The sequence below is a fragment of the Taurulus bubalis genome (assembly GCF_910589615.1).
Source record: "Taurulus bubalis genome assembly, chromosome: 9".
In the NCBI taxonomy this organism is placed as follows: Eukaryota; Metazoa; Chordata; class Actinopteri; order Perciformes; family Cottidae; genus Taurulus; species Taurulus bubalis.
In genome coordinates, this window is record NC_136597.1 from 25226477 (window position 1) to 25278976 (window position 52500).

Here is a 52500-nt window from a genome sequence, read left to right on the forward strand (position 1 = left end):
AAAAGACACAGAACACTTCACTCAAGACGTCGTCTTCACACGATAGTGAACGCTTGTTTTTGTTTTTGTACGACTCGTAATCACGCGTGTTGTGTGTGTAATTCAGCCGGTTAAATATTAATTATTTAAGTTTGCAATTTCACTTTTTCACCAGACTCATGTCTGCCTTAGACAACGCATAAAAAAATACTAAACCTTTCAGAGAGTCTGCACTCGGCACCCAAATTACTACACATGTAGTTTGTATTCTTATTTTAACACAAAATGCAAAGTGTAGAAATTAAAATGCACAGTATATGTCTCAGTATACTATTTCATAACAAATTTAAAGTCAGTAAAAGCATTTTATTTTGAAGTCACAGCATTTTATTTTGAAGTCACAGTATAAACTTTAGTTTTAAAACTACTATCACTTGTTTTTATGGGACTGGTTGATTTGTAGACGGCTAAAATATGTATTTTCTTTTTTATTTAATCAGCCACTCATTTATAAGAGACCAGAGAACAAGAAACATTCACAAAAACTGTGACAAGAATCATAAAAACATCAGATGAATGCGTTTTTTGGGGCAGAATATTGAGTTTTAAAGTAGTTCCTGCACAACTTTAGTCAGTAGAGGCTGTTTGGAAGCTTTTTAAATGAAGACCACGAGGTGGCGATCAGAATCAGAAACAGTTTGTTTGCACATACGAGGAATTTGACGACACACTTCTAATAAAGTTTGATTTAAAAACAAAAAAGAGGAACAAATCGTCTCCAACTCACCACACTGTGTTCCTTCAGACCGCCGGCCCTCAGTGCAGCAGCTCCGTCCAGAGCGCCGACCGCCGCTCCAGCGGCTCTCGCGCCAAATCGCAGCTCCCCGTCCCGTCCAGCAGGGGGCAGCAGACACGAGCCTCCTCTTCCTCCTCCTCCTCCTCCTCCTCTTCCTCCGCCAGCAGCAGCAGCACCCCGCCGCCCTCCAGCCGCAGCAGAAACACCAACAGCAGCAGAACGAAGCCGACGCCTCCAGGCGGCAGCAGCAGCAACAACAACTACCGCAACAACATCAACGAACACAACCAATCACACGAGGACATCTGGATCCTCCACAGAGACCTGCATGTAAACAACAACAACAACAGCAAGTAGACGCCGTGAAAAGGTCCCTCCGCGGCGGAAAGACCGCGTACCTGACGACCTTTGACTTTTAGTATTTGTACTTGTTAACCGTACTTGTTACACTTGTACTACAGTTGTGTACTTGGGGACCATAGTTTTCTTCTATCACAGTATTTGAAGTATTGGTAAGACTTTTAAAATGGGCGAAGAAAAAAAACGAGAGGTTACTTTACTGTTGCCTTATTCCAGTGTAGAAGATATGAAGTATTTAAATGGTGGAAACTGCCTCCGAACAGTACTGACACAGTACTTCTGTGTACTTAAAGTGAAATACTGTGCTCGTCCTACTGGTTTAAGGTACAAACAGGCCTTTTTTTTTTTTTGGGGTGAAAAGTGTTTTTTTGGAAAGAAACAAGCAGGTTTTTAATTTTCTCTCCGTTTTTGTTTTTGCTATTATGTATTTTGAGATATTCAAGTGTTTTATCTTTACATAGTCGCAAGGTTGGTTTAAATACTGTCGAAAAGTAATCAGGGTTTTACCAAATATATTTGTAAATAAGAATCCGTACGTTTAAATGCTCTATAGATTGGTGTACGTGGTTATGACGCTTGTACAGTGAAGAAAAACCGAAGAAAAAAACCAGACAAAAAAACTAAACGTGTACATAGTGTTTGTAAGAGTTTGGTTCTGAACCCGCCACTTGTTTCAGAGTGAAGGGCTGTGGCAATAAGTAATAGATGTGTATAAACACAGGATGTCCTATCAACTGTAAGCCATAATACATATTTTAAATGCCCATCGCCCACACACACACACACACACACAGTCATGTTTAAGCCCGGCGGCGTATAATTCATACTTTCCACTACCACTGTGCTCTCTTTTACTTTTGAGGACAAGTTTTATGTGAAGCAGACATTGTTTAAATATATAAATATATATATCTATACATATGTACAGGAGAGATTTTAGTCAACCTATGGTTTTGATCTGTAGCTGTTTGAAGTTTAAAGAATTGTCTTTCTAGCACAAACATTAAAATGGCACTGTTGAAAATCATTTCCTTCTTCTTTTCTTCTTTGTTTTTTTACACTTTTTTTACACTTTAAAATATGATTTTGAAATATCATCTTTAGCACCAAACCAGTAAAAACAAGAAAAAAAATCCCCCTTTATGTTCTTACAATAAAATAAATGGTCATCTTGTGCTCGTCTACTATTAATCTGAAGTGGAATTAGTTTGTAACTGTGGACCATTTGATCATAACTGTTTTTGTGTTTAAATGTATTATGATTCCAGTTTTCCTCAACCGGACTAACTTGTGTATACTAATATTTACACATCTGAAAAAAAGTTCACATGGGTTGCCTTTATTATAACACCCAAATTATTCAAATAGCCCTTGTGGTTGCAGAGATACACCCTTTTTAGTTTGGTATGTTGTTTCGAGCAGAATCCCAAAAAATACCTCGGTTTTTAAAAGGTTCTACATTTCACACGAGCAACAGGACGCTGCCTGCAGTTCCCTTCACCACCACCGGTGTCACTGAAAACAAGAGGGTTTACAAATATATAATTGCAGATGGAGAGAAACCTACAGAAAGTAAATAAATATTATTTATTGGGGAACAAAATATATATTTTATTGGAATTACAAAGTTTGTTTGTCGTCCACAAACGTGTGTTTCGTGGGTAAAATGTAGTTTTTTTTCTGCAACAAACATAATATACTCTGACAATTAGTACATATTTATAATCTGTGTTGTGACTGCGTTGCATTTATAGTAGAAATTGTTGATTTAAACCACAAACTCTCCAAACAAAACAGTTTTCTTTGAACACAAACGGACAAAAACACGACGACGTTCTCAAAATCTTTAGTTTTACTGGAAATATAGTTGATTGAACAAATACATTTATACATTTTTTTTGGGACATCTGCGTCCCTTTCCTATGAGTAAGAAACAACGTTGTTCTTAATTTTAAGAAAATCTGTCACAGTTCAGAGGCATTTCTCCGCGGTAGCTTCATTTTCGGCATCGCTGCTTTACAAAACTATGATCGCGTAAAGGAGCGACACATCTTCCTCAAATGAAGAAAGTGATGTCAGAGGAGTCCCGTTCCAGAGGGAAAAGCACAGATATAACGAGGGAAGTTGTTCATGTTTGCGTTTGTACAGCAGCGGCTCTGAAAAAATATATATTTCAAATAGAAAATGCACTTTTTTTTAAAAATTTCTTTTAAATGAATCAGCGTCTTCTCTCTCTATATAAGTCATCAAGTAACAGAGGCTGAATAAATGAGAGTAAAAAGGGTGTTTTGTTAACAAAAAGGTCCACAGCTACGCTTCGTCCTCTGGAGGAAGGAAAAGGTAAGAAGAAGCGCTTCCTGCTGCGGACGCTGCTGAGTACCTCGGGGTGTCTCTAAAGTGCATTTAGATAGAAAAATAAAGGTCGCCGCTCTTTTAGGAGCGTCAGCCGGGGTGTGTGTGTGTGTGTGTGTGTGTGTGCGTGTGTGTTAAAGAGAGACTAATCAACTACTTCCACCAAACACACGTGAAGCCACTGTAGAAGTCTCATCGTTGACGTCATTTTGGTCGTCGCCATCTTGTTTTGCAACACGGACCTGTCAATCACAGTAAGCCCCGCCCCTAAAGCATCCCCTGCTTTATGGTCTGTTTGACTCTAAATGACCATAATTTACTAAATGAACATCATGCTGTATTGAAGAAGACTTGAAACTAGAGATTGAGACATAAACTCATGTTTACAATGTTTACTGAGGGAATAAATCAAGAGAGTCATTTATATAGACTTCTATACAACCAGAGGAGTCGCCCCCTGGTGATCAGGAGAGAGAATGCAGCTTTAACACATTAAGCATAGACTTCTATACAACCAGAGGAGTCACCCTTTAGTGTGGACAGACACTAACATGGAGAACAAGCTGGCTTAGTTCATTTCTTTATGTATATATATACATATATATATATGTATATATATACATATATATATATGTATATATATATGTCTATATTCTATATTCCTGATCGCTACTTGAAGCCGACTTGGTGAGTGAGCGTTGTTCTTGTGCAGGAGAAATCGGATCGTACGAGATACAATCAATAAGTCAGACTTCTACAGCGGCTGCTTTTTTGTGTTCAGTCCGACTTTAAAAACAATCGAAAAGAGACAGAAAAGTGACAAAAGTAGCTGGTGGTTCAGAACAAAAAACAAAAAAAATGTCATAGAAAGTAAAAGTCCCTTAATTCAAACCAATAAAACAAAATCGAAATGTTTTGCCCCGAAAAAAATAAAAAAAAACCTACGATGCAATTCATGCTCTTTCAAAGAGAAACATTTTAGGAGTTGGAAGAGAAACATAACGCTCGTCCAGCTTCCCCCCAAAAGGCACTTAAAGGATGGATGAAGGGTCCAGCTGTTGAGCCTGAACCAGAGTTTAGGAACATGGAGGACTTAATGCTCCTGGAAGGCACAGCTCTCCCTGCAGCACACGTTCTGTCGGCATGTTTCACAAATAAGAACATTCTGAATATGACAGACACTTTTTTTTTTCTTTCGAAATCATCCTCTATCACAAAATATATTATTGTAAATGTACTGTGGCTTCATTGTGTGAGAGTTACCAGCTGTGTGTGTGTGTAGCCAGGTGTTTTTATTTGTGCTTGTGTCTCTACAACATGCTAAGTTGCATGTGTACAATATACTGTGTATGTGTGTGAGTGTGTGAGAGAGAGAGAGAGAGAGAGCGAGAGAGAGAGGATTAAATCAATATGTTGATCAAAACTATGTCAATTTCTTAATAAAAAAAAATCTTCATTTTTATAAATTCTATTTAATAATGATTCAGTGCAAAATCTACAAATTGACTTATCCTGCTATTTAATAAACTAATATGTCTGGGAGGGTATCAGAAATCATCGGTATTTAACCCTTGTTCTTCCGTTACGTGTGTGTGTGTGTGTGTGTGTGTGTGTGTGTGTGTGTGTGTGTGTGTGTCTGTGTGTGTGTCTGTGTGTGTGTGTGTCTGGCCGGCTAGAGGCGCGTGTCGTGGACTTCGTCCTCGGCCTCCTCCGGCAGCGACGAGATCTTGGCGGTCGGCGGCGGCGCCCGCTTGCTGGAGTTGAGGCGGTGCACCGTCGGGAAGAGGCGGAGCCTGTCGGCGGGGCTCATGGCCTGTTTCAGGTGACTCGTCTCGTTCAGCAGCTTCTGGAGGGAGTCGTAGCTCTTGATGGACGTGCCCTCGATCATCTGCACGGGGAGGAAGAGGAGGAAGAGGAGGAGAGGGAAACTTCACCACCGGCTCAAGCTAATGGACTTTAATTGGTTTGACTGCTTTAAAAACACGTGAGGGGAAAAAGTCACACAGACGCCCTAAAAAACAATAAATATTTTATCTGACAAAGCTTCATTAGGTCCACTCTACAACCACAGCAACAACAAACACACCCAGCTGGTGTGTGTGTGTGTGTGTGTGTGTGTGTGTGTGTGTGTGTGTGTGTGTGTGTGTGTGTGTGTGTGTGTGTGTTAGTCTAAATCGTGTGGAACTTCCTGCTGGATGACGAATTTTTCCCAAGTAAAAAATAAATAAATCTTAATTTGTGTGAAATAGTGTGGCTCTTTAAAAATGAGCATTAAAATACGGATAAAACTGTGAAAACAGACTTTTTATAACTCTATCGTTCGTGTGTGTTTATGTGTGTTTTAAGTTCCCCGTCATCTCACCAGGAAGGATTGGCACTCCAGCAGCGGCTCCACTCGGTGCTCTGACAGGATGACGGTGCAGCCGGAGAACGCGTGCTTCAGCGTCTTCCTCAGGACCTGCAGCGTTCTGCTCACACACACACACACACACCACCGTCATCATCATCATCGTCATCAAAGGCCGTCTCTCTCTGCTGCTAACGCACATTAGCTTTAGTGTTCTGCTCCTGCGATGGCTGCGGGTTAAACTGGTTTGCTCATTACAGGCTTCATTTACCAGTATATATGTACACACACACACACACACACACACACTGTAAGCACTCCTAGATTGTCACCATGTGCAGGCACAGGGAGCAGCACATGTGGGACGTGGGAGACTTCCGCTGCCACAAAGAAATAAAACACACTTGACCCTTCGCTCACTTTGAGGGATCGGTTGTGTTTTTAATATCAAACAGGACGGCAACGCTGGTTCAATATGATCTTAATACGCCCTAAATCTATATTAGTGACATGAAACTGAGTCTTAATGTCTGTATATATATGTTTTTACTTCTTTCTCCGAATACTCAGAGCAGCTACTGACATTTTTGACGCACTAAACAAAGTTTTTTGCTCAATTTATTGCTGAAGTTGAAGCATATTTTCAGATAATTTGCCGTGTTTCGTGGTATTGAATCCACACACACACACACACACACACACACGCGAGGATACTAATTAATCAACGCTCGTCTCAGACGTTTCGGGTATAATGTATAGATGGCAAGAGATATTTCGTGTTGCTCAGAAGAATACATGAATTAAGTTACAAGCTAAATCAGCAACATAAAATCCTTTTTTTTCTACTATATGTTTTCTAAGATATTTTATTTTTTGCGGAGAACTTTTAACTCAAAATCCCCAAAAAGTGGTGCACAGGTTGTGGAATAACAATCACTTGCTTCAGTTCACATTACGGCCTAAATGTTGTGCATTTTCAAATCAAACATAGCTGTGTGGAGGACTGTGATGGAAAGAGTGTGTGTGTGTGTGTGTGTGTGTGTGTGTGTGTGTGTGTGTGTGTGTGTGGACCCTTACATGGGGTCGAGGTAGGCGGAGGGCTCGTCCAGCAGCAGGATGCGAGCTTTGCTGAGGATGGAGCGGGCGAGACACAGCAGCTGCTTGTGTCCGTTGCTCAACACGTTGCCGCCGTCCTCCAGCTGGAAGTCCAGCTTGTCCGGGAACTGTTCGATCACCGACTTCAAACCCACCTGACGACACACGGGAACCATTTTACTCTCAAGGTGGACGAGGAGGAGGAAGTAGTGCTTTCAGATTCTGAAGCTGCAGCTTCATTTACAGACAAAGACTCTGAGATGTGACATCAAAAGATTAAAGACCTGCTACGCTGCCCTCTCATGTAAGTAAAACACTCTGGGAGACGACTCTGGTTTACCAGCAACCAGAAGAGGAAACCAGGAAGCGGCTCACCTCCTCGGCGACCCTCCACAGCTCCTCGTCGCTGTGCTTTCCGTACGGGTCCAGGTTCATCCGGAACGTTCCAGTCAGAATAAAAACTCTCTGTTCAAAACAGACCGGAGAAAACATTTCAATGGCTGCATTGGGAAAATAACAATTGGGAGCAGTTAACAACGCTGGTAGCACTTCTACGGCATTTAAAGTCTCACAACTTCACAACAAACTGGTTTGAATGTAATGTTTCGGATCTAAAATGAAATAAACAGGATTTAAAAGGTGATTCTCTGGCCAGAAATCTTTTGGCAATTCAAGAGGTGAGAGGATGTGAACGCCACAGAAACTAAACGCTGCAGTGAAAGAAAAAAGAAAAAGTCCTGAAACCCAGAAATGAGTCAGAGGTGACGTTTAAATCACGTGACTGACGTCAGCTTTTTGATTCTGGCGACTACTTCAAAATCATAAGAGGTGTGTTTGCCTGTTCAAAAAGTACGACGCTCATCAACTACTCTCACAGTTGTGGTTCAGCATGAATGTGTTGTGTGAGTTAGGTCATTCATGTTGAGCAAATGCCACCATAAAGTGTAAATATCATTTTATTTTTCAGACTTTTGTCTCCTTAAAATAAAAAATAAAAAAAAACATTTTTATTTTGTTTCAGTTTTCTTCTACTTGTTGTTTATTTTACCCTAATGGTCAAGTCTCATTCAAAATGATGCAGATGGAAAAATGAAAATTTGGTGGTGATGCTTTTAAAACTTTTAATGTTAAAAATGTAATTCTCAATCACTGATTCCATCCTATTTTATTAATTAAAACAAATTAATTAATTAAAGCACTTTGTGCTGCATATCTTGTATGCAAGGGACAGAAAGTCCAGAAAGGTGAATTCTGAACATTTGTTTGAACTTTCCCCTGCTTTGTGGAGCCAGCATTTCCTCTCAGCTCTGTCTGGATTTGAACCAGCGATCTTCCACAGTCGTACCTGTGGCACGACCCCGAAGGCCTTCCTCCAGGTGTGCAGCGACACGGAGCTCCAGGAGACGCCGTCGATGGAGATCTCTCCGTCGGTGGAGGCGAGACGCAGCAGAGCGGAGAGCACGGTGCTCTTCCCTGAGCCGGTCCGACCCAACAGACCGATCTACACACACACACACACACACACACACACACTTAAATTCACACACAGTCCATTGATGCAGTGTTATAGAAAGAATATTGATTAAGGCCGCTTTAAACTAACCTGTGAGACACAAGCCATAACCTTCCTCTGACCCTTTAAATGCACACTGTGTGTGACTGTGTGTGTGTGTGTGTGAATGTGTGTGTGTATGAGTGTGTATGAGTGTGCCTCCCGTCTTTAAAAAAATCCAATAAGGCAGAGCTAACATGCATCACTCTGCCCCGTTTCATTAAAATCCACTCACTCACACTCAAGCTCAAACACACACACACACACACACACACACACACACACTTACGCTCTGCCCTCCCTCCACGGAGAAGGAGATGTCGCTGAGCACGGAGCGCCCGGCCTCCGTGTACTTGACGGTGAGGCCCCTGACGTCCATGTGGCCCCGGTTGGGCCAGCAGCCCATGGCGTGCGGGTTGTCGATGACGAGGTCCGGCTCTCCTTTACCGCTCGACTTCTCCGGCAGCGGCTCCTCCGACGGCAGGTCGATGAACTTGAACACGCGGTCCACCGAACGCATCTGAGACGGGAGAGAGAGAGAGAAAGAGAGAGAGAGAGAGAGAGAGAGAGAGAGAGAGAGAGAGAGAGAGAGAGAGAGAGAGCAGAGTGAGTCACTGGGAGTTAACCAGTAGAGACACAGCTTACTACTGGTCGAGGCAAGATTTTTATAATATGTATGTGTGTATGTATGTATGTAGATATATAAACAATAAATATATATAAATATTTAAAATATATATGTATATAAAAATATTTAATATATATATATATAAAAATATTTAAAATATATATGTTTAAAAAAATATGATATATATATATATAAATATATATATATAAAGATATATATAAATATATATATAACTTGTATATATAAATATAAATATATATATAAAACATGTATATATAAATATAAACAAATATACGTAAATAGAACATACATTTTAATATAAAAATATATATGTAAAAAAAGATATAACAACAAAAAAATATTTCTATATTATAAAAATATTTAAAATATATATATATAAATATTTAAAACAAATATATATATATAAACATATTATATATATAAATATATATACAACTTGTATATATATATAAAAAATATATTTAAAACATACATTTAAATATAAAAATATATATGTAAAAAAAATATACATTAAATATATATATAAAAAAATTGATATAAATATGTATAATGTAAGTTTAAGTGTAGGTTAGTTTTAGGTTAAGGTAAGAGTTAGGATTAGTTACGGTTCAGCTAAACCTCCAGAAAATGAATGCAAGTCAATGTGATGTCCCCAAAAGTCATGAAAACACAACTTTGTGCTCGACACACTCTTAACTGGTCATTGGCTGTGTGTATGTTTTTTTTCTTCTTTAAAGCAAATCAGATCTAACTATGATGCAAACAATGACAGTGTGTGAGTGTGTGTGTGTGTGTATGTCTGTGTGTGTGTGTGAACCACATACCAGTCCGTCTACAGTGATGCTGGTGATGACGGCCCATTGGAATGTCCCCAGGATGAGCATGGCCAGGGCCACGATGATGCCAACCTCCCCTGGTTTATCCTCTGTAGAGCACACGCACACACACACACACACACACACACACACACACACACACACACACACACACACACACACAGGCATCAATACTGTCCAATCAAAGCAGCTCTCTGATGTCAGAGCAGCTGTCATGTTCTGCAGCTCTGCCTCTTGCTCCATTGGAAATAATGAGCTGTGAAATGACCCTTTAATCTGCCGTCGACATAAACACGGTGCCATGACGCAGCAGCGGTGTTTGTAAGTGTGCACTTGTGTTTCCCATTCAGTTAATTGAACGCACACACACACACACACACTTCCTTTTGTACATGACATTTTATCCGGTGGCATTCCAACAGACAAACTGTAGCGATCCTGATATCTGACCGCACACACTGTCACACAAAGATAAGGCCGAGGCCGAGGCCCAGTGGAAATAATAAGGTGTTTACCAACTAACCGACTGGAATTACGAGACGTCTTTCCTGGGATTCATGCGCACAAACTGCCGCCGCTCTCGTTCCCACAAAGACGTCAGAGCAACCCGTCCTAAATCCACACGCCCCCCCCCCCCCCCCCCCCCCCTTTTCAACCCCGCCACTCACGGTTGGTTCCGACGGCGATGAAGGCGGCGGCTGTGAAGAAGAGGACGAAGATCATGTCGCAGCGGAAGAGGAACCAGCGCAGCGTGGACAGGTAGTGGAACCAGGTGGCCGTGTGCGTGTTCAGCGCCTTGTGGAAGAGCGTCTCGAAGTAGGTCTGACGCCCGAAGGCCCGGATCGTCCACAGGCCCTTCAGGGAGATGATGAGGTGGGAGAAGATGGGGCTGCGAGCTGCAGGAGAGGAGACGTGATGAAATGAAAGAGGGAACAGAAGCAGCAAGAAAGCAAGAATTAAGATAATCATCATTATTTTTCTTTATGTATCGCCTCTTTAATTTCTAACTTTATCGGAGTAGGAGTCACATGTCTCTTTAGTTGGACTTTTAGTCTGACTTTTGGGGGATTCATCAAGGGTAAAACGTTGCCAAAAAGCTACTGTTACTCAACATTTAAGTGACATTTAAGTAATACAAGAGCTAGAGAGAGAGAGAGAGAGAAACATCAGGATGGGGTTGGAGGAAATCCCAGCTCCGGAAAAGACCTCGGCGTCATCGGCGAAAAACACACATTCAATGGCAGAATCCAGAGCAGAGCAGGGAAGTCCAACAGACACACACACACACACACGCGCACATACACACACACACACACACACACACACACACACACCTTTGTCAGAGAGTGAGAGGTTTTCTCTGACATAAATCTGATACATTAATGCTTCATTCGTTTCACAGGCACACAGAACGCTCCGTTAATTGGAGCATAACTGTTATTTTGATGCTCCCTGCCTCCCTTCCTCTCCATCAACCCTTCCTCTGTCATGTTTTTGTTCTTCAGCGTGACCTTTGACCCCCGGGCCTCCCCGTCCCCGTCCCACTTCCTCTGTTCACTCTATTGGGTTTCCCATCATATTCTCACTTTTACTCTTCTTGAACATTTGCCATTTCATTATTGCACTCTTGCAGATTCCTCCTTCTCAACTCTCATTATGTTGACAAATATACATATATTTATATTCAGGAGTTAATAATTTTAACTAGAGATAAAGACACTCCTGATGCTGGTAGGATTTAATACAACATGTTTTTTGATTTTTTAATTTAAAAACAAATAATTCTGTTGAACAAACCTTACATGGATTACAACTAATATTACAACATATGTTAGGCTTTAAATACAATTTAAACAAATGTATTCATAATAAGGTATAAAAGCAAATAACCGTATCCACATTTCAATTTAAAGATTTTTAAACGTATCTGTCATATGCCAGCATATTTCTGCCATGTTTTATTTAGATTTATTCCCATTGCAAATGTCTATTTCTCTTTTGCATGAGAAGGTCAGTCTTCGGTTATTGGGTACGTCTCTCCGCCGTCACCAAAAGGAGTCATTGCACTTTTCCCATAATGCCACGGGGCTCTCACCTTCGGCCTCCAGCAGCTTGAGTTGCTGTCCCGTTCGCAAGAAGTACTTTCTGAGCATGACGAAGATGACGGCCAACGGGATGGCGGCGATGAAGATGTAAGGCCGTATGATGGACACGGTGAAGATGGCACCCGTTACGATCAATGTGAGCTGGTGGGAGAGGTGGGAAAATAATTTTAAAAACTTTTAAAGAATGGATAAAGAGTTCGTCTCAATAAAAGAGAAATGATTACTGGATTTATTTATTTTCTTGCTCCAAACATTTAAAAAGATTGAGAGCATTTTGAAGCTTTATATTTCTGGAACAGAGAAGCGACCTATGATTTATTTATCATGAGACACTTCATGTCGGAGGGATATTTTAATCTAGAGCTAAATTGTCATTTTAATTAAAACCAGATTTGGTTCTCATAATCATCTGCACAACATCTTCCTCATCGCCAGTGTTTTGGTTAATTTTGTTAAAAAAATAAACGTCTAATTTAATGAAATCTTAAGTAGAGAAGTAAAAAATGAAACACCAAAGTATTGCTTACTTAAAAAATGGTTTCTTTTTTGTCTTTTAATTGCGTTCAGTATTGATATTTCCTATTTTTCCTACTTATACTGTAGCTTACAGACAATGAATACCCATATTAATCCAGTTTGATTTCGGAGTCTGCAAAAGGGGTTCATTTTGAATATTGACAAAATGCTCAAAAAATAATAATACATTTATGTTGTAATTTATTTGACTGTATCTGTTTTTAAGCATGTGCCTTTTAAAGCGCTCTACAACATAAACAAAGCAAATGAATGAAAAAAATAACCAGCATCGTCGGTATAAATTCTGATTTTAAATAGGCAAGTTTTAAATAAAGGAAGTGAGGGAGAACGCCTGAGTTCTAGAGGCAGGAAGCAGCAATGGAGACGACCCAGGTGTAAAACAAGCTTCTTACAATAACCTCCACATCATATCTATTATCATTTAATTTGGCACATTACATGTTTGTGTACATACCATCCTGTCTTTACTGAACACATCGTCTCTGTCGTTTTCATGCACGTTGAATATTCATATTTCAGTGCAGCATTGCGACAAATAGAAATTGATGCTTGAAAACGTTGTGCAGGTTAAATACCTGAATGAGGTCGAACAGCACCAGAGGCAGCATGTCGTCTATGGTGGCCATGTCCTTGGTGAATCTGTTCATGATGCGGCCTGGAAGAGGACAAACGGGAAGGAAAATGAACTCGGATAAGGCTAAACAGATTCTAAACTACTATAATGTATGAAACCCGAAGTAAACCGTGACAATCACCAGACTTCATGGTGTTGAGCACCGCCATGGGCGCTCGCAGCACGGCGCTGAGCATCTGCTCGTGCAGCCTCTTGGACACGGTGAGCAGCGTGTGCACGAGCGGGAGACCCCGGAAGAACCCCAGGGCCAGCACGCTCTCCGACGTGGCCACGTAGATGTAGATGATGTAGTAGGCGCTGGTCGGCGTGACGATGACCGCCAGGTGGGTGGGCGGCCCCGAGTTGTTCGGGTGCTGCTCGTCGATGAAGTTCGGCGATGAGGGGTTGGCGCCGTCCCTCCAGATCTCGCTGGTTGGAACGGAGCAAAGGGTTGAGAACGAAGACACGGATTGGAGTTTACACCGCATTGACAACCTTTTTTTTTAAATAAATACACTGGCAACAATAATATTATTAAAAAATTATAATATTTTCGACCCGAAATGAGTCCAACATTTAAAAAGCACTGATTCCACAGAAATATTACCAATTGGAAAGTCCATTGGCGATTAAAATTGTTTTAATATATGTATATGTATTTGTTTTATATATATATATATATATATATATATATATATATATATATATATAGCATTTGAATATTTAAAGCATGAATTGTATTGTTTATTCTCATAAAAGAGGGGGAAAAAACTTTAAAAAAAGAGGGAAAATCCAGCTCATCAAACTAAATATGTTATATATATATTTATAGCATTTGAATATTTAAAGCATGAATTGTATTGTTTATTCTCATAAAAGAGGGGAAAAAAACTTTAAAAAAGAGGGAAAATCCAGCTCATCAACCTAAATATGTTTGATAAAACAATTAAAAAATAAAATTGTAAAAGAATTAAAAAACAAGTCTAATTTATGAGAGACTCCTTTTTTTAGTCTGAAGGAACATGAAACGTAACACTTACTCAGTAATGAGGAAAATGCCAACGACTGAACCGCCAACCTATCAGTGGAAACGAAAACGAAACAAAATATATTGTTAGATGAATTCCCATAGGTGAAAACAAAAACTTAAAAATGGTAATTTTACCTCAACGAAGAAGACGAGGACGATGAAAATCAAGACGTAGACTAAGCTCCTGTTGGTGGTGATGTAGCGAAGGTATGTGCTCCATGAGGTAGTTTCAAAGATGTTCTCTCGTTCATCCGCGAAGCATTGCTGCGAAGAAACCAGAACGGCTCTTACACGACGATAACCGGATTTATCCACACTTTAAAGTTACTATCAGGGACTTTCAGTTTGTCGATTCTGGCGGCCCCTGTGGACAAAAGCGGTAGTGTTTTTTAGCACCAGACTCCCTTTAGAAAACCTCTTTATAATAACTACATAGAAACTAGATCTTCTTGTAGATGGTGTTGTTTACTAATGTAGATCATAAAGAGACATCAGTACTAATTCAAGACTGTTTTTATAACCAGTTAAAAGCTCCGCATAGTAACTTTAATTTGAGGTGAAGTACATTTTGGATATTGTAGCAATGCATAGAGCACTTTATACATATTTTTGTGCAATACTGTCACTATATTTTGTGCCTTATGTTTATTTATTTTTTGCCTTAAGCTTATTGTAATTCTGTGTGGGTGTGTGACCCAGCAAAATAAGCTTTTCATTGTACAGAAGAACTGCCTGTTATCTGTGCATATGACAATACAAATATCTTGAATCTTGAATTTTGTTGGTATTCACAAGATCCTAACAATGAGGGTGAAGAAAAGCTAAAGGAAGTCTAAACATGACAATGTGTCTGCTCATGTACTCTACCACAGCCATACCTCCATGTCTGCTTCGTCCACGTCCTCACTGATGTCATAAACGCTGTCCTTGGACAGGCGGCGGGCGTAAATGTCGAGCTCGGACACCAGGTCGCACTGCGGCGTGATGGACAGCTTTCTCCTGAAGGACGACTGGATCTGCTCCCTGCGCTCCTGGCTCTGAGTTTTGGTGATGAACGCCAGGACGGACTGGCGGCGCTGCCCGTTGAGGTGCTGCAACCCGTGGTGGTACAAGTTCCCCCTGGGGAGCACCTCCTCCACCTGGTCGTCCTCGGGCACGACCGAGAACTTCCGCTCGGAGAGTTCCCGCGCCCCGTCCTCTATGGTCGTGGACTGGGGAGTGTTCCCGGCCTGCTGGGAGTTCCCGATGAAGGAGAACTTGCGGGCCGCCGACAGCGGACTCAGGATGAGGGACTGTTTGCGTTTCTCCGGGTAGCCGTCGCCCCCGGGATGGCCCTGGGACCCGGAGACGATATTCGGAGGCGGCGGCTGCCGGAACGACTGGCGGAGAGTCTCCGGGCCCCGGAAGCCGGCGGTCTCGTCGACGGAGACCCGGCGGAGAGTCTCCGTGAGGATGGAGCTGCGGCGCTCCGCGTTGACGTTGTCGTAGGCCTCCATGCCGAGGATCAGGGAGCTGAAGTCGGGCCGCTTGGCCTGCAGCTCCGAGAAGGTGCCGTAGAAGAAGCAGTCTCCGTTGTGCAGCAGGAGGATTCTGTCCGCCCGCTTCAGGTGCTCCAACTTGCTGGTGACCACGATGCGCGCCTTGGACGCCATGAGTTTACACACACACCTGCGAAGTGACGCAGAAAATTGGAGGTTGAAAAGAAATTCCTGCATTAACTAACAAGCTACTTCATTACTTTGTTCAGGCCTCGACTACAGAACCAAAATGTTTTTGCCTGCTTCTTTTCCCCCTCTGAAAGATGGCCAAAATCCACATTTCATCAAAGCATAATTCCCTTTTTTTGCTCGACCGTTTCCTGAGAATGTAGCAGCGGGATGAAGCGGCCGTAACTCTCCACAGAGAGAGAGCGTCTGAGACAACAAGAGATAACCTTGACCTTGAACTTAAAAACTGTCAGCTCAACAACCCCCCACCCTCCCCCTCCTCCTCCTGCTCCACATGAAAGACTCTCTGTTGGGATACACACTTCTCAAAGATCTCTTTCTCCGTCACGATGTCCAGGTGGGTGAAAGGTGCATCCAGCAGGTAGAGGTCCGCATCTTTATATACAGCCCTGAGGGAGAAAACACACGGAACAGAGAGTCTGCACTGAGAAAAATGTTAAAAGAGACAGTTTGGATGGGTTTTTCTAAGGTATCATATGAGGTATTAATCCAGTCAAGTGTATTGTGTACAGTAGATGACGGTCTTTAGATAAACAGACTAGTGTACTGGCACGGGGGTAAAGCAGTGTACTGCTGTGGACAGAGACAGCAGCAATATCCTTCTAATTTCTCTTCAGAAATAAGACTAAAAACTCAAAATAGGCCACGTCAAATTATTCAAAGGGATCCATGGTAATCTCTTCTATCTTGTAAGGGGTCCTTAAACAAGAACTTTTGACTTTTTAAATGGTTAGTTTGGATTCACCAGTCACAAACTGACACAAACTAACTAACCCTTTGTGGTAGCAGTAGATTAGCAACATATTCTTTTTTAGGTGGCCATTGCTTTGCTCCTGTGCTGGTATTACGAACTGGGTGAAGCCAATGCTGAAGTGCCAATGCTGCATTCTCTCTCCTCACCACCAGGGGGCGACTCCTCTGGTTGTATAGAAGTATATGCTTCATGTGTTAAGCTGCATTCTCTCTCCTCACCACCAGGGGGCGACTCCTCTGGTTGTATAGAAGTATATGCTTCATGTGTTAAAGCTGCATTCTCTCTCCTCACCACCAGGGGGCGACTCCTCTGGTTGTATAGAAGTATATGCTTCATGTGTTAAGCTGCATTCTCTCTCCAGACCACCAGGGGGCGACTCCTCTGGTTGTATAGAAGTATATGCTTCATGTGTTAAGCTGCATTCTCTCTCCTCACCACCAGGGGGCGACTCCTCTGGTTGTATAGAAGTCTATATAAATGACTCTACTTCTCTCTTGATTTATTCCCTCAGTAAACATTGTAAACATGAGTTTATGTCTCAATCTCTAGTTTCAAGTCTTCTTCAATACAGCATGATGTTCATTTAGTAAATTATGGTCATTTAGAGTCAAACAGACCATAAAGCAGGAGACGCTTTAGGGCGGGGCTACAAGGTGATTGACAGGTTGTTACCAAAGCTGAATACGCCGTCTCTGTGGTCACTTCCAGTCACTGGTTTTAAAAAAGCCAAGATGGCGACGGCGAAACGTCCATTTCTTAAATACAGTTTATGGGTAATACGCTGACTCTGGATCAGTACATCAAACAACCTCACTTCAAACAATCAGAACTGTCCCTTTAAGGTGAAAGAAACAGAGAATATTGGGGAAACAGAGAGCAGGGATGATATAAATGAGGAAGTCGGGTCCCTGTGGGAATAAATCCATTCCGGTGGATGTTTACAGCGATGGCAGAAGCCCCAAAAACCAAATGAGTGTCTGCAAATTGATGCCAGGACACTAAAGCAATAAATAATGCATGGGAATATGAGCCGTGACCTACACACAGGTTTTAATGGAGTAGTAAATGTCTACTGGGGGACGTAGAAAGCACTCGGCTTTAAAAAGTGAGACCATAAAGCGCAACAGTTAGTGAAGGCGGACAACCACACAGATAAGAATGACGGGTGATGGCTATCAGCTTTGGCAGGTTAAGGTTATGGGAACAAAGCCTAGATTCTGAGATAAATGTTATTTAGTAGATGTTTTTATTGACTTCCAACGAGACTCTTACTGGGAAAGATGATATTGAGGTACAATGAGTAGTTTATGACTACAGTCTGCATGCAGATAACGTGTGTTTTTCTTTTTCTGTCAGTAGTTTTCATCTGTCTTTATATAACATATGATTCATAACGTACCATGGATTCCAGTAAGCAAAGTGATGATCTCTTAAAAAGCCAACAACTTGCTGTATATTTATAATTATGACTCATTTTCTTAATTATTTCTATTTTTGTCCATTGCAAAACCACAACAACACGACGATATTGATCAAATTGTATCTTCAGTTACGGCATTGGCTTCTAACGATTCTAAAAACGAGATAATCACTCTCGTTTTGTCTCGTGTTATAAATCCAGCGCACCCCTCCTTTTCTTGTTTATTTTTGCTGTGTTTCTGAATATGTTGAATATAATTTACCAACATTTTTGAATATTTGTGTTGGAGTTTTCAGTAGTTTGTGACAACATATTTAAATCAAATTCATTTTTCTATATTATTTTATAAATTGAATATTACATTTTTCAGTAGGTTGTGGAAGTGCACAAATACAACAACAATACAAATCTATCTAATTTATTTTTCAAAAATTCATTTGTATTTATCATGTGAATACTATTCATTGGCTATATATATATACACATATATAACATTTTATTTATTTATTTGTATTATTTTTTTCAGTTGAATTAATAAAAACATGCTAAATAATTAACTAAATGTTCTTTATCTCAAATATACTGAGCAAAAATAATCGTGATTGTTATTTTTTGCCAGAATAGAGCAGCTCCACAGTAGCTGATGGAGGTGAAGAAGTCGTGCGGACAGGAAGTACCTGGCCAGGCCGAGGCGAGCCCGCTGACCCCCGCTGAGGGTCACCCCTCCTTCCAGGAGATGAGTCTTGTCTTTCTCGGGCAGCAGGTCAAAGTCCTGGAGAGGAAAACAAAGAGTCGGCCGGTCAAACAAACAAATGCACGCAAAGCTTTTTATACAACAGCAAGAGGAACACAACAAGGTGAAGGTGTTGGATTTGGCATTTTCATGCACTGGTAAATTCTGAGGTTTTTTGGTGCAGTATTTTATACTTCCATAACGCGTCTTCTTTAAGACTATTGGAAAGGAAAACATAAAAAATACACATTTAGGTGTTTATTTTACTACTTTGTCTTTTTTGCATCTGTAGATTTCTCCTAAATTCACCAAAAGTCACTATTATTGCTCCATTTGCATATTTAAAACACAGAATTTCAAAAAACTTGTAATGCAAAAAATAATCCTCTTAATGTCAGTAATGAACTGGTGAAGTTTCATGGTTATATCTAATAATTATTTATGTTACCCTCTTCATCTGTAGAGTCTTCATCATGATGTAAAGTAACTAAACTTCTCTTTAAAGGACGTTTTCTCTCCATGACTTTGTTCTCAGACTCTGATCCAGAAATCTCCACTTCAGCAGCTCTTACATCACCAAACTTTACTCTTTCATTCCTACATATATTCTGAGGGTTTATGCAGAGGGGTTTGTTGCAGAGCCTCATTTATACACATTTTATCACTGAAACATAGATTTGTTTTAATGGCTGTTGACAGTATTTTCTGATTAATGGAGTTATTAAAAGAAATATCATAAATCCCTTCTGTAAAAACCCTTGAACCCACAAAATGAAGTTTCAAAATGAAACAAAATGAAGAATTTCTGTTCAGGAGATGCACACAAATTAGCACATATTTCATAAGTAATGCCTAATTTGCATATTTAAACAATAATACTTGTCTTAATGTGAATAGTCACCTGATATCCCCGCTCAGCTGAGGAATATTAATCACGACCTCCTTTCACTTCCTATTTCTTTTAAACCCTTTGCAGACGGTAACCAGGTATTTATTTACTGCCCAAGTATGTGCTTTAAATGCCTGAAGCGTATGAATGAACAGGGTGTGACTAGATAGAAACTGGAAGCTCAAACTTCATCCACTGATAACTTTGGAATGAAAACACATCATTAATACGGGGCCACTAAGATAAAAAAAAAAGCTCCAAACATGGCAAATGTCCAGTTGATGAATATTTTTTACGCTACATCACGGAGACTGGCTACAAAGTTCCCCGTCGTGTTTCACACAATGAGGCGCTTGTGCACATGTTGAGTGCAGAGATCGTTTCGGGGGACGTGGCGACTCTTTCCAGTCTGTTGTTACCGAGGAACATAAAGATTTTACTGGAAAAAAAGCAGCTTGAAATGGCACCAAAATGTTTGAAAATCCTGCTTTTACCTGGAATAATCTGCATAAACACAACCAACTTGAATGAATAAACGCATAAATAAGCCGGTTTCTGTGTGGGAAGTTGCGGCGCATGAAGGGTGTCACATATTGACTAAAAAAAAGGATCAAGTGACAGCACAAGTGTGTCATCGTTAAAGAAAACAACCTTCCTTCCTGTTTACCGACAACTTCCGGTGTCCTGACGGCAGCGCACAGGGGATCACGTTAACAGCTCGTTTAACAGCTCGTAAAAACAAGGCCGCATAGTTAAAGATAAATAAAAAGGTGTGTGTGTGTGTGTGTGTGTGTGTGTGTGTGTGTGTGTTTGACACACTAGGAACAAAGGGCAGCGGGCCGGGCGAGCTAGAGGCTAAAGATAGGCTTTAACAATGGGGAGACCACCCAGGGCCGTCTGCCTGCTGCTGGGGGTCGAGCCTCGTTCTGTCTGGAAGGATCTGCTCTCGTCGTCACTCCCGTCTGCACCGGTTGCCTTGGGGATTTTAGTCGCGTCTACTCGCTCTAGTTTGAGTAATTTCTAGCCTCCTTAAAAAGTTTAGAAAAAAAAAGTTTAGTCTTTAAAAGTCAAAAAGGTACCCTGGGACTAAAACTTCTTGGTGGAATCGTGTCTTTACACAGCAAACACAGCCGTCATTAGAACTATATAATTTTAGGAAATATACATTTTCCTGAGAGGATCAATCATCAGTTATGAGAGGTTGCAGTTATGATCAGGAATATTACAGATTGTGCCTTTAAATGAGAATTAGGGCTGGGCGATAATACATACATCGTGGTATCGTGACACACAATTACATCTTAGAATTGCGAATAATAAATCATGCACTAAATAAAATAGGATTAATATGCATTTAAGATCTTAATTAAATAAGAAAATAACTTTTTTTATTTGTCAAGTATTTAATTCGCAAAAGAGTTAAAACCCATGAGCCTCATGGGAATTGAATTACCAGAAAACATGCTATATTGTGATTCATATATATATATATATATATATATATATATATATATATATATATATATATATACACATACATATGTATATATTCTCTGCATTATGTTTTGATGCTTGTAATGGTCTTGATGCTTTTATCTGGTTTGAATCGCCTTGTTGAAATGTGCTATACAAATAAACTTGCCTTGCCTGTATATATATATATATATATATATATATATATATATATATATATATATATATATATACAGGCAAGGCAAGTTTATTTGTATAGCACATTATACATATATATATATATATATATATATATATATATATATATATATATATATATATATATATATATATATAAACATATATATATATATATATATAGAGAGAGAGTGAGAGAGAGAGATAGAGAGAGATATGAAACAATGAAAGAAATAATAGCCATAATTTGAGTCATGTTTTCTGCAAAAAAAACGCAGATGGAAAATCTTGATAGTTTGTAATTATTTTTTGTTTTTCAAAAGGTTAAAAATACGAGCTACAAAATATAAGAACACTATAATAAAATGGTTCTGTAACGTCGCACAAGACGTTACTTAAAGTACTGCTTGTTCCAACCCGACACAGTTGAAGGTCGAGCGCTCAAAGCAGAGGAAGTCATTTCCAGACGACATACAGCAGAACTGCTTCTGTTATATGGGGGACTCCTCTCCTCAAAAAGACAAAATACAGGCTGTTTCTTATTTTTACAGTACTTTGAGGCGTCAATGTTGCACGGCAGCTTTGTTTGCTGTGACAACACGTTGTGTTTTTGTCAAAACCGCCGCAGCAGACGGGGTCGGGCGGGCGACTGAACATGGAGCGACCCTCTGCATTGATTTTAGTAGAAGCAAGACTAATACGGTGCGTTTAAAATATCAATATTAATATCATAATTAAAAAATGTCACTGATTTATGAGCGGGAACATTATGTTCTCACAGGTTCCAACAACTATTACATTTTCTTTTCTTTTTACAAGGTTGTGGCAGCTTGGACCGATGACAGTTCATTATCACTCAATGTATTTCATCACAATAATGTGCTGCTTATTTAGTCCTGCATGTATTCCCAAAATATATTCCCAAAAAGTACCATTTTAAAATGACATATCCAATGTATCCTAAATGTCAGAGTTCTTTTTGTGTATACACCTGCAACAGCACCTATACTTCACATTCATGGAGGCAACAGGAGTTTGTTTTCGGCCCACAGGTCTGATGGGTTTGTAACCGTCCGTCACTGGGAACCAACGAGCTCATGTTCCATCCCAGTGGCATAACGGGAGATTTCCATAGCAACAGAGGAGACATTATTCTATCGAGGGGGCTCTGTCACTCAACACTGAGGCTTATGAGAGAGAGAGCGTATGTGTGTGTGTGTGTCATAATGGGTGTGAAAGTGGACTGGGGAAACCTGAACCTTCCTGAAGCCTCAAAGCAGAGGACACAAACTGAGTAGAGAGCATCAATCCGATGACAGAGAAAAGACTTGAGAAGATGGATTCACAACAGAAAACTGCTATGAAATGTATTACGTCTAGATAAGTTTAAGATGTTGTGACATTTTCACGGCTCTACATCACTGACTTATAGATACTCAACATTTCCCCTGTTCATTGACAGGCTTCTAAGTGTTTTTGCTTTACACCCAAGAGGAGATGCAGAATACGCTAAACAGTCTGAATAAATAGTGACACTCATTAAGTTTCTGTGGGAGCTGGAGGACAGAAACGCTGAGTCAACAGGGAAAGAAACTTTGGTCCACGTGACTTTGTGCATTGTGCACCAAAAGTATCCGTTTCTCTCTGATTGGAGCCAAACGGCTCGTGGAAGCGTGCTCAGTATCTTCCAACACTGTCTCTTTAAATCCGTGTACATTCCTGTGCAAACTCCCTAAAATATGCACAGGATTGTACTCGTTTTGGTCTGTTCATCATGTTTTTTTTTATTACTTTTGTAGCGAATGGGTCACAACTGCAATTAGTTGTGCAACCATGTGTTGAATAATGACAATAAGTCATATTTTGCGTCTGTGTTTTGAACACTCATGTCCGTCATGTTCCAAATACTTGCGTTTACACCAAAATATGGGTGTTTATATTTATATTTCGGGGGTGGTAGGCTCCCTGACGAACCATATTGACTAGATTGTTAAGAGTTCTTGAGGTGACAGACATTTGACTGCTTCAAATCTTCATCAACCCTTCTGCTACAAGAGAGGTGGTTCATATTGCATGTTTTTTTCAGGTGACGGTTTGCGTAGTATGCACGAGCAACAACAGCCAACACGGTTTTGGACTCCAATACAGAAATCCACTTTGTCCGCACAACCAGAAGAAGAAGAAGTAGAAGAAGAAACAGAAGGAATAATGAAGGTACCTCCTCCAGCTGGCAGGCCTTGATGACGGAGGTGTAGCGGAACTCGTCGTACGTCAGGCCGAACAGGATGTTGTCCCGAATCGTCCCCGGCATGATCCAGGAAGTCTGTGGCGAGAAGGAGATGCGACCGCTGTGTCGGATTTTACCCTCCGACGGCACCAACTCTCCGAGGATCATCATGAGCAGAGAACTCTGAGGGGATTAAAAAAAGATGCTACTGCATGCTGGGTAGACGGGTTTTGCCGCGGTCTCTGTAAACGCTACTTGTATTTGACCTACTTTCCCCGAGCCAGTGGATCCGGCCACCGCCAGCATCTTGCCCTTCTCCAGGTACAGGCTGATGTTCTTGAGGACGGGCGTGACGTAGAGGTTGGTGAAGAAGACGCCGGCGTCCCCGTTCAGGTGTCCGTTGGCTTTGTTCTCCTGCTTGATCTTCTCGAACAGCTCACCGATGCCCTGAGAAAGAGTTCGGAATCAAGAGCCGGTAGCCGGTTCTCTCATATGGACTGCTCTGGTTGTATAGAAGTCTATATAAATGACTCTACTTCTCTCTTGATTTATTCCCTCAGTAAACATTGTAAACATGAGTTTATGTCTCAATCTCTAGTTTCAAGTCTTCTTCAATACAGCATGATGTTCATTTAGTACATTATGGTCATTTAGAGTCAAACAGACCATAAAGCAGGGGACGATTTAGGGCGGGGCGGGGCTTACTTTGATTGACAGGCCGCTGCCGCTACCAGAGGCAAATAACAAAAATGTAATAATGATAATGCTGTACTCTACTTTGGTTCTTTATATATAACATAATACTACAATATGCTACATCAGTGATTTTCAACCAGTGTGCCGTGAGAAAATGTCCAATTTCACGTAATTGCTCCCAAAAAAATATTATTTAGTTGTCGCAAATAATTTGCCATTGTTGATGGTCTGAGCCTGCAATATAGTGGCTGGCATAGTAATTAAATACTCTTCCATGCCAGTAAGTAGCACAATACTTACCTACCATATGTGTTGTATTATGCTACAATGTGATATTGTGTAACCTTTTTGGTTGTTGGTGGGGCGCGGGATTTCTTTATTGTAGAAAATGTGCCGCGGCACAAAAACACTGTGCTACATTAAACTGCATTTCGCTACAGTGCCCCGTGCTTTGGTGCTAAGCTCAAGCACACAACATTCTGAGAGTGTACTTTTATTTGATTTGTGTTTTTTTTTGTGTCTTTTAGTTTACCGACTGCTGCGAGAAACAGGAGATTCTCTCCAAAGACACAAGAAGACTCCCAAAGTCTCATAAAAGGGACTCGTCGACTTAATCACTGACCCCCCGTGACATTTTATGGGTCACCTTTCCTCTAACGCCCGGGACTCGCTGCAGCGACTCTCATTCCACAAACAGCGCTAAAGAGAGGCAGCACCCCTCCCATTCATCGGAGAGTGGCACATTCCAGGAAGGGGACAAGGCGAGGGGGGAGAATCTGGGAATTAGGTGACGAACACCAACCCCGAACCTCCCTTTGAGATTCAGAGTGTTCCCAGCAGAAGGCAAAGTTTGGTGACGGGATGATTAATTATGCAAAGTGACGGTGGATGTTGATTTTCTCACGGTGTTGGGTGGGCAATGAATCACACCTGTACAGGCTGTGCCTATAGATAAGATTATCAGACCCACTCCCAGTGATGGTGAGGGATTACCTTTTCTACCTGTCACGCACGGGAGATGTAACGACCTCCAGCGATTCATCAGCCAACATTCTTTTTACATGAATATATTACGTAAACAAACTTTTTATGATTTGATATTTGCCGGTAACGTCAGGTGGACAAAGTACAGTATTAAAAATGGAAACGTTATCGACATTTCTTGTTACTTATTGGCTGATGTATGGTGACATTGTTGAAAGTTGTCCGCAAATACTTTGCAGTACTTTTAAAACTCTGAACCCTCAGTACTCGGGATGAATGTCCTGGGACGAACAAACCTCGTCCCAGGACGCGGAGACGTTGACCAGCTCCAGGTCGGTGGTGGTGAGGTTGTACTCCAGAACTCTGTACTCCTCCTTCATCAAGAACTCCTGGAGGAAACAAAAACACGTCAGTATCGTCATCGTTCAGAGATTTGATGTTCAGGGTTCATACACATGTTAACCAGTGGATTTCATGACTTTTCCATGACTTTAAACCAAATTTCCATGACCAAACATTTTGTGAAATCTGGGTGTAAACAGTAAAAAGTGAGTAAATGTAGTATTTAAACTAACAATGAGAATACAAAGCATCCAGTAAACCTTAAAACCTTAAATGACTCAAATGAATGAGACAATAGTTTGATTAAAAGAATAAACATTTATATAGATGCCTGTATGTATGCCTGCTTATATTTTGAGCGTCTTTCTTTTAAAAGCATATTCATTATTTCAAACTCAGCGTAAATTAACGTCATGAACACATGAATATAACACATTTACATGACTTTTCCAAATACTTTGGGATTTTCCTTTTTTCATGGACTTTTCCAGGCCTGGAAATAACCATTTTAAAATTCCATGACCTTTCCGGGTTTCCCATGAGCGTAAGAACCCTGGGTCTCCCTCTCTGAACCCACCTCGATCTTCTGGACCAGCGCCAGCGTGTCGTACCACATCTGGATGGATCCCGGCAGCTGGCGGGTCAGCGTCATCCGCAGCACCATGCAGTAGGAGGCGGTGGTGAAGATGCGGCGCAGGATGATGCCCTTGCTGAGCGCGTGCGGCACGATGGCGGACACGATGACCAAGATGGCGGAGAAGAAGTAGGAGGCGCTGTAGAAGTAGCGCAGGGAGCCGATCTTCCTCGTCAGCGTCATCTCGTCTCTGAGAGGAGGAGGGAGAAAAACACTTTTACATGTCATACAGGAATACAATTACTAGAACAATAAAGTTTTATTGAAGGTACAATTACAGGAACTACGTAAAAAGGCGTCTTTTTATGTCAGTTTTCACGCTGCTATAATAATCAGAGCTAACATGGAGCCATCAAGACCCTTACGTTTACCTGATAATAAAACATTTTATTTCTGCACATTAACCCCATTATCATACCTGCCAATACAGTGATGTCAGCGCGGTTCAGCCGGTTAACCACAATGTTTTAACATCTCTCTCTCAACTTTAGCACCTGGTTGATTTCAATTTGCCTTCAGTCGAAGCCTTTTTAAACGAGTTTTTCTCTTCGTTTTTTCATTTCTTTTTTACAGTACATCATCATACAGTGATCATATATCATCAATATATATAAGAATATATATATACACACACACACTGGTATACAAGAACATAGTGGAGAGATGGATGACTTAAAAGAGTCAGGGTTGTTTACTGTATGTAGATTTAAATAAACTCGAGCAATGGTGCAATTGTTAACGATAAAAAAAGGTTTCTTTTCTTCATCACTATTATTATTATTAATAAACACTAAAAAAAGTATATAAAAGTACTTAAATGTATTTATATTGCACCAGATGAGTGCAATATAAATACATTTAAATACTTTTATATACTTTTTTTATTCCGTCTGTATATTTAATTTAAAATTGCTACTGTGTTCTCATTCTTTACTGTTTTTATTCCTGTTTATTTATATTACTTGATTTTTTTACTATGTGTCTCTCTTATGTGCGAAGCTGCTGTAATCCTGCAATTTCCCCACTGCGGGACCAATAAAGGATAATCTTATCTTATCTCTCTCGGCCGGTTCCCAAAGCCCAGGTTATCGGTGTTTTCTGGCGACTTACTGCCTGATGTTCTTGATGATGGTCTCCATCACGTCCTCCCAGCCGTACGCCTTCACAGAGTGGATGTTCTCCACGATCTCCGAGGTGAGAGCCAGACGGCGGCTGATCATTCCTCCTCGCTTCGCGCTGGAGACCGGTAGATCAAATATAAATACATGTCCTGCATGTTTGACATTTCAAAAGAGAGTGGGAAACACTGCGAGACGTGAAGACAGGTTTGTGTGCGTGCGGTTGTGACGGTGCGGTTGCGTGTCCCCACCGGTGAGGGCCCATCTTCTGCGAGAGCCAGGCCTGGATGATGCCCAGCAGCGTCAGGGATGCCAGCGCGCAGAAGCCGTTCACCTCGATCAGCTCCCAGATCAGACCCACGCACAGAATGCACTGCAGCGGGGTGATCCACACAAAGTGGGCCAGACCCAAGCTCTGTGGAAAGACCCACAAATAAAAACACTGAACATAGGGTGACTAAATAAGGCTTCGAATTAGGAGCAGGGGGATATTATTACTATGTTCACAATGGATTCATTGCTTTAACTCTAAATTCTCAGATTCCAGCTTCTTCAATGTGATTGTTTTCTGGCTTCTTTACTCCTCTATGACGGTAAACTGAATCTCTTTGAGTTGCAAACAAAACAAGATATTTGGGGAAAACCACAGATCGGCATTTTAGTTGCAGCCTCCAGCTTGGATGAACACAAACTACAACTAATTTCATGCGCAACAGAGCTAAAAACGACAAACTGAAACCGTGTATTCAGCCATGTTGTTTATTGTGAACTCGCGAGGAAATTCTTAGTCGGCGAACACTTTTTAATGACTAATTGATTAGTTGAATTGATTCTCATTTCCACGAAGAATTGCACAAAACCGCCACAAAAAATCTTGACTAAAGAAACCACACACACACACACACACACACACACACACACACACACACACACACACACACGTCATTATAAGGACAGAGCGGTGCATCGGCCAAGTCACATCCAAGCCAGGTGATAATTGTCTCAAAGCAGGTTGCAGAGTGTTTCCAAATTCAACGCCTAAGTGAGACCCGAGGTAAGACGGAGTTCAGCACACACACACACACACACACACACACACACACACACACACACACACACACACACACACACACACACAGTACTTTGCCTAAATACAAACTCCTCATTGTGTGTTTGTTTGCAAACACGTGCGTGTGTGTGTGTGTGTGTGTGTGTGTGTGTGTGTGTGTGTGTGTATTGTTACAGACCTATTGTCTTTCTGATTGGCCCTCGGCATGCAGAACAGAGAGCTCTGTGTTGGGTAATACAACTGTTTTCACTGAAGAAGTCGTGAGTGTGTGAACTGTCAATCTTCTTCTGGAGTGGAAAACTACCTCAGTGATTGATTGACCCCCAAATTAATACACGTCACATTCAATAGTCAATTTCAAAAGTTCTGCCTTTGGAGCATTAAAAACTCACAATCCACCCAGCGTGTTTAAAAGGCTTGTTTTTGTTATAATTGTTAATATTAGGCAAATAATCATAGTCAAAAACTGTAAAAACAGAATTCATCTTTGAATTTTCAAAACGAATTGTGTGACAAACGTTTCCATCAATCAAACAATCTTATACATTTTTAAAAAAAAACACATTAAATTCTTCAACGGCACAACTGGGAAGCCATTAATGATTTCGGGGACGACCAAAAGTCACCGACAAAAAAACAAAAAGAAACCAGTGAAACAACTTTGTGAGTGAAGCGCATGGGAATGTTCTAAAGAATTGTTCTTTTGAACTTCTTATGATTTACAGCATGTATAACTGAGTTATAGACATTTTTAAGTTCTCTGTCCTTCTATATGGAGGTGTGGGACTTATAATACAAGTCCTACTTTTTACTACTATTATTATTATGATTATATGCATTGCAATGAAAAGCGAGGCTACAATAAGTTGAATGTAAAGCTGCTCCAGTCCACATGTTCGCTCACCTCATCCAGCTTGTTGAGGTGCGCCGACATCAGACTGACCAGCTGACCGGTGCTGATCTTATCCAAGACTCGGCTGGACAGCTTCAGGGTCTGGAAAAGGACCAAAAGGTCAAAGGGTCAAAGGGGTGGGGGGGCAGTTGAAGCCCAAAAGATGAGAAATTGTTAGAGAGGAAGCTGGTTGACACATTTATGAGATTATCATTTAGTCAAAAAAGTTGCATGAAGAAATATAAGAAAAAAAGAATAAAGGACTGTCGTGGAGGTATTATACAGTTAAATTATTTACACAAGTTATTGATGTATTTACATATATTTTAGATAAATGTTTGCATTTTTCCGCTACGTTTCAGACGAAATTCGTTCGTACTCGCCGTAGTGAAGCCGGCTCCAGGCCCAAAAAATGTCTTAATCACGCAACTCTGAATGTTGCGCGCCGCCTGCGATCACGTGACCGTCTCAAATGGTTCACTGACGAAAGCAAAATCTACATTTCATGCGACTATGTGGTTTGAGATGCTTTTTAGAAAGTTGTCTTCAAAATCTACATTTGAGCGCATTATTATGCAGACAAATCAAATTGTTTTGCAGGATATTCAACCTTAGTTTCTTCATAATGCTTTTTACTTGACTTGTTTCTTTACAGTTATTGTATAAAGGCAATATAGTCGATGAGATATGAGTCTACACATAATTACAATCCCTCCTCGTCATGGTGGAGGTTGGTTTATGGCTTCAACCCGCCCCGCCCTGCGCCTCACCTTCTTGTATATGAGACTGAACAGAGCGATGCGGATCTGCATGCCCAGGTGGTGCAGGCCGAAGATGGCGGGCTGCAGCAGCAGGAAGCGGGCGGTGAAGAGGAGGCAGAGGCCCAGGGCCAGGAAGTATCCCTGGCTCCGCTCCGGAGCGTGGAACGGGTCGAAGGAGGCGATGATGCGGCCCAGGAGCTGAGGCTGCACCGCCTTGGAAACCTCCTGCACCGAGAGGAGAGACGGGGATCAGTGCATCACATTTACATGGATAACTCTTTATTGTCTGCTGTCATATTCTAGTTTGTTACTGGTGAGGGGGATGCATGATTTAGAATGACGCAGTCGAGCACAGTTCTTTTCTTTTTTAACATGAAAGAACTCTTAATAACTTAGGAAATCTTTAATACGCTCTACTGTTTTGTTGTATATATATTGAGTATTTTGCATTCCTGATATTTTTTGTGTCTTCTATGTAAGTTGCTTGCTATTGTGACTAATTTCCCCTCGGGGATGAATAAAGTATACATCTATCTGTCTATCTAGATAATCAATACATTTAATGAAATTAATAACAATTATATAAAATATAAAAACCCTTGGCAGAGTGCGTCATTTTTTTTATTTCGATTTATATATTATCGATTTATCATATAATAATAATGTTATTTATAAAGCACATTTCACAGACAAAAGAGGTCACAAAGTGTTGTACAGTTTAAAAAACACAGTAAAAAACACATTAAAACAAATAAACATAAATAAATAAAAATAGATAAAAAGCTGAATCATGAAACTGTTCTACGAACCTCTTTTTTTTATACAAGGGAAAAAATAAAGAGTGTTTAAAAAAAACAACTTGTGACACACAATTAAAGTATGGATCCACACACACATCCAGCCCACCGAGATACCAAATATAAAATAAAGGACGATTTTGAATTTAACCGCAACATAACCAAGTTTCTGCTAAATATTGGGTAGGAGTTTAAAAGAGAGGCGTCCTCGTAGCTCGTGTAAATAAAACCTCCAAACATAAAACCTTTAGATGAGGCGGGTCAGGGCTGCTGGCTTTAAGACGAGCGCGGCTACATTCGCTCACAATGTGGCGCCTGGTCGCTACGTTTTAATAGAGTGACGCATTGAGATGCAGCAAAGAAAGAAGAATTACTTCTTTGTTGTTTCGTGATCATTCGGCCTTCAACAACAACAACAACAACAACAACAACCAGAAGCTCCTTCTGCAGCTTCTGGTGGGAGCAACGTCCCCAAAAGCCTTTCTGTTATTTTCCCCACGCAGCCTCTTTAACACCTAACAGGCATTCTTGTCGCCGTGACAACCAATCACCAGTCCGGGACAGCGAGGCGGTTTGCGGCACCACGGTGAGACATGCTTTTGATTTGTGTGTGTGTGTGTGTGGCACGGCACCGTGACTTCAATAGGCCCTCACACCCACACACACACACACACCTGTAAACTAATGTACTCATGTCCCGATACTGAATGACGGTATTATATGTGTGTGTGTGTGTGTGTGTGTGTGTGTCGTGTCAAATGTTGCGCGTCAGTGTTTGCAGCTTCCATTGGAGTCCATTGTGTTGTTCACACCTTGATTTCCTCTCAAAAGACACTCGACAAAAGTTATAAACCCAAATCAGAACTTTAAAAACATCCCTTCTGGAATCTGCGTCCATGTTTTTTCTTCTTCTACCATCTACCAAGCTTTTTTTAATCTACTTTACAGACAAACATCACTGAGTTTCAACTGCATCTCAATGGCGTGATCCACAATGGCGGCGTTAACTTCCTCCCTCTGGGTGCGTTTATGTCGATGGAAGATGACAGACTCACCCCGAGGTAGAGGAGGACCCCGAAGAAGACGAAGGGGCCGATGAAGCACCGGGCCAGCGCTCTCATCAGCCTGGGCTTGTTCTTGGCCGACACCACCTCTCGGTCCCATTCTCTGCAGAGGGAGGACAGAGTTACGACACAGTTTCAAACAGCAGCGCAGAATAAACACACCGAAGCGGCCAAATGCCAGCGACGTTTGGGCGTTGCATTCGTCCGCTACTACTTTGGCAACAAACAGACTTTGGCAGCCGATTTAGTCCCAGAACGAGAAGCTAGAAGGAAAATTTATTTGTGTGTTTTCCCCAACTTGTTCTTTCTTCTTCTTCTCAAATAGGGAGTAAAATGACTTCTTCTAGTTTGCAGATTCATCACTTTCATCAGATGGGATTTCATTCGAGAAAATAGAGGTCAAATCTACTATTTTCGAGAACTTTTGTCCATGTTGAACCTCTGCTTTGTAACCTGCGTTTTAGTTGTAAAGATTTTTCCAATTCTATTTTGGGATGTCGGCCACTTGTTGCCGCGCAGTCCGCTTGACTTCCCACAGCGACGGTAAGCAGCCGCATTGTTCTGCGCGGGTCGTTTATAACCGGGGGGATTTGGCTGACCGGGCTCAACGGTGAGTGATGGGAGAAGAAGTGGTGAAGGGAAAAGATGGAGGAGGAGGAGGAGGAGGAAGAGGAGGAGGAGGAGGAGGAGGAGGAGGAGGAGGAGAAGGAGGGAACAAGAAAGAGAAGTGTTTCCCAATCGGAGGTGTTGGTTTGCAGACATTAAAACGACAGGATTTTGTTTATACACACATATTTATTATAAAACAGAGTTTCTCCACAAGGGATCGCACAATAAGAGTTTTGCCGCCCCAAATAGAACTGCTGTTTAATAATGCATTGGGTTATTATCACTGTTATTGTGCAACTTCTGCACAAAAACAGAAGTTTCATCTTGTTTATAAAGTGTTTTCTTTCTATACATTACATTTCCCCCCTTGCTTTCTAGTATTTATAATAAGGAAAAACCTGAATGACACCAGCCAGCACAACAACAACGTGACTCCTCCTGAACACGGACATAGTTTCAACTTGTTTCTTCTTCTTTTTTGTCGGCGTGATGAGATCCTCTTTGAACTGAACTGAACTGAAGAGGTGAAGTGAGGTGAAGTGAAGTGAGGTGATGTGAGGTGAGTCGGTGATGGAGGGTCTGACGGTACACAACGCGCTTTAATGGATGGTAAAGTTCACGTTCCCAGAAGCCTTCGCTGTTTGCCCGATCGGAATAAAGAAAGCAAAAATCACCCACCGCTGCTCGTTCATCACCCGGTGGGCACCGGGCTCTTTTCTAAAAGGTCGACTTTTTTACCACCCGTGTGCATTAACGGGCTTTGTTGGCAGCATTGAGCGGGACGCGGCCTCGCCCCTCGGTTACCCGGGACACGGACGTTTACTTTATTCGGCACAGTAAAAACTCAACAAAAATTTGTCAAGAAGATACGACATTTGCCGTGCGCGGTTAGAACAGAAGGATGACGAGGAGAGAGAGAAGAGAAAGGGATGAAGTGGAAGAAAAGCAACGTAAAGATTTTAAATGTGGCATTTGAAGTACGTAGTATAAAGGAGGTATATAAATAATGGGCAGCGATGACTTAGAAACGCCGTTTACGGCTCTGGTAGCGGCAGCGACCTGTCAATCAAAGTAAGCCCCGCCCTAAAGCGTCCCCTGCTTTATGGTCTGTTTGACTCTAAATGACCATCATTTACTAAATGAACATCATGCTGTATTGAAGAAGACTTGAAACTAGAGATTGAGACATAAACTCATGTTTACAATGTTTACTGAGGGAATACATCAAGTAGAGTCATTTATATAGACTTCTATACAACCAGAGGAAAATGTTGACCATGAAGGACATTTAACGTTTTTTCTTCCATTTTCCACGATTGGAAAGGTGTTTAAAAAACCCTGATTTCGACAGTCAAAGAGATGATACAAGGTTCATTTATTTTGAGAAAAGACACTGAAAGAGAGGAAGAGAGGGAGAAAGGCTGAGTGTCGAGGAAAAGAGAAACAAGAGAGAGAGAGAGAGAGAGAGAGAGAGAGAGAGAGAGAGAGAGAGAGAGAGGGGGTAACCTTGTCCATCTGCTGCCTGGTTGTTGGTTTGTTTGGCACACACAGGTTTGGTTTATGTTTCGTTTCGTTTAAATGCCAGCCCATATTTTAACTTGACGGTGACAAAGCATGGCTACTGTAAACACATGTGAAAGGGCACGTAGGAAATAAAAAACGGCAGGTTTGTCCACTTTTCTATGATCTCTTCCTCCGTGAAAAGAAAAAAGGATTACATTTGGTATGTGAGCTGATCACGTACACATCGTTGACACCTGCGTCTACGGCTCGATATGCAGATGCCCATTACAACCAGCTTCCTTAAATGGGCTTGAAGGCACCACGGTAAGCGGTGTGTTTTACAGTACATGGAGCCAGAAGAGTAGTGCTGACATACTTTTTTTTAAAGCAACATTTTTTCATTAATCATAGCAGGAAAAGTATGTTTAAATAAGATCATTAACAACATTTCAATCAGGAGCTCCTGGCACTTTTTCTTCACGTTCACGGCTCACTTGGACACTTAAATCGTTGTACAAATGTAAATTACTAAAAAATGAATTGCTCCAGACGTATTGTTTACCGGTCATCCGTTTGGCCCACGTGCCAAAGCTTGGCCAACCCAGACCACAAAAACAAGACTCGACTTCATCACGCTGTGAACCCCGATGAGACCAGACGTCTGTCAGGATCAAAGAATCAGGCTAGCAGCACCACACGATACTTCTGATCTGTTCTCTCATGATCTTTAATCTATTTATGAGCCCGGGCTGCAACACGACTCTAATTATATATTAACTTCTTTTTTTTTAAAGAACCCGCGAGTCACGTGAACAACTCAAACTGCACAAACCTCTCGAGTCTCTCCGAGAGATTGTCTGCCAGGTCGAAGGAAGGAGCCTTGTACACGTCCGTCAGCTCCAACTTCTTCTGGAAGCCCTTCCTCAGCAGCGGCGTCGTCCAACTGCACGAGAAAACCACACGGACAGATCGCCGGTATTAGATGATGGAAGCAGAGCCAACAGATACGGTCTAACACGTATAGAAAGAAACTGACTAAATGTGTTTGGGTTGCATCGTCAACAACTGCTGAAAGACATATCAATTCAATGTATTTTGTACAGCCTAAAATCACAAATTTGCAACATGTGCATCTATTGACATTGTCTGTCCCAGGACCCCGGCATCGGTACAGGAACCACCCACAAAAAAAAGAGAACAGCAACAGATGAGGGATCCCATGTTTGTCCAATAATCATCATAACAGAGTTTTAGCACATTCAATACATTTGATATAAAGGATTGAGTGGTAAGCCTAATAAAGATGGAACAACTACAACTATTAATAATAACAGCAGCAGTGGATATAACATAATATTAATGGTAATAAAAGCAGTAACAGTCATAGAAAAGTGACGAATACATGTAGTGTATTTAAACACCTATGAAATACATTTTACGATTCGGTGAAGCTGTTTGAAAGATGATATTAAATGTATGCATGTGTGTGTGTGTGTGTGTGTGTGTGTGTGTGTGTGTGTGTGTGTGTGTGTGTGTGTGTGTGGTTGGAGGATGAGGCCTGTGTTTGGAGTGTCTGGAGGCTTCAGTGTGAACTGGTGCTGGTTGTAACTGGAGTAATCCCCTGAGGTTTCCCAGTCAGACTAATGACAGAGGAGGAGGATCCAGTCAGATGTTTGCCACTAGTCGCTGTGACTAAACTGTAGCAGCCAGGTGACATACAGCTTCTTTCTTTGGCACCTCTCATTAGTGGGAGGAGAGAGCGCGTATCAGCGCAGCCATTTATCATAGAATTGTCGAGGGAGGTTATTGAAAAAGTCACAAAAATTACGGGAAAATGTGTGTTACAAAAAAGGTGAATATTCTATTTAAAACTATTTGAATCATGAGAGACATTTTAATCATCGTTAATAATAATGTGTTACTTCATGCACCACAAACATTGAGGACGGCTCATTTTGCGCAAAGTTCTTAACCCGCCTTGTGCGCATTTTACGCACGAATTAAGGAAACGAGCTCCGTCTCGCTGGCACTTTCCGGGTGACACATGTTGTCGTGTCTCCTCTAGGAAGCAACACGGGACACTAAGGCGGCCCGTGCCGTCACTTTATATTTATATATATATCTATATATTCACGCTTTATTATTCTATTTTAATGTTTCTTCACAAAAGCAGCCGTGTTGCGTGTTTCACCTGCTCCGCTTGCGCCAAAAAAAAGTTGTGTTTGATAAATCAAAACCACAAAAACACGCTCAGAAAGAATAATTAGCAAGTGAAGCTTTCCAATAATGACCGAGAAGCTTAAAGGAAACGAGGTAAACGCGTCTTACCAGAAGAAATACTTGGAGAGGAAGTTGGCATCTTCCACTGGTGACTTCTGCATCCTAAGTGCGCCGCCAGTTTGGTTTCTGTGCACCTGAGTCTGTGTGGTGCGCGCCGCTCACATTTGTGTTGTGCCCCCTCCTCCCCCCCGACCACCCCCCAGAGTGGCTCCGTTCCCACCGTTAAGAGAGAGAAGCTGTTTTAATATCCTCCACTTTATGCCTCCGGTAAATATGATGTCACGGGTTGGTTCACTTTCTCCCCTCCCCCCCCCCACAAGGAAAGGCTGGAGATCTCTATCCTCCTGTGCGTCTCTTCTGTGGCCCCGCTGTCTCTCGCTCTCTCTCTCTCTCTCTCTGCTCCTCTCCTTCAGTGTGACAGCGGAGGGGACAGTCCATCCTTTATGGGCTCGCCAAAAAAAAAACTAAACCGGTGGAGACGCATGCGTCATTTCCACGCCGTCGAGCCTCGGGTCGCGTATTGTGGCAACAAGCTGAGGGGGTGAAGGAGCAGCTGATCCAAACGAGGCCACAGGGACATTGATCCATAGACACTTTGTTGTTGGGGGAGGGGAACAAGGGGAGTCCAATATTTGTTTCCCAATTTTAATAATTTAGAAGTAGAGTAATTTTCTCATAGACTTCTATACAACCAGAGGAGTCGCCCCCTGACGGCCAGTAGAGAGAATGCAGGTTTTAAGACATTCGGGTTGCCTTCACTTTTCAGAACCGGATGTTGGCGCCTGATTATAACGCTTTTTGAAGAAGCTCAGGAACCTGTTGAGAGCTGCACACGCTCAGTAGTGATTGGGTATTTGGGGAGAAAAATGGCGACGGGTAAAGAGAAAGTTCATGAGCTGAAATTATCCTGGAAACATGGAGTTCAGCTGGGTGGGACTAGAGGATGTGAGCAGAACTACAGATTTATTTACCTAAATACAGACTAAACATGTCAATTATGTTAGTTTTTTATTTGTTGTTATTTATTAACCTCTAATAAATAAAACAAGTTGTAAAGGAGGACCCACCTTGATCCACTGAACTACTTCTAAAAAAAAAGGAACTTGAAACTTTTCTTGTGTTCGTTTGGTATTTATCAGTTTCAGATTACTCAGAGTTTCAGCAGAGGGAGGATCAAAACCTCCAGACATTCCGTGAGGGAACAGAGATAAACTGTATCTTATCTCTGCTTTCAGCGCTGTAGATACTTACAGAGTGAGAAACTTGCCGGGTGAGTCCGTTGGAACACATGAATATTAAGCCGATATTGATTCCATCCCAGGCCGTGTAGCAAAGAGACAAGTTAAGCACATTGCTGACGGTCCAATCGGGATTTAGTTTGAGAAGTAATTACTGTATGATGTGAGAAAATATAGATCCAGTATTTTTTATGAAAGAGGGTTCAATGTTTTTCTTCACTTCTCATGGTTGGACAAAAGAATCACGAGTATACGTGCCTGACCATTTTTACTTGCTCCTATACAAACGGTTTTATCACATAACGACCATAGACTTTACTCACAGACTGTATACTTTGAAGCCACAAGTTCGGGGATTACGGTAGTCGCCATATTGTTTGTTTTTTCGCTACCAGTGAACGGAAGAAACCATATTTGGACTGAGGCAGAGTGACGTAGAGACGCCGTATACGTCTCTGGTGTCGACCTGTCAATCAACTTGTAGCCCCGCCCCTAAAGCGTCACCTCCTTTATGGTCTGTTTGACTCTAAATTACCATAATTTACTAAATGAACATCATGCTGTATTGAAGAAGACTTGAAACTAGAGATTGAGACATAAACTCATGTTTACAATGTTTACTGAGGGAATAAATCAAGAGAAGTAGAGTCATTTATATAGACTTCTATACAACCAGAGGAGTCGCCCCCTGGTGGTTATAGAGAATGCAGCTTTAACACATGAAGCATAGACTTCTATGCAACCAGAGGAGTCGCCCCTTGATGGACAGTGGAGAGAAGGCAGAAGGTTTTAAGACACTTCCCCATCGGCTTCCCCAAAGAAAAGGTGTGTTTGTGTGTGAGAGTGTGTGTGTGTGTTAAAAAAAGCTTCAATACAACTTCCCAGTGCCTATAAAACAATCAGAATATACAATTGAGACAATTCAATTAAAAGGGGACCAATACTCCCTGATTTAATACTGAATGGGAAACGTTCTCCCGACTCTAACCAGAGGCTGGGTCTTGGAGGGGACTGAATGGATTTGGCAGTCTCTTTTTTCCTGTTTCTTAAAAAGATTATTTGGACCTTGTTTTTATCTCTGTGTGATGGGATGACACTGAGGGGATGAGGAGGAGATATTGCGTGAGTTCTGCTTGCAATGTTGCTGAACTTTCTCGTTACTGTTGCAGAGGGACTTTGCCTGAGAGAGTGACCTCTGCTGGACATTTACTCTCCTCTGCAGCCATAAAAAATAAAGATTTCATCCCAAAGCATGATAATTCTGTCAGTTGTGTTCATACAATTATAGACAACAATGGTTTATATCGAGTACCTTTTATTTTGAGCTTCAGTAAGATCCAAAGTGAAAGCATGACAGCGTTAATTCATTACTTATGTTAGATGAATGCTGCATGTGTGTTCCTTTATTCAGCTTAAAGTTGGGCAAGGTGTTAAAGAGATGACACCAAACCCCTATGCACTCATGTGGACAATAAAGGAACACGTTGCAACATAACTAACAGGTAAGTGAGGGACATGCGATGCCCGCAGCTCTGAGACAGTTCTATAAGTAGCAGTGAACAGGCACGCAGGTGAAAATACCTGTTTGGACTGCAGGTGTTCAAGAGTCCCCAACCACTCACCTGCCATATTCAGGTTCCCCTCATCCTTTTTCCAGAGTTCCCTTTGAACAAACAGAACAAAATGCATTAATGTTCATGAGTTAACTAAACTAAACAGACAAACTAATGCCAGCTATCTAACACTCACGGCTCTGAAGGCCGCGAAAATACACACGATGGCCCCGGGCCTTCCTACTTCCTACCCCTTTAATATATTGCTCAAATTTAGCAGATAACGGGCAAATCTTGGGGCTTGTACGACTCCTGGAGAAAGCCCTTTAATTTCGGCTGATATTTAACTCCAACGGCTCTTCTGTGAGCGAAGTTAACCGTTAACCGTTAACGAACGTTAACGTTAGTTATATTGGGTTAATTGGGGCGTAACAGATAGAAAACCACAGCAAACTGATTCACAAATTAAAAAAATATATAACATTATCAAAGCCGAATTACTCTTAGCTTACCACATAAGTATAAACCTCTACCTTCAGGCTTTCTGTGTTTATATAAATGTCGGTACGGCCATAAAAAAACAGTTTGGTTATCGCGGTTGGACGCCTAACTCCACCCCGGCGGGCTGCCCCGAGGTACATCTTGATTCACCTGTGGCGCGTTTGCCGTGACCGTTGACGTTGTACGTCACCGTCACGTGCCCTGTCGCCAAAGAATTACTGTTAGCTTAGCTTAGTGATGGGCAGCTTCATGGACAACGCCTTCCCAGCTGGATATGAGAGCGACGCAAGCAACGACGAGTGGGATATCGGGTCCTCTTTGGATAAACAGTCTGTCCACACCAAAGTAACGTCATAAAACCACCTTTATTTTGCATTTGTATCAAAAGTAACTGGTGTTTTCAAGCTAGCAACAACGTTAGCGGCTAACGGGAGTTAAGCTAGCTTTACGTTTTTTTTATGGCAAAAACACGGCTTTATTTCTTGATTTGTGGCGAAAAAAGAGAAGAAGGAAAAACAACAGTCTGGTATAAACTAGTTATGACCAAGTAGATTAGGTTATATATATATATATATATAGTATCAGGGCTCTCAAGTTTCAGAGTGACATCTCTCTCTCTCTCTCTCTCTCCCCCCGGACGGAGGCGCGGCGGGGGGGGGGGGGGGCGCGGCGCGCGGCCGGGAGGATTATATTTCACCCAGATACAGCAGATACGTTTTTCTGATTGGCTATTGTGTAGCCCATTTCTTTTTATTGATTGGCAGGGGATTCGGGGGAGACGTGCTTGATTCCTCCACGGTGAGGGCAGCGCGACCACGTCATGTTTGCGCGCTGCGGCACATTAAATAGCCTAGAGTTTTTTTTCAGCGTGAGAAATACGATGTGTGGCGGGAGGGCGTGACTTAAGACCGAAATGCGTGACAGTCACGCTCAATGCGTGACACTTGAGAGCCCTGTAGTATAAAGTGACAAATTAATACTGAATCATGAACCAGCATGGTCTCTGCAGATAGAGCTGATAAAAGTTGCACAGATGGAAATAATTTAAAGGAAATTGCAAGTGACGAGAGCTAAAAAGATGTCGTAAAACATGTTTTTTTTAAATAACGTTGCACCTTTAGAAACCTTTTTTTACTTCCACTTTTAAAATAACTGAAAACTAATTCATTGATTTGTTTGACAGAAACGAGTTATTTCATTATACATGAATCATTCTTCAATCAATCTTGTTTTTAAAGCAAAAAATACCATAAATCCCCTGCTTTCAGTTCTCCAATTTCCAATTATCTCACATTTTATAGAATAAGCTATAAAGGGATTCATTAAGAAAATAATGAACAGATTAAGCGGTACTGAAAATAATAATTAGTGGCAGCCCCAAACTACGTGGCATCCATTGTGCCACATAAAGTTAATTATCACAGAAACTGTGAATAGGATGGATAGATACTATATTTAAAAACATTTGTTTTATAACGGCAGCATTTATACATACAAGTAAAGCAATATTAAATATAGAAATACACAATATATGCAAAGAATGGAACAATATTAAATTAACTTACAAAACAATAGTGCAAAGATGTAAACAAACAACAGTGTACCGTTGTTATAGTTGACTGATTGATTTGGCCAGAGGTGATTTATTATATATATGTGTGTATATGTATATGTATGTATATATATATATATATGTATGTATGTATGTATATGTATATGTGTATATGTCTTGTATCTGATAACGGTACACAGTATTTACTGTGTAGTATTAGTCTGTAGTAGTTTGTAATTACCTTCTTTCATTCACATCGGACACCTAAAACATTCAGTCACCTGTCAATGCCACTTCCACCTAACGGCAGGACATTGTTCCATATTATTATCCAATATTATGGGAAAGAGCTGCTCACTGTTACAATTGCAAGTGGCACAGTATCCATGTCGTTAATCTTATTGTTATTTTAATTTTGCGTTTTGTTTTTGATAATTCATTTTGATCTTCCCCTCCATTGTCACAGGATGAGGATGACGCTGTTCCACAAGCACAAGATAATGAGTCATTGTTGAAAAGAGCCATCAATAAAGGAGACGTTGGGACTGTTCAACAGCTGTTGGACAATGGCAAGTACTCTCTTCATTTTTCTGTCTGACACTTTACCATTGAATGTTGTGACTCTGCGGGCAGCTCAGTGTTCTTTCACTTCTATTGCTTCATCCACAGTAGCTTTAAATGTCAATAAAACCATTTTGTGACTCATGCAAAAACAACCATTACAAACGAATTTGGTTCTTTTGTGGCGTGTATCGCGGTTTAAACTACTTTTCCAGCGTTCACCAATGTCCTCTTCAGTACGGGGGGAAAGTTTTTTGTACTTAAATTATCCAGATCCGTCCTACAAGTCATGAAAAGATAGTCTGCCTCTTTTCACCTGAAATCCTGAACTCTTGACGCTTTAATTTGGATGAATGTGACATTAAAATGAACTATGACAAATTAATACTCTATTCTCTATATCGTCATCTTCATGGCTTCCCAAATTGCTGAAAAGTCGTTTTTTTATTTATTGGGTATTTCAGCACCTCTTTTTTTTTATGCATATCTACGTCCACAATAATAATATTTCTCTGACGGTTACATGACTGCCTCTTAATAAAGGGGAGCATGGTGGATAAGGATGATAAGGCAAACTTTTAGTCTAAATTAACAAACAGTTGTCAAGCGGCTGATGTTGACAGTTATGCCGGAAAGTGATATGCAGAAATCTAGTGGATAAGAATAACAAAAATTTAAGCAAGGAAGTTAAAAATGCAAAAAACAAACAAACACAATCTTGTTTTGTGTGTGCGCTGGAGGGCATATGGCCTGGATTAACTTTTTTTTTTTATAATTGTATGCCTCCCTTGGTCTGATCCGTTTGGTGTGGACAGGCATGGACGTGGAGACCAGGCTGGGCTTTGAATGGACTCCTCTGATGTGTGCTGTCAGTGTGGCTACTTACGACCTGGTCAAGCTGCTACTGGACAGAGGGGCCAGTGCCAACTTCAGCAAAGGTCAGATTAACTCGGATCACTACGTTTGACGATGTGGGGTTAACTTGTCTAACCAGAACTCCATTCTCACTAAGGTCCTGAGGACAGGAAACCCCTGAGCTTAAAAATGACCACCTCCAGAAATGGCTTTTGTTCAAATAAAGACGGGTTCTCCATTGCTTTTATTTGTTTTATAGTTTAATGGCAGCCCACGCTACTTCCACACTTAATTTAGTAATTTCCCCAAATACAATTGGAAAGTTACTAATACTAACACACAAGCTAGGACATATTTAAACGGGACATAAATGTAGTTTAGGAGCCGCCAAATGAAAAAACATTATGTATGTAATACAATTGATCAGTTATTAAATAAAAGGCCAACCATAAGGGATCTACCTTTGAACAAATAGGGCAGTACATACAAAACCAAACATTGAAAAATAACTATCGTATAAACATGAAAAATTATGAATTGTAACATTTCGGCTTCCCATGTTTCTAAAAAAACAAGATGGTGACAACCAAAATGAAAAACTTGAGGCTTTAAAACCGGCGACTACGTCCACTTCTTATATACAAAGTATTCTGTTATCTCAGGCCTATGGCTTTTGACGCTGCATTAATTATGCATGCACTTTTCTTTCGGCCGAGCATTGTTGAAATGGAGCAGCTAGTATTGGTATCGAGGGCTACAAGCGAGTGGACTGTCAAGTGTTTGAATGCTGTCTCTGCTCTTTCACACACACGCACAGTGTTTGCAAACTAATGCACATACTTTTGGTAAAAACAGAAATAACCTAAACTCATTCTATTTTGGATTGGAGGTTGATATCATCGTTTACAAGTGCAGGACCCGCTGATCTCTCTGTGATCCCTCAACCGCCATTATCAGAAAAATACTAGAAATTTAGGCAGATTTAAATTGAAAGTTTGATGAGGCAACACCATTACACTGCTGGCTTCCAGGCCTGGATGTCCAACAGTCGTACATAATCCTCCTGACGGCCCCTGTTGCGTTGGCGTCCAGCTATCCTTTCCCCATGGCACCTTTTTTCAATTTCCTCACCTGCCGCAGCCAAAGACCAGGGGACCAATCAGGGCCGGCGCTCCAACACGCTTCATCTGACATTACTTAATGGCGATGATGCCAAAGAGGAACTCTTGCAGAAACACACCGCCGATCCTGTGAGTTGTTTTTAGTTCATGCACACTGCACCCAAGAGAAATTAAAGGCATCTGCTGGATGGAGGTCAGTCTGGGTAAAATAAGCATGGAGGAAGAAGTCTTCTGTGTTAAGAGGTCTGCAGTTCTATACATGTAAAAAAAAAAAACATGAATCCTGCAAGAAAAAGGGCAATTACAGATCCACAGAAACCTTAAACGTTTGTAGTGAAGTAAGAGTTAGTTCAGTAATGTGTAATCTGTAGTTTGAGTCGATCACATGTGAACCTTTTGTTCAATTCTTCTACATAAAAACACACAATTCAAATTATTATATCATAAAATATACTATTTATATCGATACAATCATATTATTATTAGTTTTAATGATGTATACAAGCTGCTTGGAGCAAGTGGTAGTTAATTAGGCCACAATACCTCTAATATCTATTTTATATTGCGGTGAAAACGTCTCCTTTTAAACAACTCCTTTCAAGTTTCTCACCAAAACTCAATTTTACAAGATTACGTGTGAACACCTCATGATAAATGTTATAATCTTTTTCGCTGAGCAGAGCCTGAACGCATCATAATGTAAATGAATGGAACCTCCGTACGTAACCTTCTTCCCGTCCAGTTTAACACGGATTAGTTGTTTACACTGTAACGTTATCGGGGATCGCTTACCCAGACTAATACAGGTAAAAGGTAAATAACAATTTAAATGACGCACAGTAAGTTATTTTGAGACCACTGCATTCCTAATTTCCCCGGGGATCCGTTAGAAACCCTCCTGCACGTCCCCAGATCCAGGTTTGGAACCAATACCCTGGTCATGCTCTTGATATCTGATGTCAATTACTTCTCAGTCCAGAATGTCGAGTTAAACTGTGTGTGTGTGTGACTGATTTCACATGGTCTCGGCATCTGATGCTCGAGGCAGGTGAAGGAAACAATCAAACGGAGGGATGACGTGTGGTCACGTCCCAGTGGCGTTGGCGGCGAAGGAATGCGCGAGTGATTGATAACGGTCTGGTTTACACACACACACACGTAGTGTAAACACACACACTTGCACACAGATATAGAGCCAAACATGCACAGCCACAGGAACCCACATACAGATGTCGTGGCCCAGGTATGCGCGCACACACAAATACACACGTAGATGCTGTGATACACACAGGTTGGAGACTCGGTCATTGCTGGAACGAAACAGGAATCGAGTGCTTTGCCGTGGGTCTCAGACCGGCGTTATCAGATAAGGAGGCTCACTCGGGGCCCATAAGGGCCGCCACACTTCCTGATGCCAGATAAATGGCTATCCATCTCCATCACCAGGTTTATTCATTTTCTTTTCCTTATTACAGCATGATGTGTGACTTCATTGTGTTGGGAAAAGGAAAAAAAAAGGTACTCCACAATTTAGTTTTTGCTAAATAGTGTATTAAGTTATAACACTTGCCACTTTCACATTACACTTACATTTCACCTTAAAGTACAGTTATCTGTTTGTTTGTCTGTGCACTTTAATTTAATATTCTATTGTAGATTTAATTGTAAATTGAAACATGCTCCCATTTCTTGAACTCTGTTTATTGTTGTTATATGTTATGCACCCGCCATGACAAATTCTTTGTATGTGAAAACATACATGGCAATAAATGGTTCTGATTAAGGGTAATAACCAATAATGAGGATTATAAACTTTCTTTATATTTACAGAATTTATTTTATGTTTTTTTTGCTGTTCAATTGGAAGGTTTGACTATTCGTTCCTCTTTTGTTCACACAGACTTGTAATCAGAAAGTTTCAGCGATGACCTCGACCAAATGTTCATCGTCAAATGCGACTCGACACAGTTTCATAATGAACCTAAAATATGTTAGCACATCTCAACAGGTTGTGAAAGTTCAGAAACTGTGACTGTACTCGTCTTTACTCGAGTAATGGCGTCTAAAATCCGAAAGGACGCAGTAAACTCGATCACTATGTCCTTAGTGTTGTCCTGATAACAAAATCATGACGTGTTTTAAATATAATCTTGCACATAAATACTGTTATTTGAAAGAGATGTTTAAAAAGATTAGATAAGAAGAGAAGGATTTTTTTACACACCTCCCTCGGTGCATAAAGCTGCAGATTGATTGATATAAGGAAAAGATGATTGGCTTTTGGCATAAAAATACAAAGATAAATTGTTAAATAGGTGCATTATAAGATTTAAAAGGCTTAAAAATACTTCTTCCCCCCTCCCGTTTCATCTCGACAGTAAATATAGTTGAATCTTGATATTGATGCATTTCCTCATTAACGTGCTCTTGTCCACAGACCATTGGACGGTGCTCATGGCCAGCTGCACAGCATCTGCCAGTGAAGACAAAATCGCTCGCTGTGTGGAGATCCTGCTCTCCAGAAATGCTGATCCCAACATGGTGGACAGGTGAGGAGGAGGGACGGGGTGCAGACATGTTTCAGGTCAAAATGTTTACAGGATTTTCAGCACAGTACGCACTGTCGCACCACTATTGATGGAGGCCAAATAAAAACACTCCAGACGGGACTTGAACAGGGGAGAGAAGGGGAAAAACAAAACGGAGGTGCTGGATCAGATTTCCTTTGATGGTTCTCGTTAGCTGCCATGTGTTAGCATCATGCACCGCAGCACTCCATACAGTGTGTGTGTCTGTGTGTGTGTGTATGTTTGTGCGTTTTGTTTGGAATGTCCTGTTTTGGCATGCGCATGTACAGACGGGTATCAGACAGACAGACAAACAAACACAGATGTAACTCGCGGCCAGGAGGATTTTAGAAGCTTTTCCTTTTTTCTTGGATGCAATCCAGTAAGAATGGTTTTGGTCATTTGTAGGTTAAAAGGTTAGAGAACTGAGCTAAATTATGTTAAAATGCCTTCATAAAACTTTTCATCAAGTTTTTTTTTTGTCTTCAACAACTTTGTTGTAATTTTATTTTATGTAATTTGACATTTTGCCTCGTCCGCGTTGAACCAATAGCAATCAGATTATCCATTAAAACGTATTAAGCTTTTGTTCTGGTATGTTTTCAGTTTGTTTTTATTTTCATGTAGGTTGGTTGAAGCGTGTAGCATGAGGAAGAACCCATTAATTCAATTCAGTTTATTTTGTATTGCCCAAAATTACAAATTTGAGGGCTTTACAATCTGTACACAGACAGGAAAAACTCACCCAAGAAATAGAAAACCCCTTTAACGGAGAAAAAAATAATTTTAAATTACATTTTAGAGTAGATCTGAATCACAGGTCTGATTCTTTTTTTTCATCTGCTCAAAAGAAGATGTCCGTCTTGCCTGCAAACGCGAGTTAAATGTCATCAAAGTAAATTAGGTACAAATATAGGTATAAATTGGTACTTTGGGCTCCATCAGCCAGTGCAACCAGCGGATATAAAATCTGGCTCCCTGTCCTGGTGAGGAACACAACAAATTCCATCTTGTGGAAAAGAATGAAGGGCGGTCGTTCTTGCAGCACTTTTTTTTTTCTGTCACCATCTGTGTATGTAAAGGGAGGATGCGGCCCCCGGTGGCTTCTCTTGTTTAGCCGTCCCCTAATCCCCTGCCAGTCCGTCACTGCCAGTGTGCCGTGACATGCACGGCACCCCGATGTCACGCATGGACACGCTGGAGCTGTGGGACATTGAGTGGTTCCTTCCCAGACAAAATATTTGAAGCAAAAGGTAACGAGACACAGGAGGATGGTGGTGAGGAGACACCCAGAGCGAAGGAGGAGGAGGAGGTTCCTGTGGGTGCAGAGTGTAAACCTCCTCCTTCTCCTCATCACCTCTTACGTCTGACTATCAAACCAGAGATTAACACCAGCTGCTCATCCCGCCGCTGTTGTGTAAACAAGCAGCCGCTGTCGTCTCTCAAAGTCCTGCAGGAGCACGATCTGGGGTCCATCGGCTCCACGTTTCACTGAGACGATCATGCTTCTCAACTAATTTACGGAATAATTCCAGTTTAGACTTCCATTACTTTCTGCTTTTGTGATGTGAAAAATGACCCATCCTTTTGATAATAACAATATCAATACCCATTGATACAGCAGCTGTGTCATTTCCGTCTCCAAATAGTAATGGAAACACTGAGTCAGGACAACACACACACACACACACACACACACACACACAGCTCTGGACTTTAAGACTTGGAATTTAACTTATTTCCCAAAAAATAGGACTTGATTTAGACTTTGAGTGTGGTGAGAGGTAACCTACTTGGGATTAGAATCCCTAAAAACTTGGTAAAAATCCCAAATCCTAACATTAAAAAAAAACACTGAACAATACAAAAATGAATAACCACACAGTTCTGTAGGCTCGTCAGAAGGTATTGACTGTGACATTTTTCTGTCTTTTCAACGATCATTCACAAAATAATTGATCTTGTCTTATCAAGACTTGTGACTTGACGTAGACTTTCCCTAGAGGACCTTTTTTTTATAGTTGTACTCGATAGTTTAGGCAACAGAATCCATGTCAGTCACATGCATGCCATGTCGCTGAACTTACTTTAAGAACCAAGATCTTTTTAAATAATCAAGAATCTGTGTCCTCCTGTGCATTTAGAGATGTTTCCGGGGAAGCGGCATGTCCGCCTGCTGAGCTCCGTTCATCAGCACGATGGCGTGTGAATTCTAGATTATGAATGAATTATAAACCAGTTTGACGTCTGCTCACCAAAACTGTTTGAGTCAACGTTATGGATGACCCTTTGAATGTCAGTCTTCATCCTATAAATGTGGTTTTGTGGTTGTGTAAATGTAATTTATGGGGCTGTTGGATCACGCCGTTAATACAAGGCCGTGTCTACACACAGCAAACACTGAACCTGTTGATTCTGAAAGGGTTAAACACCAACAGATATGGAGGGAAGCAGAATATTTTGTTTAACTTTTGGAAATGATTACATCCATCTTTTTTCTTTCAATACATTTTTACTGTGTGTGTGAGAGAGAGAGAGGAGTTTCTGTAATTTTATTAATCTAATAATGAATATCTCAACGTTATGATTGAAGCTTCGAACCATTCGGTGCAGCCCTAGTTATGAAGTGTGACGTTAAAACAAGCTGGTGTTCAACCGAACGCGATGATGTAATATAATTTGGAAGGAAATAGGAACGCTTTATGGATTTACAGGTTCTTTTGTGTTTTACTTGGTATTCACTGGATTAGCGCAGGTTAGGTTTTCTGGTTATTTTAACACTGATAGAAGACTAATTGTATGTAGCTTGTAAAAAGCTTGGCACTGTGAGTCAGCTGTTTCTGGAAGTCATTCCTCTTCCTGATGCCAGGAACATTGTTTACTCTGAATTGTCTGCGTATTGATCAGCTATCAGTCTGTTTGGGGCCTGGCCAACTCTCACAGTCTGAAGGACACTCGCTCAGACACACACACACACACACACACTGAAATAGTATGAGAGTGACCTTGGTACTCGTCTCGCAGCAAAACCTCCCTTGGGAAAATGCAGTGTTGCAGGACAAGGAAGCAGAACCGGCACCATTAACTCGTTCTCCTGCGTCCAGGAGAATCGACTGATGGGTTGGGGTGCAATAAATGAATTGTCATATGCGTCACAGCCATTGGTTCATCTGTTTGTCTTCACATAAACATTAACTTTGGATGTCTTGTAATTCATTAAAGCATAGTGTAGGTTCAGATTCTCACCTCTGTCTGGGAGCTTTGTCAGTTCAAGTTAATTTATTGGTACAAAAGTCAACACTTCTGTTGCAGACACGGGAATACTGACGCACCAGCACGTCCACTCAGAGTGACAAAGCAAAAAAAAAAGAGACATTACTGCAAAGCTGTCGCAAGACCTTAAGCCTCCATTGTTCTACTTCTACCGTCGCTTTGTATGTGATGTTACTTTTGACAACAATATCAAGGAGTTCTCAGAAACGGAAAGCATTCACTCTGATTTAGGAGCCGATCGCTGTTAATTAAAAGAGCTGTCAATCGGTTTAAGAGCGCCGATACATTCACATCCTGTGTTTTGTTGAGCAACCTGTTTGTTTCCATATGAATTATGGATTGTCCCTTTTTTTTATATATATACTTCCTCTTGCTGCTCTTTCTCTCTCACGCACACAAACACTTTTTCCTGTAAAAGCTTGAAGTGACGAGTTGACTCCTCCTGTATTTTTTCTCAGCCGCCGTGTTTGAGTCAGAGGTGATAAGATACTGATGAACCGTAGCGCAGCTTATTTATATACAACCCTAGTATTAGACAGAAGCAAACACATGAGTGATGATTGGTAAGAAAGGTCAAAGTTGTTAAAACCAGGTCTTCCATCTCGCTTGTCGTTGGCTGTTGAGCGACATGATAAACGTTGGCGAGCGCGTACAGGAGGCTCTGTCTGTCCAGTAAACAGGAGATTACCCCGCACCTATCAGTGTTGTTGTGCTTGTTCTGGAACATGGTCATGAAGTTTTGTCGCTTGCTCCTTCACAGAAGAATCAAATCAAAATGCAACCGTTGACTGCTATGATAGGATGAGATGGTTGTGCAACACAGAAGCACTTTATGTTGTGAAAGAAGCAGCAGCTAATGTGACTTTTCGTCTCAGTATGAATCGACTGTAACTCTACCCGACCTCTATTAGTACGGGACTAGTTTCACCTGAGGACCTCTAGTCTTTTGTAATAATCCTGAGATTTTAATCCTGTGGGAATCTGCTGTAAAAAGTAAAGTTGACAAAATTTTGGGTGAAAATTCAGGAGAACCCACTCGCACTTCTGCAAGAGGTATTTGTAAATATTATTATATACATATATGTAGGCCTAGATATTATGAAAACATTCATTATTTTAAATATAATTTTGTGTGACTGCGCCGCATGAAACACAAATGTCAAGATGTGGTAAGAAAATGGATAACGAAGCTTCTCTAAAATCTAGAGCCAGAGAATGATGAATTTGACTATTTTTACAATGCGTTTTATTTCTTAGTTTATTTTTATCGTCTTGATTTTTTTAAATTATTGTTTGTTTCATCTATTGAACGGTTTTATCAGGGCCTCATTGTTGAATGTTCTGTAGTTTTTTTGCTTTTGCTGCTTTGTCTGTCAAAGCACTTTGTAAACTCTGTTTTTAAAGGTGCGATATAAATAGTTATTTCTATTATTAATACATACATTGTTTCAGCACTTTTTTCGAGCAACATTACAAATCTACAGGTTTTATTATATAATCAAAATTCAAATGGTTCATGGGGAATCAAAGTCAATGGCTGCCTTTTAATGTGACGTGTGCTGCCCCCTGGTGGTTCCTCTGTACCTTCATCACCATCATCACTCCTGCTCATGTTTCATTTTCCTCTTCGTTCCTCTTCCTCCGTCCAGGTCTCAGATGACCTGCCTGATGCTGGCGGCCAGAGACGGCTACTGTAAAGTCATCAACCTGCTGGTCTCCCACGGGGCAGAGATCAACATCCAGGACGGCAGCGGATACACGGTGCGTCGGTTTGATTCCAGAGCGACGGCACGTTGCACTTTGAAAGGGACTACGACTAAGAAATAACGAAACACTGTTTTGGCTTTGTGTGTTTTTAATCATTAAACTCACGCTTCGGATCGGATCAGCAAATAATTATAGTTTTTTGCAGATATCAATGCAGATACTGATCCTTTTGTTGTTTGATCATAGCAGCTGGTCTACGAGGCTCCAGACTATTTAATTTGTTTTGCCGCCGTCCCAAAAATAATTTAAACTGAAGTAAACTATAAAACATTCAAAATGTTATCCTTTTCACTTAGTTATAGTCTTTTTTTTTCTTCTTTAAAAACACACAATTCAAATGATAAGGAAACAAAATATTGTCTTTTTATGGATTAAAACAAATGTTGTCACCAGTAGGTAAACAGCTCATAATTCATCTCTAATATGTATTTATTGTGTTGTGAAGTGACTTATTTTAATACACTTGCCACTTGTCCGTTGCACCACTAACGATGATGTCATACTAATATTCTACGCCAGGCTTTGTCGATAGCGGTGCAGTACGGCCGAGAGGAGGCCGTGCTGAAGCTCCTCCAGCTGGGAGCGGACAAAACGTTAAGGATCAAGACTGGCAAGAGCCCTGCCGACCTGGCCGTGAACTTCAAACACGCACAGGTACCTGAAGTGCCTTTTGTGATGCATTTCAAAACACCTGCACATGTGCAATTTGGGTATTTCTCATCACGTGTAATCATTCAATCTCGTCAGTTGTCGAGCCATTGCAAGGAAATGGATCTGAAATGCCCCTGCTAGCGTCCTAACGCCAGTGTCTGTCCACAGATAAGCAGGATTCTGGCGTCCTCGTCCCACCTCTCCACCGTCCAGGCCTTCAGCTCCATGGAGGAGAACCTCTCAAAGTTCTTCAAGACCAACTCTGCACCGCCACCTTCAAAGGAAAGGTAAGACGACCCCAGACCTGCTTTCAGCGCCGCAGTTTTGACATAGAAATAGATTTTTGTCATTCTTCTTTGAGATTTTATGTAGTTTTCCCTCTCTAGCTTTATCAGCAGAAACATACATATATATATATATATATATATATATATATATATATATATATATATATATATATA

At 41.0% G+C, this 52500-nt stretch overlaps 3 protein-coding genes across 3 annotated transcripts in view; 2 read left to right on the top strand and 1 right to left on the bottom strand.

Moving 5' to 3' along the window:
- cttnbp2 (cortactin binding protein 2) overlaps nucleotides 1–2149 on the top strand; it is a gene marked incomplete at its 5' end in the record, with an annotated part of 72762 nt that extends 70613 nt beyond the window's left edge. Inside the window, one exon of the mRNA XM_079223099.1 lies at nucleotides 785–2149. Coding sequence (XP_079079225.1) covers nucleotides 785–1132 — 348 coding nt within the window. The 3' untranslated portion in view covers nucleotides 1133–2149. The remainder of the gene's footprint in view (nucleotides 1–784) is intronic.
- A 3010-nt stretch (nucleotides 2150–5159) lies between these two features.
- On the bottom strand, nucleotides 5160–36501 carry cftr (CF transmembrane conductance regulator; the record flags this gene model as incomplete). The annotated part of the gene is made up of 27 exons (XM_079223102.1): nucleotides 5160–5375; nucleotides 5850–5955; nucleotides 6912–7084; nucleotides 7305–7394; nucleotides 8275–8430; nucleotides 8771–9001; nucleotides 9955–10055; nucleotides 10635–10862; nucleotides 12062–12212; nucleotides 13184–13263; nucleotides 13364–13650; nucleotides 14262–14299; nucleotides 14387–14515; nucleotides 15130–15919; nucleotides 16281–16367; nucleotides 18830–18924; nucleotides 23643–23834; nucleotides 23922–24098; nucleotides 25628–25720; nucleotides 26251–26497; nucleotides 27418–27543; nucleotides 27677–27840; nucleotides 29399–29488; nucleotides 30157–30372; nucleotides 32000–32111; nucleotides 34953–35063; nucleotides 36449–36501. 27 exons carry the CDS (start codon nucleotides 36499–36501, stop codon nucleotides 5160–5162), a joined length of 4539 nt encoding a protein of 1512 aa, XP_079079228.1.
- A 3428-nt stretch (nucleotides 36502–39929) lies between these two features.
- LOC306741155 (ankyrin repeat, SAM and basic leucine zipper domain-containing protein 1-like) overlaps nucleotides 39930–52500 on the top strand; it is a gene marked incomplete at both ends in the record, with an annotated part of 24887 nt that continues 12316 nt past the window's right edge. Inside the window, 7 exons of the mRNA XM_079223408.1 lie at nucleotides 39930–40037; nucleotides 41711–41813; nucleotides 42621–42743; nucleotides 46219–46330; nucleotides 51271–51382; nucleotides 51908–52042; nucleotides 52208–52326. Of these exons, the coding sequence (XP_079079534.1) occupies nucleotides 39930–40037; nucleotides 41711–41813; nucleotides 42621–42743; nucleotides 46219–46330; nucleotides 51271–51382; nucleotides 51908–52042; nucleotides 52208–52326 (812 nt within the window). The remainder of the gene's footprint in view (nucleotides 40038–41710; nucleotides 41814–42620; nucleotides 42744–46218; nucleotides 46331–51270; nucleotides 51383–51907; nucleotides 52043–52207; nucleotides 52327–52500) is intronic.